General features: G+C 40.1%; 1 protein-coding gene across 1 annotated transcript; it reads right to left on the bottom strand.

Annotated features, from left to right (window-relative positions):
• Window positions 1-54,129: 54,129 nt before the first annotated feature.
• LOC118842115 (4F2 cell-surface antigen heavy chain-like) lies at window positions 54,130-55,782 on the bottom strand. The gene has a single exon (XM_036749748.1). It carries the CDS (start codon window positions 55,780-55,782, stop codon window positions 54,130-54,132), a length of 1,653 nt encoding a protein of 550 aa, XP_036605643.1.
• Between the last annotated feature and the right edge of the window lie 16,307 nt (window positions 55,783-72,089).

Below are 72,089 nucleotides of genomic sequence, written 5' to 3'. Positions count from 1 at the left end.
CTTTCTCCTTTTACCCTCTCCATCCTCAGGTGTTTTGCTTCTGAATACTGCCTCCCCCAATTCTTCCTCCCTTTTATCAGCCTCCCTCTCCTCTTATCCCCTTCCCCTCCTGCTTTCCTATAGGGTAAGATAGATTTTTAAACCCAACTGAATGTGTACGTTATTTCTACTTTGAGCCAATTCTGATGAAAGTAAAGTTTAATCATTCTCCCTCCCCACTTCCCCCATTTTCCCTTCCACTATAAAAGCTCTTTCACACCTCTATGGTGTGAGATAATTTACCCCATTATATCTCTCCCTTTCCCTTTCTCCCAGTGCATTCCTCTTTCTCACTCCTAATTTTATTTTTTTAGATATCATCTCATCGAATTCAGCTCATACCAGTGTCCTCTGTCTATGTACACTCCTTCTAACAGCCTTAACAATGAGAAAGTTCTTAGGAATTATAAATATCTTCCCATGTAGGAATGTAAATAGCTTAACCTTATTAAATTCCTTATGATTTCTCTTTTCTGTTTACCTTTTTATGCTTCTCTTGATTGTTGTGTTTGAAGGGCTAATTTTCTATTTAGCTCTATTCTTTTCATCAGGAATGCTTGAAACTTCTCTATTTCATTGAACACCCATTTTTTCTCCTGAAGGATTAGGCCCAGTTTTGCTGGGTAGGTGAATCATTTCCTTTTCTCCACCATCTTGGTTCCAACCACCTATCAGATCTTATTTCAGCAATATTTTCTGCAACCATTTTTCCTACTTAACTACTTCTCTTCTAATTCTAGTTGTACTGATTTTGTTTATGTATAACTTTTCAATTGTGAGTACTTAACAACATATATTTTATTTCTTATAATCACTTATATCCCTTATTGGTTAAGAATTCTTCTTATAGTCATAGTTGTGCAAATGTACCTCCTTCCATTCTTTAGCTGTTGTTGTTGTTTTAATCTTATGATATATTCCTTTATATTTAGATTATGTAACTATTGGGAACTTATTATGGTACATAACATCACACATTAGTCTTGACCTAGCCAAACTGTTTTCCCATTTTCTCTGTCTTTTTTTTGGTCAAATATATAGGCCTTGCCCTATTGAAATAGTCCTCAGGTTTATCAAACATTAGGCTACCATGTTTGATTTCTTCTGGCTCTTGCTTACTCAGCTTGTTCCATTGATTGTTTTTTTTTCTATTTTTAACCAGTGCAAAATAGTTTTGATGATTACTGCTTTATAGTAAGGTCTGAGATCTAATGATGCCAGGCCCCCATCATTCCTGACATTTTATTCCTTCAAATGAATTTTGTTATTATTTTGTATAGTTCTTAGCAATTTCCCAATGGCAATCTTGCCCAACTTCCTCTTCCCGTTCCATTCTAGGCCCAAGTCATTGTCCATTCACAGCATCTGTTCAAGTTACATACTATTGGATAATCTCTAGAAGGTGTCCCTCCAATGCTATATGATTTTTTCATACATAAATAATTAGGCCAAAGTGTTTGGAGTGATTCTAGTTATCATTTGGAAAGCTTTGTTAGCATTATAAGACTTATCATACAATTTAAAAAATGTCATCTACTAACAAGAGCATCTGGAGGACTTTACCATCTACAGACAAACCTCCCATCCCAACTTAGATTCTAGGCTGGATTTCTTTTAGGACAGTCACAAACACCTTTGATATACATGTAACACCCTGTTTTATGCTCCTCTTGATACTAATAATCAGAAAGTTATTAGAAGATAACAAAGTTATCTAATTCCATTTTTTTTTCAAGAAATCCTGTAAAATTTTGGTATAGACATGGAAGACACCACGTTATCAGAAGATAACAAAGTTATCTAATTCCATTTTTTTCAAGAAATCCTGTATAATTTTGACATAGACATAGGAGACACCATTTTGAAGGAAAGTCTTTAAGGCAGCCTCTTGCTCCACCTAACAATATTCTCTTCATCCTTTGGTTAATTGTGTGTGGTGGTAAAGATGCTATCTATTGTGGAATGTCACTTTGCAGACATATACCTGTCCCTCTCTAATATTCTAATAAAGGATGCCTTGATGTAGGTATATATTACTGCTTAAACATTTTATGTAATTAGGAAAGTCGACATATGGGGTCTATAGCCACTGCTGTTCTCTCAATCATTCTTTTTTTGTTAACGATATAGTTCACGTTTCTCCTCTATCTTTAGTATCTTCCCTTCCTTCATATACCCTGAGAATATATCCTTTAATGTGCACAAAATTGTGTGGCTGCCAGTATATATCACTTCTCTATATACTTAATCAATTGCTTTTTCCCACCTTTGTGTCCTTTAATGCAATCTCGCCTTTCTTAAGGAGCACGTAAGGCACTTGGATGTTACTGTCCAAATGTAGTGACTCTAGTGCCTTTGATGATGAAAAGAGCAGCATTGTCTCATAAAACAGGGAGAATCATGGGAGGGAAAGATGAGTTTGCAGAAAGCTAAGCATGAGACCTCAATTAAGCCAGAGAGTCTCAAGGGCAACTTGAGATGTAATTGGAAAGACAACAAAGAGGCCAAAATAGAACAGAATCATCAGCATTTCTAAACAAGCTGTTTCTCCATCGGTGACATTGCTACCTACACATTAGGACTCCAGCATTTCAATTTCTAACATAAGAGTAAAAAATGCCACTAAAGAAAATAAAGAAAGAGGGGCAGATGGCCAAGACCAAGTCTGCAGAAGGGAAATATGAACTTGAGCCGATATAATTTCAAGGGCATTGAGAGATCAATTGGTAAGATATCTGAAAGAGGGGAAGATAATAAACAGTTGGAAAATCATAATTGGCATTACTGTAAGAAGGTGACTGAGAGGACATAAGTAACTACAAATCTATATGCTTACTTTCTCAGCTCTATAAAAAATTAATGGAATGATCCACAGATGTATCAAAGGTATTCTATTTGTACCATTGGCAGAGCATCCTACATAACAGCAGAGAAATCCATGAAATAAGACTAAAACCCTCCACTAATGTGACCGATCATGATAACTAATGTTTACATGGCATTGTAAAGATTTCAAAGCACTATAGGCATGTATCATCTCTTCTGATTCTCAAAACAACCCTGGGAAGTAATTGCTATTTTTATTAGCATTTGGCAAGTCAGGAAACCAAGGTCAAGACATGTTAAGTGACTTGCCCAAGATCACATGGCTAAACAGTGTCTGCAGCAGGACTCAGACTCAGATCTCTCTGACTCCAAGTCAGAATTCTATTGTCTACACTACCTACCTGCCTCCGAATGATGATGATGGGCACCCCTAGGGGCAAGATATGGTGAAGGCAGAAATCCTGCTCTTGTTCTTCCACAACAATTCATTTTTTAAAACTTCTCGCTAGAGATCTAGAAGCAGAGTATTTGAAATGTAATATTCAATTCAATTTAACAAACATTTATTAAGTGTGTAACATGATTCTGTGGCTGACTGACTGATATTCATGACCCTACTCATCCATGTGCAATCAGTAGGATGATACCTAACTGGCATCCCTTTTCTCTATATTCCAAATGATCCCACACACAACTTGGCACATGATAGGTGCTTAATAAATTCTGATTAATTGATTGATTGGATATATCACATTGCATATTATCACTCCCCTGCTGAAAACCTTTTCATGGCTCCCTATGACTTCCTGGATAAAGTTTTGATTTCTAAACCTGTTCCAAGAAAAGTAAGAGTCAGTATGTTGGATAACTATGGGAACCAGTGTCCAAAACAGAACATTTTCTCTTATAGCCATAGTTTCAACCATCTTTCTACTTTCTCAGTAATTGTCTTCACTCCCTGTTAGTGTGGAGACATTCCCAGAGGGCTTCTGGGGCATATTAGTAAGAGATAAATTGCTGTTCTTCAAGGGCCCTCCTAATGCCTGGGTACATAGTACAGTGCCAGTGTTTCCCATGTCTCACAATTGATTCCAAAGTCCTTCAGAAAAACCTTGAGAGTGTCTTTGTATCACTTCTTCTGACCTCCATGTGAACACCTGCCTTATGTGAGTTCTCCCTAAAATAGTCTTTTAGGTAAACGCGCATTTGGCATTCAAATAATGTGGCCAGCCCATTGGAGTTGCACTCTCTGCATAGTCACAGAGGGATCTTTAGTGATGGTCTATGATGCTTATATATTGATTACTGTAGTTAATTAGAATATGTTAATGACAGCCACAATCTGTTTCTTTATGTGTTCAGGGATTGAGGGAGGATCCCTGAAGAAAGCCCTGACCACATGCTAGCTCTAACTCATGACCCCTACAAAGGGCACCTCCCATCTCTACCTCACCAGTGCTGGACGAGAGGTTCAGGTTAAACTCTTGGCTGTGCCACTTAACTACCTCTGGTAGGAACCTTGTGCAAGTCATGTAAACCTCTCTATCATTTTCTTCATCTGTAAAATGTGGAATTAGGATAAGAGACTTAAAGTTGGAAGAGATTTGAACTGAAGTCCTGTGGCTCCAAATTCAGCACACTTTCCAACATGTAGGTGACCTCTAAAGTCTCTTCCCATGGGCAGCTAGATGGCACAGTAGATAGAGTAGCAATCTTGGAGTCAGGAAGACTCATCTCTCTGAGTTCAAATCTGTCCTAGTTGTGTGACTGTTGGCAAGTCACTTAACCCTGTTTGCCTTAGTTTCCTCATTTGTAAAATGAGCTAGAGAAAGAAACGGCAAACCACTCCAGTACCCTTGCCAAGAAAATCCCAGCTAGGACTACAAAGAGTCAGACACAACTGATTAATTAAACAAAAACAAAAACATCTCTTCCAGATCTCAGGATGTAATGCTATTCTAGAGCTTCTAGTGCATGGAGCACTAGATTTAAAAAGTTAGAAAACCTGGGTTCAAGTCTTAGTTCTTATGCTTACTACCAGTGTGACCTTGGGAGCCAATGACTCTCTATTTTAGTCTCTTCTATAAAATTAAAGCAATAATCCTTAGCTCAGGATATTTGCTTGTGGTAAAGACCTTCTAGTCCAAATCTTCATTTTACAAATAAAAAAATGAAGCAACTTGGCCAAAAGCACACAACTAATAAATAGAAAAGCTGGAATATGAACCTCTTGTTTAGTTCTTTTGTCTGTTTGTTTTCTTTTTATTCCTCACCTATGCTTGAAGAAAAGAAATAAAGCTCTCTGAGAAATGATCAACAAGAATTTTCATCCAGGCATTCTGCTAAGAATTGAAGAGGGAAAATAAAGGAGGCAAAAACATTCCCTGCCCTCAAGGAGTTTACATTCTAATGGGGAGACAACATGAATATAAATCAGTACCTAGAAGATACCTATGGAATAGATGGAAGGGAGATGGGAATTCCAAGAGTGTTTGGGGAAGCTGAGCACAGCCCCCCTCCCCTGGTTTAGTCCCTCAGTGGCCTTAAAGCCCCCTCCCAGACACCCCTATCAGTTTCCTCCACGAAGTTTGATGGTTACTGGAGGAGAAGGAATTCCCTACAGAGGTAAAGCAGCAGCCAAGTCAATGCAAGGCATATGAAAATGTAGGAGGCTGTAGGAACAAAGTGTAGACCGAGTTACTCCATCATAACCAATTAAGCAACAAAAATTTACTGAATGCCTGCTGTCAACCTCCTAAGCTCGGTCTAAGAAAGACGTTGTCCAAGTCCATGTTCTATTTCTCTCAAAGCGAGTGGTATGCATTGCATGGAAGCTGCAATTCAGAACTGGGCTCCCCAAGGGAGCCAGTCTGGAACTGGGCTCCCTTTGGAGTTGGGGTGCACAGTTCTTAAACCCTTCCAACAGGAGCTGATATCTTTTCATCCTCAATTCATTTCAGGACAAAGGAAATACCTCTTCTATCAGACTACCCCCAGGATTTGGACTATCTAGACAAAAGAATCTGTCTCCACCAAGCCTGAGCAGAACACAATGGGACTTCCGTACCTTAGATTAAATTATTTGCCATCTTGGGTTAGGGTTTGACCAGGATAAGGAGAGTCAATGTGTTCTCATTATCAGTAAAGTCCTTCTGAAGAAAAACTGAACTTAAAGTCAGGACTTTGGAAGAAGGGGGCTGGGGGAAGCTCTCAATCTCCATGATAATGATTAATAAAAATCATTTTTCACACTGCTATGTACTAGGCATTAGAAAAGTTATAAAAGACATGTTCCCTGACCTCTAGGTGCTGACAGTTGTCTCAGACTGTTGAAGCTGCTTTGATTGATTGATTGATTTAGAGCCAATAAAATCAACATGCATTTATAATTGCCAGGCACTGTGCTAAGTCACACTGGGAAACCAAACAAAGGCCAAAACACCATCCCTCTTCTCAAGTAGCTCACGTTCTAATGGACAAGACAACACGCAAACAGCCATGTACGATACGATATAGACAAGTTAAATGGAAAATAATCTCAGAGGGAAGAAACTGGGTGTGGGGGTGGGAGTGGGGAGTGAGGTGGTCTCCACCAGACCTAGAGGCTTCCAAAGAAGAAACAGACTGGCCAGTATATGTGAAAGTGTTGCTAGAATGCTTTAATTCATACAAAGGAAATCCTAAAGCCTAATGAGACACCCAGGGATATGAGAAGAGGGCCAAGGATATAACTAGATCATAGTTGCTGATGATCTAAAAGATATAGCTAGATCTCTGGAGGGCAAGGATATAATGATATTTAATGTAGCCCACACAGGAGAAGCATATTTGAGTCTTAGATGAGAGGTAATCTAGAGCAGGGATCCTTGACCCAGGCTGTGTGAACTTGTTGTTAAAATTTTTTTTTTGATATTTGATACTGAAATTTGCATTTCAATATAATTAGTGTTATATGTAATTAGTATTTCAACATAATTAAATTATAAATATGTAGTTTATTTTATGCAAAGAACTGGAAATTGAGGGGACACCAATCAATTGGAGAATGGCTAAACAAGATGTGGTATAAGATTGTGAAGGAATACAATTATTGTGCTATAAGAAATTATAAAGGAGTGATTTCAAGAAAACCTGGGTAGACTTATATGAACTGATGCAAAGTGAAGTGAGTAGAACCAGGAGAACATTGTTATATAGCTTGCCTTCTCATGGGTGGGGGAAGGGCTAGAGGAAGGAAGAGAATTTAGAACTCAAAATTCTAAAAAATTAATGTTAAGGAGCAATGAGGTAGTGAATAGAACACCAGTCCTGGAGTCAAGAGGACCTAAGCCTAAATCCAGCCTCAGACACTTACTAGCTGTGTGACCCTGGGCAAGTCACTTAACCCCAATTGTGTCCAAACAAGCAAAAATAAATGTTAAAATATATAAAGTTGTTTGTTGTTGTTTTTAAAGAACACTAGCCATAGAGTCAGCCAGAGGACCTGGGTTTATATCTTGCTTCTGAATGCTTATTATGTGTGTGACATTGCACAAATCACTTAATTTCTCAGAACCTCAGTTTCCTCGTCTGCAGAGTCAAGAAATTTTGGCTAAATGGATCTCATGTTCCTTCTGGTCCTAGATGTACGATCTTATGACTGTTGCAAGGCAGAAGAAAGGACCCAAACTACACAAGAGATCAAGGGAATTTCTGGCCTAATAGGGAAGCAAAAATAGGGCACATTTTCATACACACACACACACACACACACACACACACACACACACACAGAGGTCTCTGAGACATTCAATTCAACAAGAATTTATGCTTTGTACTTGCTGTGGTGCCAGGCACCAATTTAGGTATTGGGATACAAAGATAAAAATAAAGCAGTCCCTGCCCTCAAGAAACTTATGTTCTATTGGGACAAAATAACATGTACACAGAAAAGTGAATACAAAGTATTTTGTGGTAACTAAAGGGGAGTTTCTGAAAGACCTTGTATAGGAAGTCAACCTTGAACAGAGCCTTGAAGAGAGTGAGGAGATGCAAGAGATAAGGAAGGAGGACATCAGGGGAAGCCAGAAGAGGAGGGGGAGGAGGAGAAAAGAAGGAGGAGGAAGAGGAAGAGGAGGAGGAAGAAGAGGAGGAAGAGGAGGAAGAGGAAGAAGAGGAGAAAAGAAGGAGGAGGAGGAGGAAGAGGAGGAGGAAGAAGAGGAGGAAGAGGAGGAAGAGGAAGAAGAGGAGAAAAGAAGGAGGAGGGAGAGGAAAAGCAGGAGGAGGAGGAACAGAAAGAGGAGAAAAGAAGGAGGAGGAGAAAGAGGAGGAGGAGGAGGAGGAAGAGGAGGAGGAGGAGGAGGAAGAGGAGGAGAAGTAGAAGTAGTAGTCGTGGTGCATGGGGAACAGCAAGTAGACCAGTTTGACTGGATATACAGTCAGTGATGGGGTATAACAGAACCGCTGTTGGCAGCCTGGAAATGCCATTGGAAGCCAATAAAGACTCACGAAGGCCTTCCTTTAAATGCCAAACAAAGGATATGTGTTTTACCTAGAGGCAATAGAGGGGAGGGGCACTGTCAGACCTGTACCTTATTCCCTTGGTCCTAGCCCTCACACCTTAGCAACACCTTCCCACCATCTCTCTGTGTCTTCCCAATAGCCCTGTGAGGCAGGCAAGCATGAACCGTTATCCTCATTTTATAGATGAAACAATTGAGGCCCACAGAAGAAGCTAAGTGATGTAGCTAAGGGAAGACAGCAAGGTACCAGCAGAACATCACCTAAACCTCAGGGCTGCCTAAAGTTTAACCTAGCATTGCTTTTGCTACAGGACCGCTGCTGAGGTGGAACTTACAAAGGGTGGCCACCATGACTGAGAGAAGCCTTTGCTCTGACCAGGGGAGGTGGTGGGAGCAGGGGGTGCTGTCTAGTTTCTGAAGATCAGGGGGCCCCAACGGTAAGATAAGGGGTACAATGATGGCAAACCTTCTAGGTGTTTTCTTAGTGATGAGCTACATGTAGGGGCAAGGGGAGGAGCTAACAAGTCAGTCATATTAATTGCATGTAATGAGAGTGAGCTAATGAGGCAGAATTCCTGAGACAGGGCCCATCAGGAAAGTAACTCTCAGTTTGGCCTGGGTCAAGGCCAAGCTGTATTTGGGCAACCAAGGGGAAACAGAGGAAGAGAAGGGGTAAGGGGCAACCCCTGAGTATTTCTTGCCAGGCAAGGCCTAGGGATCAGTAGACAATGGAATCCCAGCCCCAGGAGTCATTTCAAAGGGCTTCATCTTCCAGCTCTGGAAAGGAAGGTGATGAGGAGAAAGAAATGCTCTTCTTGCACGGGGCATAGCCAGAAATGAGGGAAGAGAGGAAAGTATAGCTTCAGATGGCAGGGATCCTTAACCAAAAATCCTTCATTCGGTTCCTTCAAGCTGGGAACATTCATCCCAGCAAAAAGATTCACAAAACTGGGTTTTTGGTTCTGAGTAGAATCTGCAAATTATTTTGGCATTAGATCATACCAGGAAATCTCAGCCTATTTGTCCAAGGGAACAGGAGCAAGGGGAGCGGGCAGAGTAAGGGGGAGCATTCGCAGTTAAGAGATGAATTTCAAGAGAAGTGAGGTCTAGTATTGTCTGTCATTAAGTCACTCTGTAAGGAGGAGCAAGACTTTTCTGAGCTTTTTTCCCTATCTGAAAAATAGAAAGTGGGGATGGAGGGGGCCTGGAGCATGTCCAGAAGAGCCTAGGCTTTTCTTCATTCTGCTCTTGTTAGCTGTGTAACTTCAAGTCAGTTGCTTCATTTCTCTGAGGCTCCGTTTCTGGTTTTTTTTATCTGTAAAAGGATAAGAATATTTGCACGGCCTGCTTCACATGTCTTGTTTTAAGGATTAAAGAGTGACAACATCAGTGAAGTATTGTGGGAAGTTTAAAGCAGTACATTAAAATATGAGCTCTTGTTATTATATAGATGGAAGCTACAGGAGATAACCCAGTATAATGAAAAGAACATTAGATTTGAGGAGAGAGGCCTTGGGTTCTGATGCTTATTATCTCTGGGAACAAGCAATTCACTTCACACCTCAGTTTTCTCAGCTGCAAAATGATGAAGGTGGGGTGGGTGGTCCTCCCTTGCAGGGTCGTCATCCATAGGCTACCCTCTGCATCCAGGGCTCTGTCCTGAGCCCCCTTCTCTTTTTCCACTCTGCTCTGTCTTTATGAGCTCCATGGGTTCAAATATCATCTCTACGCAGATGACTCTTGTCTATCTACACACACATGCATGTCATGTGAGTACATATATATATACATATACACACATATGTATGTATGTATGTATGCATACACACATACACATTGTGCAGCAGATAGAGCACTGAGGCTGGAGTCAGGAAGACTCATCTTCCTGAGTTTAAACCTGGCCTCCGACACTTAACTAACTGTGTGACCCTGGGAAAGTCACTTAACCCTATTTGCCTCAGTTTCCTCATCTGTAAAATGAACTAAAAAAGGAATTGGCAAACCACTCCAGTATCTTTGCTAAGAAAACCCTAAATGGGGTCACAAAGAGTCAGACAAGACTGAAAACTCAACAACAACAACAACAAAATTATAGATAGATACGTATACATATAGACATGTATATGTGTGTATGTATATATCCCGCCTTCTTCTACCTTCTGAGCAGCAGTTTCTCATCATCAACTGCCTACCTCTGGGGTCAGTCAGTGATCATTTTTATGCAGATGATTCCCGGGTCTATGTATCAAGCCTTTGTCTATTTCCTGAGCTATAGTTCTACACTGTCAACTGTCCATTTGATGTCTGAAACTAGATGTCCTCAAAGCATCTCATTTAACTTGTCAGAAACAGAACTTATTAGCTCTCCCCCCAAACTTTTCCATTTTCCAAACCTTCCTTATCACTGTCAAGGGCACCACCATTCTCCCAGTCATCCTGGCTTGAAACCCCAGAGTCATCCTTGACTACTCACACTCACTCACTTCACACATCCAATTCATTGCCAAACATTGTCATTTTTAACTTCACGACACTGGTTGTATATTCCTCCTTCTCTCTACTCATGCAGACATAATGCTTGTTGAAGCTTTCATCAGCTCTCACCTGGTCTATTGCAATAGACTTTGTGTTGGTCATCCTTCCCCAAGTCTCTACCCACTCCAGTCATTCCTTTGCTTAGCTACCAAGGTGAGTTTTCCAAAATAGTCATATCCATGTCATCTTCAGTCACCGCCAATAAACATTTATTAAGTGCCTGTTACATTCTCAGTACTGTAATAAGTGATGGGAATATAAAGAAAGGAAAAAGACAGTCTCTGTTTTTAAGGAGCTCACAGTTTAATAGGGGAAGACAACATGCAAACAACTATGTACAAACAGGACATACACAGGAGATAATCAACAGAGGGAAGGCACTAGCTTTAAGGGGGACCAGCAAAGGCTTCCTGTAGAAGGTAGGATTTTTAACTAGGAAGCCAGGAGGCAGAGCTGATGGGGGAAAACATTTCAGGAATGTTTGTGTGTTTGTCCTCTGTTTTCAAAGAGGACCATGACGTCAGGAAAATGATGATATGACTTGCAGTTGACTTTGATTTGAGTGAGGGAGGGCTGTGCAAGGTCACCAACCTCACGCTCTCCTCCAGAGCCATCTGGATCTAGTGACTTGATATTCATCAGGATGACTGGAGATGACCCAGGATGCAATGGGAGACTCTGGCCCTTTTTGGCTCAGGCCTTTTCATGGGACAGTAACAATCCTAGGAGTCAGGAAATAGGAAAGTCTTGTTCCAGGAACAGCAAGGAGGTCAGTGTCACTGGATTGTAGAGTACCCAAGGGTGGGTAAAGTGTTAGAAAACTGGAGGGGGTGGTGTTTAGGAAGGGCTTTAAAAGCCAAACACAGAGGTGTTATATTTGGTCCTGGAAGCGATAGGGAGACACTGGAGCTGAATGAGTAGAGGAATGATGTGGTCAGGCCTTTGCTTTAGGAAGATCATTTTGACAGCTGAATGGGGGACGGACAGCAGTGGAGAGAGACTTGTGGCAGGAAGACCAAGCAGCAGGATATTGTAGTCGTTCAGGTATGAGGTAATGAGTGCCTGAACCAGGGTGGATAGAAAGTGACATAGATGAGAAACAGTAGGAAGGTAAATTTGAAAGGACTTGGCAGACAGATTGGACACTGGAGATGAGAAAGAATATGGACTCAAGGATGACACTCAGGTTGTGAGCCTATGTGACTAGAAGGCAATAATGGGAAAATTAGGAAGAATAGAGAATTTGGAGGGAAAGGTGAGTTCAGTTTTAGACACGTTGAGTTTAAGACATCAGCTGGGAGTCCAGTTTGAGACACCCAACAGGTAACTGGAGATGCACAACCAGAGGTCGGCAGAGAGATTAAGACTGGAGAAGTAGATTTGAGAATCATAAGCTAAGAGATGGTAAATGAATCCATGGGAGCTGATGAAATCACCAACTAAAATAATATAGAGAGAGAAAAGAAGAAGGCCCAGGAGGAAAGCTTTGCGTGACACCCATGATTAGCAGGCAAGATCTTGATGAAGATCCAGTGAGGGGTCAGACAGGCAGGAGGTGAGCCTGGTGAGAATAGTGTCAGAGAAAACTAGAGAGAGGAGTGTATCAAGGAAAATATGGCGATAGACATTGCCAAAAGCTGGAGAGGGGTCAAGAAGGATGAGGATTGAGAAAAGGCTGTTAGATTTGTCAATTAAGAGATCAATGGTAACTTTGGGGAGCATGGTTTCAGTTGAATCAGGAGATCAGAAACAAGACTAAGTAAGAGCAAGGAAGTAGAAGCAGCTATGGTAGATGGCCTTCTTGTGGTGTTTAGTCACAAAATGGAGGAGAGATATGAGATGATAGCCAATTGAGATGGCTGGATCAGTGAAGGTCAGTCAGTTTGTTTTCTGAGGATGGGGAAGATGTAGAGATGTTCATAGACAAGGATAGATTGAGAATCAGTGGAAAAGTAAAGATGATAGAGAGGGCTTTGTGCTAGAGAAGATGAGATGGAATGGAATCACTCATGCATGTAGAGGTGTTACCCTTGGCAAGGAGAAAGGCTACCTCTTTATGTGAGGCAGGGTTGAATGTGGAGCTAGTGGCAGAGGGCATGTGGTATGAAGTTAGGAGAAGGAGAGAAGTGGCTCTCGGTAAATGGCCTCCATTTTCCATTCACTCATTTATTTATTTTTAGTTTTCAACATTCACTTTTATAAGATCTTGAGTTCTAAATTTTCCCCCTCCCCAAGATGGCCTGCAATCTGATATAATGGCCTCATTTTTTTAGTGAAATATTAGGCATGGTTCTCAGATGACAGAGTCAGGAGAGGACAAAATATGTAAAGTTTGAAGAGGGATGAAAAGGTTTGTAAAAGTTTCTGTTGGATGAGTGGGGTAGTGAGTCAATTACAGAGGTATAAAGGATTGCCTTGTTGCAGTGAAGGCCTAGCTGAGATAATGTCACATAAATTGTACTGGATCTAGTCAGCATGGTTTTGTGATTTTCTCCAACTTCATTTGTCCACATGTAAATAGGAACACAGGTGGAAGGTGATGGAAGTAATCCAGGGCTAAGCCTTAGCAGGCCCAGACTGGCAATAGAATAAAGGGGCAAGGGATTCAAGAGAAAAAATGAACTGGTTCACCAGAATGGGGAAAGGAAGAAAATATAGGCAGTCCAGGAGTGATGGCCTGGAAAAGAACTAAACGATTGGGGCACTGGAGGTCAGAGTAAGGACAAAGAACAAGGTTTAGAGTTGTAAGGCAGAGAGAGAGGGGTGGAATGATAACAGATTATTAAATATAATGGATAAAAGAAATTTAGAGTTCATGAACAAGGAATTAGTGGATTTATAGGTGATAGCAAGATCAAGGTCTTGTGTAGCTGAGGTGGGATGGACGAATGGATTAAAAATGGGTAAGTTGAAGAACTAGAAATAAGAATGTTTGAGAATATCTAAGATAGATAGATAGATAGATAGATAGATAGATAGATAGACAGATAGATAGATAGTATGAAGGCAGGCATTGAACTAATTGGGCAAAGAAGGGCAGTATCCTGGAGGTCAGTAGACAACAGCTACCTGAAATTTGATTGGTTGGTAGATATGGATTGAGCAAACCTCAAAAGAGGCAAAGTTGCTGAGTGATGATGGTAGAGGATGAGATTGAAAGTGACAATGGAGAGCAAAGAGCATTCCATCTCCTCCAACCTGACCATTGAGTTGGGAGGAATGAGTCAAAGCATAGCAATGCTGGAAAGAGTGGCTAGGGAGGCTGTCATCAAGAGAGAGTCAAGTCTCAGTCAGAGCCAGAGGAGGAAAGGAGTGGGGAAGGAAAAGATTTAACATAATGCAAGCCTGTTACCTAAGGAGTAAGCATTCCAGAGAGCATGGAAGAAGAAATGGGTGGCTTTGGAATGGGATGTCAAGGGTATTGGGTTGAGGGGGATGGAAATGAGGGAGCAGTAAGTGGAGGGTGGAGAATACAGACTCTTCTGTTTGGCATTTAAAGCTTTTCATAACCTGACCCCTTCTTAACTTATACTTGATCCTCACCCATACGTTTTATAATATAACTTACCCTGGCCCAGCTGTAGTTTCTGAAACATGAAACTCCTTCTCTTGTCTCTGTGTCTTTGCACTGGCTAACCCCAAGCCTGGAATCTTCTTCCTCCTCACCTCCAACTCTTAGGTTCCTTTGCTTCCTTCAAGTCTAAGCTCATATCCAACATTCTACAGGAGGTCTTTTTTCTGGTCACTCCAGCCACTAATGCTTTCCTCTTCCAGATTATCTTCATTTACGCTGCTTCTACCTTCTTTTTTTTGGAGGGGGAAGTCAAGGTGATTAGAGTTAAGTGACTTGCCCAAGGTCACACAGGTAGTAAGCGTCAAGTGTCTGGGGTCAGATTTGAACTCAGGTCTTCCTGACTCTATGACCAGTGCTCTATTCACTGCACCACCTTGCTGCCCTTTCTTTTTTTTTCTTTAGGCAATTGGGGTTAAGTGACTTGACCAGGGTCACACAGCTAGTAAGTGTCTGAGGCCAGATTTGAACTCCTGACTCCAGGGCCAGTGCTTTATCTGCTGCACCACCTAGCTGCCCCTTCTATTTATATCTTCTGGGTATCTAGTTCTTCACATGCTTCTTTCTATTAGACTGTGAGCTCCTTGAGCCTAAGGATGATTTTTGCCTTTCTTTGTATTCCCAGTGCTTAGCATATTATGTGGCATATACTTAGTACTTAATAAATGATTTTTTTTACTGATTTCATGACCCCAACACCAACTCTCCATCAACTACACAATGCTACTTCTCCACAGGGGAAGTTAGATATGCGTGAATAATTTAAGATCTAATAAGATGGTACCACTAAGATATAATATAAATTAGATTTAAAATTGCATTAGAAGGAGGTAGAGTCAATATGGTGGAGTAGAAGGAAGAAGTACAGCAAGTTTCTTCCCTCCCCCTGTACCCCCCTAAAATTTTACACAGACCTAGAAAATGCACCCAATGGAATCTTGATGGAGACATTCAAGAAAAAGGAATAGTGAGTCATTTTTTTCAGTTCAGATCAGCATAGGGAGAGAGACAGAGAGGTCTGGGGATCCTGGGAATGGGATCTGGCCAGGAGCACACTGAGTGGAGCATTAGCACCTAGGCAGAGGCTATAATCAGGGACAAGATAAGGTCCTAGGACCATATGAGCACCTCTAGACCCATACCACGGTACTGGGATCTCACGTAGGATGCAGGAATAGGTACCAACCAGCAGCTTTGTCACCCACTACCCAGTTCTAGGTCATAGATCCAAAGTGGACTGAGGAAAGGTAATGCACTGTCACAAGTCCTAGGTGATGTACAGAGAGAAGGACAAAGTCCAAAAGCAAGCAAGCAGCAACATGACTCAGGCCCCAGGAGCAGAGGAGGGTCTCAATTCCAGCTTTGAGCTCATCTGGCAGCCTGAAGAGGGATAAACAAAGCAGGAATCCTAGACCAAAGGGAGCCCACAGTTCTGTCTCTCAACCAGCAGAGCTGGTGTCAGATGGCTGATAGTGGCTGCAATCAGCTATTGTTCAGACCTAAAACCAGGTCAGACATTTATAAAGCTCAGACCCAGGAGGGAGTGATTAGATTTTGCCCTGACTACTTTGGGAACACTGAAAGTGTAAGCAGGTCCCCTACTTGAGCTGACTCTGAGATTCTAGAATGACACAACACTCAATATCCCCAAGAATTAGGACAACAGGTTAAATCCAGACATTCCATCCAGAAGTGTGCAGAGCTCAACCCTAACATCGAGTCTGAAGTCAAGGAATAAGCTCAAAAAATGAGCAAACAAAAAAAGAATCCTACCATAAAAATAATAGTGACAGGAATGGACACCTGAGACACAAACTCAGAAGAAGAGAATGACTCTAAATATCTACAAACAAAGCCTCAAAGACAAACACGACTTGGGCACAAATTCAACTAGAATTCCTGGAAGAGATGAAGCTAAAGTTAAAAGAAATGGTGTTTTTTAAAAAGTTTTTAATCAACAAAATAAGAGTGCTAGAGCCAAAAATTAGAAAAGAATTGGAAAGGGAATTAACAGTTTGGCACAAGAGGTACAGAACTTTGCCCAAGCAACAAATTTCCCAAAAATTAAGACAGATCTAACAGAAGCTAATGACTCCATAAGCACCTACCAGGTACCAGGCGCTGTGCTAAGCACCAAGAATACAAAAAGGGCAACAGATATTCCCTGTCCTCAAGGAAATCACAGTCTAATGGGGGAGACAACAAGCAAACAAATATAGACAAACAAGCTATATACAGGATAAATAGGAAATAATTAAGAGGGAAAGCACTAGAATTAAGAAGGGTTGGGAAAGGCTTCCTGTAGAAGATGAGATTTTAGTTGGGAATTAAAGGAAGTCAGGGAAGCCAATGGGTAAAGATGAGAAAGGAGAGCATTCCAGGCATAGGGGGTCTCAGCCAGAGAAAATGCCCAGAGTCAAGAGATAGAGCGTCTTGTTTGTGGGATAGCAAGGAGGCCAGCGTCACTGGATTGAAAAGTACATAGCAGAAAGTAAGGTACAAGAAGCCTGGAAAAGAAGGAGGAGGCTAGGTTATGAGGAGCTTCAAATGTCAAACAAAATATTTTGCATTTGATCTAGGGACCATAGGGAGCAATGGAGTAGGGGAGTGGCATGGTCAGACCTGCACAAATCACTTTAGTGGCTGAATGGAGGGTCCATTGGAGTGGAGAGAGATTTGAGGCAGGCATACCCACCAGCAAGCTATTGAAATAGTCCCATTGTAAGGTGATAAGGACCTACACTAGAGTGGTGGCCATGATAGAGGAAAGAAGAGATGTTACAAAGGTGAAATGGACAGGTCTTGATAAGAGATTGGATGGGGGAGGGGGGATGAGAAATAGGAAAGAGCCGAAGATAACACCTAGATTGTGAGCATGGGGAAATGGGAGGATGTGGTACCCTCCTAATAGGTACCTTCCTAATATGGAAGATAAGACAGGGTGGGGGCATGTGGGGAGGGGGGTGCAGGTAGGAGGAAAGATAATGAATTAGACATGTTGAGTTTAAAATGTCTACTGGACATACAGTTTGAGATGACCAAAAGGAAGTTGGAGATGGAAGATTGGGGGAGGTCAACAAAGAGGCTAGGGCAGGATAGGTAGATATGAGAATTGTCAACATGGGATGGTAATTAAATCCATGGGAGAGGGTGAGATCACCAAGTGAAGTAGTACAGATGAAGAAGAGAAAAGGGCCCAAGACAGAATCCTCTAGGATCCCTAGAGTTACAGGGCTTGATCTAGATGAGGATCCAACAATGGAGACTAAGAAAAGGCAGTCAGATAGGAGGAAAACCAGGAGAGAATGGTATCTCAAAAACCCAGAGAGAAGAGACTGTGGAGGAAGAGAGGGTGATTAGCAGTGCAAAGGCTGCAGGGAGATTGAGGAGAATGAGAATTGATAAAGGGCCATTGGATTTAGTTATTGAGAGATCATTGGTAACTTTGGAGAGAGTAGTTTCGGTGGAATGATGAGGTCATAAACTGTATTGTAAGGGGTTAAGAGGAAAATGAGAGGAGAGAAAATGGATGTACCTCTTGTAGACACCCCTTTCAAGGAATTTAGCCACAATGGACAAAGAGAAAAAGAATGATAGTGAGGATAGAAGGATTAAGTGAGGATTTTTCTGAGAATGGGGGAGATATGGGCATGTCTGCAGGCAGTACAGAATGAGCCAGTAGACAAGGAGAGATTGAAAATAAGTGATAGATATGTGTAACCTAAGTCAAATTGCTTGCCTTCTCAATGAGGAGAGGGAAGAAGGGAAGGAGAATTTGGAACTCAAGTTTTGAAAGAAAGAATGTTAAAATTGTTTTTACATGTGGGGAAAATATTATTTTTTAAAAAATGAAATAAATATCTTACTTTTTTTAAAAAAAGAAACAATAGAGTGGAAATGATAAGGAGGGCAATTTGTCACAGGAGATGGGATGGAATGAGATCTCTTGAGCAGATAGAAGAGATGGCCCTGTTAAAGAGTGTGGCTACCTCATCATTGTAAGACAGGGGTGAAGGAGAAGATAGTGGCAGAAGGCATCTGAGTGATAGGAAATGAGGAAGAGGGGAGAAAAGGGAGCTCAGGGCCAATAGCTTCAATTTTTTCTGTAATATAGAAGGCAAAGTTCTCATCTGAGAGAGTGGGGAAAGGAGGAGCATGGGAGGTTTGAGAAGGGATGAAAAGGTTTGGAAGAGCCTCTACAGGGAGTGAAACAGTGAGTTGATAAAGGAGGAACAATAAGGTTGCCTAGAAGTAGCAAGGATTCAATTGAAGTTCTATAACATAAATTTGCGGTGGACCCAATCAGAATGGTTTTGTGATTTTCTCTGGCTTCATTCCATAGCACATGTGTAAGAGTGAAGGCAATGAATGGTGGGAGTAACTCAAGGCTGTGGCTTGGCACATACAATTGGTAAAATGAAAAGGGGGCTAGGGACTCAAGAGAAGAGATCAGTATAGAGTCAAATTGGCTGACCAAGGAGTCAGGATGGAGAAAAGAGGAGAGTGACTAGTGCAGGAGAGATGTCCTGTGAAAGAATTGAGGGGCCAAAGGATTGGGACTGGAGATGTAGATGAACAACAGAACAAGAAATACTAAAACAAAGTCAAAAGATTGAAAAAGTAGAAGAAAATAATGCGTGGTATCTCATAGCTAAACAACTGCCATAGAAAACAGATTAAGGAGAAAAGAAATTAAAAATTATTGGACTGCCTAAATATCAAGACCAAGAAAAGAATCTAGATATTCCATTTCAAGACATTTTAAAAGAAAACTGCCCATATCTCTTATAACAAGAGTGCAAAATGGAAGCAGAAAGAAACCACTGCTACTTTCTGAAACCCCCAAATGAAAACTCCCAGGAACGTACCTAGCCAAAAATTCAGAGCTTCTAAGTCAAAGAAAAGTATTGCAAGCAGTCAGAAAGAATTCAATAACTAAAGAGAGACATTCAGAATCATATACTATTTAGCAGCAACCATAATGAAGGAGCAGAGAGCTTGGAATAAGATATTTCAGAAGACAAATGATACAGGCTTAGACTCAAGAATTACTTACCCAACAGAGTACCAGCCTTGAAGTTAGGAGGATCTGAGTTCAAATCCAGCCTCTGACACTTGACACTTACTAGCTATGTGACCCTGGGAAAGTCACTTAACCCCAAGTGCCAGAAGAAGAAGGAGAAGGAGGAGGAGGAAGAGGAGGAGGAGAATTACTTACCCAACGAAACTGCATATAATCCTACAGAGGGACAATATGAATCTTAAATGAAATAGAGCATTCCTGTTTAAAACATTAGAACTGCACAGAAACTTTGAAATCCAAACATAGTAGTGAAGAGAAACATAAAAAGATAAACATGAATAAATAATAAGGGACTAGATAAGGATAAAGTGCTTATATTCTAAAATAGGGAAATGATATTTGTCCCCTCCGAACCCTATCATCATCAGGGGTCCTAGAGGGAGTTTAATTATACAAGTCCTGAGTCTTCTGTTATGACCTGATAATCTTAAATAGAAGAATGAAAAGAGAAGCAAAGAAGAATGCACTGGCAGTAGGAGAGAAAGGAAAGGAAAGTTAGGGGAAATTATCTCGTATAACCAGTTTGCACAATTAGACATCTATACAAACAAGGAGGAGGGAGGTGAAAGGTCGACACTTTGACTTTATTCTCATCTGAATTTGTTAAAGGGGGAAAGAACATACAAACATAGAGTTGGGTAGAGAAATACAGTTTACTCCACCAGAAAATAGGAGGGAAAAGGAAGAAGAGGAAATTAAAGGAAGAATAGCTAAGGGGAAGGATTAGTCTGAAGCAAAACAAACTCTAAGGATATACAAAAATATTTACAACTCTTTTCGAAATGGCAAAGAATGGTAATCTCAAGAGGTACCAATAAATTGGGGAATAGCAGAACAAATTATGGAATATAAATGTGATGGAATATTATTGTGCTGTAAAAAATGGTGAAAGGGATAGTTTCAGAGAAACCTGGGAAGACTTATATTAACTGATACAAAGTGAAGTGAGGCCCAGTAGAACGATTTATACAATGACAACATTGTTAAATAACTTTGAAAGAATTAGGAACCCTGATCAGCACAATGACCAATCATGATTGCAGAGGACTAAAAATGAAACATGCTACCCACCTCCTCATAGGAAAGTGAGGGACTCAGAGTGCAGAATGGTGTGTGTGTATGTGTGTGTATGTGTATGTGTGTGTGTGCGCGTATGTCTGTGTGTGCACATGTGTGCATGTGTGTATTTGGACAAGGCCAAGGCAGGAATTTGTTTTGCTTGATAATACATGTTTTTGTATTGTCAAACAAATACAGGGGTTTAACTTTTCTTTTGTTTTTAATCAGGGTAGTAGTGGTAGGAGAGAGAGAAAGCAGATTTTTGATTGGAAAAAAACATCATTAAAAAAAAAAGATTATGCACTGCATTGTAAACCAGTGCTTCTCAACCTATGTGCCAGGGAAGGCCAGAGAGAAAGGGTGGGAGAGGATATAGGGTTTTTGCAAGAGATTCTCAAATCCATATATACAACAAGAATTGCAGAAGAGGATTCTGGGAATATGGCAGAGTAGGTCAGAAAATTCCAAGCTCTCAAGATTTTCCCCCACAAAAGAGTTAAAATAGCACCTTAGGACAAACAAAGTGGGGTGGAGACAAAGAAGAGTAGGGGCACAACCAGGACCTTCCAGGGACAGTCTGAGAAGATCTGAAGAAGAACCCCAGGACTGGGTTTGGTCCTGGTGAGGAGTAAACACCTCCAGGCTAGGTTCCATCTTAACAACAAGCGGCAAGTCCTGGGGTTAGTTGGTTTGAGAGGCTGCCTCAGCCCTAGCCACTGGAACTTTTTACCCCAGGATAGTGAGGGGAGTCATGCCTTTGAGCCCAGGAAGATTGCGGGAACCTCTCCTGATGAGGAGCACCAGACCCAGCTGTGCTGTGAAGAGCAGTGGGGGTGAGAAAGAACCAATACACACCCGGTGAGTGCAGAAGCAGTGGGGCAGAAAGCCCCTTACTGTGGGTACTTACAGGAGGTTGGAGGTTTGACTTTGGTTCCAGGCTAGAGGGAACTGAAGATCTGGGATGAGAGGCACCATTTCCCATACCCCAGGGCTAGAGGTGATTATAAAAAATCAAGTTATTACCAAAAAAAATATGTATAGGCAAAGGAGAAAGAATCCAACCATAGAAACCTATTATGGGAATAGAGATGACCAGGGTTCATCTTCAGAGGAAGACGTTGAAGTAAAGAAACCCCCAAAGAGTAATGTTAAATGGTCACTTGGCCAAAAAGAATTTATAGAACATCTTAAAAAAGACTTCAAAAATCAAATGACAGAGATGAAAGAAAAACTAAAAAATAAAATAAAATAAAAAAATCCAGGAAAAATGAAAGGAAAATCAAAAGGTCTCTCCTTAGAAAAGGAGATCCAGAATCTCAAGGAGGAAAATGACACCTTGAAAATTAGAATTGGGCAAAGTGAAGTCACTGAAATTATAAGAGATCAAGAAATAATTAAACAAAGCATGAATAATGAAAAAATAGAAGAGAAAGTGAAACATAAGAAAAACAACAGATTTGGAGAATAGATCAAGAAGAGACAATATAAAAATAATCAGAGTAATTGAAAGTCATGATTGAAAAAAGAATCTTGATACAATAATACAAGAAATAATTAAAGAAAACTGTCCTGAAGCATTAGAACAAGGCAGGGAAGTAGAAATAGAGAAAATCCATCAAGCATCACTTAAAAGAGATCCTATGAGAAAAACTCATAGGAATATCATAGTCAAATTCTGAAACCCCCAGCTCAAGGATAAAATATTAAAAGCATCAAGATGAAAGCAATTTAAATATGGTGGTGCCTCAATTAGAATTACACAAAACCTAGCAGCAGAGACAGTAAAAAAGTGCAGGTCTTGGAACACAATATATCGAAGAGCAAAAGACCTGGGACTCTGACTGAAAATATCATACCCTTCAAATTTCAGTATTATTTTGAATGAAAAAATGGACATTTGACAAAACCCCCAGACTTTCAAGACTTTGTTAAAAAAAATACTCAACTTAATAGAAGATTCGATCCACAAGAACTAAGAGGTACATACCAAAGACTTACCAGATCAGACTGCTTACCTTTTATATAACATAAAATGTAAAATGTATGTCTAACATTCTTATTAATAATTGTTGAGCTTATAAGAGGGGGATAAACCCAACTATGATATGAATTTAAAAAGTAAAACCAGTTAGAAACAGCTAAAAAAGAGTAACTATTTTATACAAGAGAGATGCAAGAAGAAGAAAGGATGCAGAGGATTAAGATGGGGGAGGAGGGCTGGTAGTTCTGGTGACCTACTTTCATCAGGAATGGATTTAAGAGGGAACATTACATATATATTTAGAAGAGCATAAAAATCTTCTAAATTTAGAAGAAATAAAATGGTAGGGGTTTAGTGAGGGGGGAGAGGACAAGGGAGGGATTAAGATAAGGGAGGGATTTTTAGAGGGGAGAATGAGGGAATAGGTAAAGGGAGTTTAGATTAATGGGAATGGGGGGATAGGGGAGGGATCCTTAGAGGGGGGAAGGCAAGTAATAGGAAGGCAGGGTGGTTAGTGGAGGAGGGTGGTAGGCAAGTAATAAGAAGGCGATGTATCGGGTAGAAGTAAAGTAGAGGAGGCAGGAAGGACAGGAAACAAAAGATATGTACAAACATAAAAAACAAAGATCAGGAGTAGATTATGTCTGGGAAAGTATATGTCTATATATACATATATATATGTATAAGTGTATGTATATGTCTATGTATGTATATATCAAGAAATATCTAAATTATATGGTAGCCTTCGGGGGGGGGGAGGAAAAAAAAGAACAAAGTTAAATAGTGCACAACAGAGAACAAAAGAAAACACAAGGAAGCAAAGAAAAGATGGACAATTCTCAATGCAAGGTGTATTATTTATCATACAGCCTTTCTTGAAATGAAAATTTATTGTTAAATATTTTGAATCCTCTCCTATATTCTGCTATGCATATGACATGCTTTTTTTTCTTTTTTACTTTATATTTAAGCTTATGATATGTTTTTGTTTATTTTGTATTTGTGTTCTGGTAAAATAAAATTCAATTAAATTTTAAAAAAAAAGAAAAAAATTGCAGCAGCTACTGTTGTGTGGCAGCCATCAAAATTTTTTTTAATATTTAGAAAGAGGTTCTCCTCGAAAACCATTTTTGTAAACTCTGTTGTTAAGTTTTGATATTTAAAGAGTTTTCCTTGAAAACCACTGTTGTAAACACTGTAAACACTCTTTATTCTCCACTGCAATGGAATGAAGGGCAGATTCTGAATCAAAGGACTCGGGCTTACATCTCAGCTTTGCCACTTGCCAGCTCGAGACTTTGGGTAAGTCCCTCAATTGCTCTAGACCTTGGTTTCTAAAATTAGGGTCTCATCTAGAAAATGAAGGAGTAGGATTACTCCTAAGGTCTCTTCCCTTTCCAAATCTATAATCCTATGGCCCTGTGACCAGTTGAGACGGAACATAGCATTCAGGGGTAGAGTTATGCCCTCTTATGCCCCACTGGCCCATTCTCAGTCAAGCTGCCCCTACCTTTGACACCTGGACATTCTAACATCACAGGCTTTTTCAGCTGAAGGGACCATGGGAATGATTGACTACAGCCTTCATTTTATAAACAGGAAAACTGAGACCCAGAGAGGTAATGTAATTGACTCAGAGTCACACAGTAAATTCATTGCAAAGACTGAATTAGAATCTGGATCTTCGGTATTCTTGTTCATTGTTCCTTCTGGCACATCTGTTTTCCCATCTGCTTATGCATCTAGCCCTGTGAAAGATATCTGAGTGGCCAGTCTTACATGGGGTACCCTTCTGCCAGGCCCATTCTCTTATCCAAGAACACCTGTCCCTTCTACAAAAGCTATCTTCTTATACCAGGGGCTCTCTACATAGACTAAATGGGGGAAGTGTGTACAGCATGTTCTCCCACCTGGTCTGCTCATACCCTGTAGAATGTACAGAAAGAACCATAGTACTTGTTATTAGGTTTCTCATGATGTTCCTCCTCCCTCTAGGCAGAAAGGTTTGGACTCAGCTTCCCACAGCAAAGGGCAATTATAAGAGAATTTTTTTTTCTGTCTGGAGGAACTGAAATTTTTATCAGAGTATTTAGAGGTAGAAGAGACTTCATTGGTCAGGAGGAGGCAGCTACATGGTGGATTGGATCACATCTTTGTTAAAATCTCACACCTGTGTTTCAGAGAAACCTGAGAAGACTTTTATGAACTGATACAGAGTGAAGTGAACAGAACCAGGAGAAAAAATGTATACAATAAAAGCAATATGATAAAACAAACTATATTGAAAGAATTAAGAATTCTGATTAATGCAATGACCAATCACAATTCCAGAGGATTCATGACAAAATATTCTATCCACCTCCTGACAAAGAGATGAACTGAATCAGAGAACAGATTGGGACATACAATTTGTATGGACCTGGCGAGTATGGGAATTTGTTTTGCTTAACTATACATATTTGTTACAAGGAATAAAACAATCTCTTCCCATATACTTATGAGTTCCCAGGACCCTGGGGACAAGTCACTCTCTTTCTGCCTTAGTTTCCTCATCTGCAAAATGAGAGATATAATAGCACCTACCTTATAGGTCAGTGGTGAGAACCACCTTTGCTATGTAAATGCTAGCTATTATCCTAGTCATTTAATATAACCTTCACTTTACAGATAAGAAAATTATGGTTCAGAGAATTTAAGTGATTTATTCAAAGCAACACAGGCAGTAAGTAGAAGACCTTGGATTTAAATCCAGGTCCTCTTAAAGATCTATTTGTGGGGGTCTTGAAGATTTATCAGACTTCAGTATAAGTACTCATCTAAGGGGTAAGGCCTTACGTCATTCATTCCCAGATTTGGGCCTGGGCTGCAGAGGAGTCAATGAGTTATTGAAATGAGTCCATATCCAGTCATGTAGTTTTTCGCTTAACAGATATTGGTGAAAACTTGATTCATTTCTCTGAGGTAGATTTATTTTTTTTAAAGTCCCAAATTCACAATAATTCAGCAAGTGGAAGGATAGTTATGAAATGGTTCCTGCTTATGACCCTAGTCAGAGAGCAAAATAGTGAGCTATTTAGTATTGAAAGCAGATCATCCCCAGATCTGAGTTAAGAAAGATCACTGTTTCTGCGGTTCCCGTTTTACGCCCTCATGTCACAAACAAAGGGACACCCAGAAACATAAGTATAGGGTCAGACATAGATGTTTATAAAAAATAATGTTAGACCTGGTAAATTTTAAAATAAAATACATTTAAATAAAATACAAAATAAAACACATTAAATACATTTTAAAATAAAATACAAATTTAAAAAAAAATTTGGGAAAAGTACAAATAGAATTCCAGTAATAAAACATATTACCTAGCTTGTCCATTTAGGTGAAGGTCATCTCTCATGGTCTTACAGAAGGGAACTGCAAATGTGGCCCACACCAGCTGCTGCCCCAGTCAGTGAAAGACTATCTACTACCTCCCTTCTCTCTTCATTCTCTCTCCTTGGAGCCCTGGGTGAAAATTGCCTTGGCCTACTCCCTTGTCCAAAGGCTAATCACCTTAGTTTCTTCTCTTCCCAAACTGGAAGAACTACAGGTCCAAGGGGGTGTCCTTGTGTGCAGCCTGGCATAATCTAGAAAGCTCAATTTGGAGTCAGGAAGACCTGAGTTCAAGTTTTACTTCAAACATTTACCAACTCTATGATTCAAGGCAAAAGTCACTTAACTTTTAGTGTCCTAGGCAAAGCTCTGAGACCATAATTGTCAGGATAGTTTCCTGCCTTTGTTAGAGGGAGTTTACTCAATGGGAGTCTCAGTCTACACCAATAAGTTCACTACAGCAATGAAAGCATAAACTAGATCAAAAAATGTTCTTAATAGTACAACTTTTAACATGTAAGGAGTCAGTAATTTTTTATTCAATTAAAAGGGCCATCAAACTCATACTCCAAAAGCTTGGAAACCATTGTCTTACTCCATTAAAAGCTAACATTTTGAAGACTAGTAGCTGTAGTGCCCTGGAGTTAGAGGACCTGGGTTCAAATTTCTCCCTGGTGCCTACTTGGTAACCCTGGGACATGTAGCTTCTCTGGGCCTCAGTTGGACTAAAAGGCCTCTGGGGTTCCTTCTAGTTCTATCTCTATGCTCTGTGATGCTGGGGCAGCTAGCTGAAAGGAAATGGGACACAGCTAGGTGCCTGGGAATGTGGGCCCAGGCACCAGAATAGGGAAGACCATTCCTAAAAGGGGAGGTGGGAGGGAGTGCCAAAGTCCTAATTGCTCCTTTGAAATTTTGTCATGGGTAAGCCCTGAGTGACCACATCTCTCTTTTCTCATGGAGGCACCAGGAAAACTGTTTTGAATGCTAAATAGCCCAGGTGCCAGAAAGTAAGAAGAGAAGAAAATTCCTGAAGAAAAACAGCTCCCTGCCCCTCGGGCTGGAATGAATACTTGCAAATAAAGACCAGCCCAGTCGACAGCCTGGTTGACCTGGACTTTCCCACTAGGCAGTGAGATGAATGGAATCAGTGCCCTTTGTGTCTCACTCAGCCCATAGCAATCTTTACTAGCCCCTCTTGAGCTCAGAGCCCAGGGGCCAGGGGCTAGAAAGCCTTCCCCCTGCTTTCCCATCAGTCTCCTCTCCATGTGGCTGACTCATCTATTCATGGCTCTTGGCAGCTCCCCCTGGCAGCTGAGGATTCTGATGAAGTCATCCCATGCTCCTGAAACCGAGGCTTCCAACAAAGACCTAGAAGGAGGAGGCCGAGGATGGGGAGTAGAAGAGGAGTCAAGGTTTGTGAAGGGGTGGGGAGAGGAGAAGAGGGGGAAATAAACTTCAGTTTGCTGCTAGTAATTTATAACGAAAGGCTTTTTTTTTCACTTGGGTACCTAATAAATAACTTTTGATTTAAAGTTTCCAAGGACTGGCTGAGCAATGCTAAAAGACTTCATTGCAGGAAATGAGGTTCTCAGCAACATGGGCCCAGTCACAGGTGAGTACCAGCCTCTGCGCCCAGACAGTGTTCAATCAGTGGCAGAGGTTGACTGATGAGCAAACTGAGGAACTGACAGCTGACTGAACCACTAGCCGACTGATTGGCTGACTGTATAAATAGAGTTGCCATAGAAACCCAAGAGTTCCGCTCAGGGGCCCTGAGAGCACCATACTAGAGTATTACATAGGTTCTAAGGCTCTCAGGCTGAGGTTAATTCCCAAGTTTTTCCAAAGGCATCACCTAAGGGAACTTGGGATCTCCTAGGTCTCTGAGCTGTCCTTGGGTTGATTTGTATAGAAATCTTAAGCCCAAATTCACATCATAAACTGTGTGCCTTGGAGAGTAGGCTGGGAATTTGGCATGGGAGGTTGGGACTGTGTTGGTCCAATGGCTTTCACTTCTAAAATCTCACAAGACATCAAACTCTAATCCTGAACAAAAGTTTGGTACCTCCCCCTTTGAATTCTCTTGTGTTGGGCTACTCAAAGAATCACAGATTTAGAGCTAGAAGGGTCCTCCAACCTACTCATCTCAGAGATGAGGAAACTGAAGTTAAGTGAGTTGTGTAGTTACGTAGCTATCGAGTGTAGGAAACAGGATTTGAACTTGGGTCTTATGAACCTAAGTCCAGCCTACTATGCCAACTAACTGCCAGAGAGCAGGATTCTGAAGCAGTAGCTGAGAGCTGCAAAAAGACAAGTTTAGATTTGATGTGAAGAAAACTTCCTAACAATTAGAGCTCTTTATAAGTAGAATAAACTATCTTGGGAGAGAATAAACTCCTGGTCCCTGGACATCTTCAAAGAAAAGCCAGATGACTATTTGTCAGTTTTGTTATAGTGGGGCTTTATTTTTCAGTATGGGGTGAACAAGATAGCTGCTGAAGTCCCAACCAACTCTGAAAATTTTGTGAGTTTGTAAATATTTTAGGAAGCATCCCCAAAATGCCCAGCACTGTTTGATCCACTGTCATGGATAAAGGAGAAATATATAAGCCATGGGCCCTACCCTCAAGAAACTTACAATCTAATTAGGAAGGCATGTGAAACCACTAAAGAACAATAAAAAACAGTGTCTGCTCAGAGGCTGAATCATAAGGCACAAACTGAGTAGATGAGTTGAAAAAGGGGAGGAACTGGGTGGGCCAGAGCACAGGTTCCCAAAGGGGGGGGGGGGGGCGCTAGAATGATCCAGGGGTGGTAGTAGCCTCAGGTGCTATTGGGAGCATTGGATAAAAATAAGTGGGGGGGGGGCACAGTGGAAGTATAAGGAAAGAAGAAAATATAAAATTTTGAGAAAATGTTCAAACATGTTTCATCTGTTGTGTAACAGAGTTAAAGTCCTGTTGAATACAATATTTTCCAAATAAACACACAAAAGGCAAGTTGTAATGATCAGTGGTCAAGTCTACCAACAGGTCTTAACAAGCAAGTGTTGGCAGGTGAGCATGTCATGCATTGTCAGGAAGTCCAGCATGCTTCGGCAAGAATATGTGCGTGTAATGACTTTTTTACAATATGATACTATATGGTTACATGATGCCATATTATATCATCAAAACTTAAATGCAGAAAAAGCCTACAAATTTACAATAATTAATTAAATTTAAGATGCATCATTTAAAAAAATTTATGTATTTTGAAATGATGCAAATTTCAAAAAAAAATTAAAGGGTTAAAGAAAGTAGATTTTCAGGGGGGCACTGAGTGTTGTATTTTTTTTTTGAAAAGGAGGTGGTAGGGCAAATAAGTTTGGGAACTGGGCTAGAGTAACAATGAGCAGCTAGGTGGAGCAGTGGATAGAGTTCAGGTCCTGGAGTCAGGGAAGATTCATCTCTGTGAGTTCAAATCTGGCCTCAGACATTTACTATCTATGTGACGCTGGGCGAGTCACTTAACCCTGTTTGCCTCAGTTTCTTCATCTGTAAAATGAGCTAGAGAAGGAAATGGCAAACCACTACAGTGTCTTTGCGAAGAAAACCCCAAATGAAGTCATAAAGAATCAGACACAATTGAAAATGACTGAACAACAAAAAAGAGCAATAATTACAGCCATAACAGCTAACATTTATAAAGTATTTCAAAGTCTGCAAAGCATTTAACACACATTATTTCATTTGATCCATACCCAAGAAGTTGATATGACCTCCACTGGAGCCCCTTCTTAAAACTCTCCTCCCTTGGCAGCCATGACCCTAAAAATACTGTGATTCTCCTGTCTTTCTAGAGGCATCTTGGTAGCACAATGGATAGAGAACTGGACTTGGAGTCAGGAAGACCTGAGTTCAAATCCAGCCTCAGAAAATTACTAGTCGTGTGACCCTGGGCAAGTCACTTAACCTTGATTGTGTCCAAAAAAAATTAAAATAAAGATCTTTGGGTTTCATGTTGGAGACCAGGTTCAATCCCACCTCTCTCACTATCTGAGTGACATGGGGTAAATCACTTTTCTCAACTTTAAAAGTCAGTTTTCTGATATGTAAAATGAAAGGGTTAGACTCAATATCCCCTAAGGGTAGCTCCAAATCTATGATCCTATAACATCCCCCAATTCTCAGTCTTCCTCCCTACATCAAATCACTTTCTCAGGGAAAGTGGCTATTCATGACTGCGACACTCATTTCTATATGGATCACCCTGACCAGCCCTGACCTTTCACTTTCTCTTCCAGTCCCCTAACCATGTTTGTTCATAAGATATCTCAACCTGCTGATCTCCTTGACACATGAAACTTGCTTATTGAAAACTAAGTCCATCATCTTCCTTTATAAATAGGCACCCTTTCCCAACTTCCCTGACATCAAGTCAGCCCTTAAGAAACACATCTTTGATTCATGGAATCAGGGAATCCCAGATTGGAAAAGATTGACTTCTGAACCTAAGCAGGGTCAAAACATCTGTGACAAATAACTGTCTGGCTTCTGCATAAACATTTCTAGCGATGGGGAAGGCGGTTCATTTAGCCCATTATTGGACAGCTCAGAGGGTTAGAGAAAGGTCTGTCTAATGTCGATCCAGAATTTGCTTCTCCATAACTTTTATCCATCAGCCTTAATGCTTACCTACAGAGCTACCAAGAATGAATCTAATCCCTTTGCCATGTGGCAGTCCTTCAGCTCTATGGAGATAGCTATCATGTTCACCCAAGTCTCCTCTTTTTCAAATTAAATATTCCCAGTTCCTTCAATTCTTTCTCATATATCATGGTTTTTTAATTCCCTAATCATTCTTACCACCTTCCTCTGGAGAGGCTCCAGTTTGTCAAATGTTCCCCTTAAATTATGGCACTTAGAACTGAATTCCATACTCCACATGTGTCCTGAGAAATGTAGAGTGCATGGGGCCTATTACAACCCTTATTCTGGATATTGTACTTCTAGTAATTCATCCTGAGATTGTATTAATTTTTGTTCTGGCTACTTCGTCACACCGTTGACCTACAAGCTGATTGCAGTTGACTAAAACTCAAGTCTTTTTCATCGGCCCTGCTGTTAAGCTAGATTTTTGCTATCTTTGATGTACAAAGTTGACTTTTTGAACCTCTGTGAAAGACTTGAAATTTCATCTTGCTAGCGTTAGCCTTTTGTTTCAGCCTGTTGAGATCTTTTTGGATCCCATTTTTGTCATCCAACGTATAAGCTATCACTCTCAGTTGTGTGTCATCTGCAGATCTGATCAACATGCTTGTCTTGTGTTTTTTTAGATCACTGCTAAAACTATTGAACAGGAGAGAGCCAAAGACACAGCCCTGCGTTAAAGGACTCCCATCCAGGCTGACATCAATCCGTTAATCAAGAGTTTTTATTCAACAAGCTATGAATACACTTTACTGTGCAATCATCCAGGCAATATTTCTCCATCTTATACACAAGACTAGCGCAAGAGACTCTATCAAATGCTATGATGAATTGCATTTGCAATATACCCACAGGATTTCCTGATTCAACAGGGCTAATAACTATCAAAAAAAAAAAAAAGAAAGACAGTGATATTTGCTTGGCCTGATGTGTTCTTAGTGAATCCATATGCACTCCCAGTGATCACCATTTCCCTTTCTAAGTGTCCCCAAACCATGTGTTAACAATCTATTCTAGAACTTTGCCAAGAGTAGAAGGTAATCTGATTGGTCTGTGTTCAACTCACCTTTCTCCCCGCCTTTTGAAAATTAGGACATTCTCTGCAATCTCTCAGAACCCCTCCCATTGTCTAGGATTCCTCAAAGATTACTAAAAGTCGTTCTGTGATTACATCTGTAAGTTCTTCCAACACCCTGGGATGTAATTTGTCTGGGCTTGGAGACTTGAACTCCTTTGAAATAACCAAGTGTTTTCGCTGAATCGTCACCTATCTTAGAGTTCCATTCCCTATTAACCATGTTTGTTGCTCTGTTTCGAGTTCAATGCTCGTTCTCTATCTGCACATTGGAGATGGAAGTGAAATGTGAATTGAGTAGATCTGGGTCTGCTTTCATTCTGTCACCTGCCATCAACATACCATCAGTCCCCAACTGTGGTCCTCTCCTTTCCTGGTTCTTCCTCTTGCTCTCGGCTAGTGGTTGGGAAGAGATGGGATTGTTGGAGGGGCACAGAGGGAGTTAGCAGAATCTCCCCAAAGCTAGCTGCTAAAAGATGTGGGCTCAGTCCCCACTCAGTCTCAATACTTGGTCATGTTTATGTTGCTGGTCAGACAGGCCTGAGTGTGTCTGCCCAAATGGGCTGCGAGATGCTCATTCGGGTTGGAGGTTTTGTCTACGAATCGTCTGACACCCAGAGGAGACTGACTGAGGGCTAAGCGTCAGGCCACCCAGCCTGGCCCAGACCTTCTCAGCTCACCCAAGGACGGGAAGACAGAAACTGGACTTTCAAAAACCGCCATTAGGCACGCTTGGTGCTCCCCACCAGAGCTGTTTTCTGAAGCCAGGTCCCTACTCAGTCTCCTTCCAGCCCTCTGGGATTATGTTTCTGTTTTTCTCTTCCTGCAGTAGCCTAAACCCTTCTAACCCTCCACCTGCCTGGCTCATCAAGTCTCGTCCGCAGCCCCCACATAACCCCTCCCCCCTCTCCCCTGGTTCCAGATGTAATGACTTTAGCAGCATACCCCCTGTGTCAGTAGCAGCGAGCTGCAGGGAGACTCCCATGGCCCCACGCTCTTTAATCAGCCTCGATGGAGGACTGCAAGTGATTCACTCATGTCGGCACCGGGCAGCACAACAAACAGCCCTCCAGCAAATCACTTAAGCAGAGAGATGTTGGCATGTTTCTATAGCAACTCAGGAAAAATATTTCATGCAAAAGTCCATCTGCTCTAACATAAAGGGAGTCTCAGCCAATAATCCAGTTATAAATTAATCTTAATTTGCAAACTTCATTTTTACCAAACCACGAAAAGAGAAAGAAAAATCAGAGCATGAGACAATGGAAAGGCAATTATCGATCTCAGATTGTCAAGTTTCATGTTGTCAATGAATCAGCCGCGAAGCATCTGTCTAGGCAACAGCGACGGGGCAGTGTCAGAGAGAGGTGAATGGCAAAGCTGAGGGAGATGTGTGTTTTTATGAGTAGTTATGGAGTGGACAATGCCGAAGTGCACTCTGGCTGCTGGACAGAGAAACCAAACTTTCTGTGTTGTTGAGAGGCATCGCGACAGACTAAGCCAAATTCTTATTTTTTTTTTTTTAGCTCTTTTCTAATGTTCTTGTAAAGAGTTACTTATATCGATTCATCAGGATGAAATGCTTTGTAGAGGCTATCAAAGTGGAAAACAACAAGGTGATAATTGGCATTGTGATGCTTTTTATTTTATGCCTTGTCAACACTTCAAAGTCCACTGGAGCTCTTGCTGGGAGATCTGGGACTTTTCATGGAGCACTTTGTATCTGTGCTACAAACAATCTGCAATTTTAGATTCTCTTGCACAACTCACCCTCTGGCTTCAGATTTTTTCTTTCCTTTTTTTTTTCCACCCCTCCCCCTTTGGTTCTTTGCTTTCTATGTCTGCTCTGACAAATTCATGTGGGCTGGGGTGGGAGGAGGGAAGGAGGAAAAAAAGTAAGATGTACAACAGGGACTGGCTCCCCTTTTCAAGGAAGACATTTAGTCCCCTAGCTTGGATACCCTTGGGTCCTTTCACAGGAAGGCCTGGGTCCTGAGAGGTCTTTGTCACCTAAGCACCTACAAAGCTAGTCCTTCCCTTAGGCTCTCAGGTTGGGCAGCTAAAAGCTATCAGTAGCTTCAGTCCAAACATCTCCTTTTGCAGAGAAGGAAAATAAAGCCTGCAGAGGGGAAGTACCTGTCCAAGGTCACACAGGTAACTAAGTAGGATATCTGACATTTGAACCCGTGCCCTCCTACTCCAAATCCAGAATTCTTTCTCCTACAGCAAGCCGCTATCAAAAAAAAAACTTTAACAGATTTCACTGAATAGGGGAGGACCAGTTGGTATAATATTTATACGATATGATATGATATAGTATAATATATATGATATAGTATAATATAATATAATATAAAGTAATGTAATGTAATGTAATATAATATAATAATATAATATGATGTAATATAATATGATATAATGTAATATAATATAATGTAATGTAATACAATATAATATAATGTAATATAATGTAATGTAATATAATATAATATAATGTAATTAATATAATATAATATGATGTAATATAATATGATATAATGTAATATAATACAATATAATATAATGTAATATAATATAATATAATATAATATAATATAATATAATATAATATAATATAATATAATATAATATAATATAATATAATATAATATAATATAATATAATATAATATAATATAATATAATATGATGTAATGTAATGTAATGTAATATAATGTAATATGATATGATATGATATAATGTAATGTGATGTGATATGATATGATATGATATAATACAATATAATATAATATCATACCATATAATATAATATCATACCATATAATATAACATAATATCATATCATATAATACAATATTATATTATATGGTATGATATGTTATATTGTATCATATTATATTATGTTATGTTGTGTTATATTATGTTATATTATTTCATATCATATCATATTAAATTATATTATATCATATATCATATTATATTACAATACATTATAACATAATATTATAATAATATAATTATAACATAATATATATAATTATAGAAAACAATCAAGTGAGAGTATATGTGTGAAAATGAGTATGGTCATGGTCTCCACATCTTAGTATGAATGGTCACCCTCAACCTGCCATTTTCCCAGCTAGAATCCCTTTCCAGAGGAGAAATCTTTAGGCCAGCCCCAAAAGTTAACATCAGAGATGATTACAGCTCAGATTCCATCTCTGCTAGGAAGTCTTCCCCCACTGTCCCAGTCCATGTGGTTTGATTTCTTTCTGCTGGGAATGCCTGGATCATGTATGGTCTGCACACAACAGACAAGCAGCAAGATATCCTGTACTATTCTCCAATTGCTTCATGCCAGTCTTGTTTCTTCCAGGAGTCTGTAAGCTTCTCAAGGGCAGGGTACGTGTCTTTTGTTCCTTCTGAACCCCTTCCAGCACTTAATCCAGTCCTGGACACATAGTAGGCATTTAAAAAATCTTTATTGACTTGATTATATTCTGTTGTCTAGAAACCCTAGCTGGCAGGATCATAGCATCCTAGATGTAGAGCCAAAGGTGACCTTAAATGCCAGACTTAGAATCAGAAAGCCCTAAGTTCAAATCTTGCCTCAGACATTTTCTAACTATGAGATCGAGAGCTCACTTAAACACTATCTGCCTCGGTTTCCTCCTCTGTAACATGAGGCGAAATAACAGCACCTACTTCTTAGGATTTTTGTAAGGATTAAATAAGATAATACTTGTAAAGTGCTTTTCAAACCTTAAAGCATTACATAAATGTTATTAGCTATTAGCACCTCAGGCCCAGAGAAGTAGAGCAATTTGCCCAAGGTCAGACAGGTAGGAGGTGAAGGAACCGGGATTTGGAACCAACTTCTCAAGCTCCGTATCTAGCGCTCTTTCTGCTGTACCGTGCTGAAAGAGGGCAAAGAATAGAACATCGCTGTTCAGGAGAGAGAGACCAGAATTCCATTAAAAATGGAAAATGAAATAAGAAGAGAAAGGATTGAGCAGATGAATTAGATCTTTAGACTCCTGTGTCAGGAGATCTCTGATGGCCTAAATATGAAAGCACCCTCTCTGTGGCATGACGTCCATGAAAAACCTTGGTCAAGGATCCCACAACCCCAACTAAGGGACAGGGGTCCCTTGCTGACAGAGTGACTCTATCTGGAATCACCATCCAAGACTACAGACCTGTTGAGTTGTAACACTGGAATCATAAGTCTTGCAGCTGCAGGGAGAGGAGGTAGAAAACCGTCTGCTAAGCACATTTGTGAGAAAAACCCCACTGTGTCCTCCGCTGCGGGGCCATCAGAATAATTAGGGATGAGTGGGTCAGGAAATTTGACTCAACAAACTGGTCCTGGGTCTGGCCAATTTTTTTTTTGAGCACTGGACGAAGGAAAATGCTTTTCAAATGCAGACACATTACAACATTTTGAAGAGATGAAGTTCCAGGGCTGGGACATTATTTTAAAACACTTTTGTAGCTTGGTCTGCAGCACATGAATGAAAGGATTTGAATTTGGTGTGACACCGTAATCGCTCACATGAAACAGTTGCATGACAGACCCCAGCCTGGAGGATGAGGCCCGTGGAGGGTCCCTGAGATGGGCTTAGAATGTGCCAGCCAGGAGGTGAGGAGGTGAGGAGCTGAGGCCAGGGCCTCTGCTGACCTCTCCCACCCTTCAGAAGGCAGCTTCAACCGATCGCTGTTGACTGCCCGGTTCCATCCAGAAGCAGGAATTTTCAGAGCACCACAGGAGACACTGCTCATGATCAGATTGAGAAATGCCAGCAATCTCATGAAGAGCCCAGAAATTTCCTAGTCAGCTCCTGGCCAAAGAGATTTGGCTTCAGTCAGCAAAGTCTTGGCTAGGCACTGAAGCTAAACGCCCTCACCTCCCCCTCCCTTCCCCTCCGTGTCTCAAGAGGTTGTCTTGCCCATAACTAAGATGGAGAAGTTTAGAGGAGGTGTGGGAGACAGGCAGCTACAGACATAGTTATAACCAGGAATTTCTACATCCAGGGCAAGAGGCACAAAAGAGATATTTACGGAGGAGAAAAGAAGGCAATGCAGGTACCTCAGAACGTAAGGAAGAGGCTCATCTCAGCACAGCATGCGGTAGCTTCCTAGTCTAACTAATTACTCTTGCTAACTAGGAAAGCATTACAGTTGTTTCTTTATATTCCTGAGTATTGTAAATGCTCTCGGCACCCTCCAAATTTAGTGCCCTCTAAATTTAACATCAGGAGACACAAGAAGTTCTCAGATCTTCAACCAACAGCCTGGGCACTCTCATTGATAATCATGATAATTTTTAAAATTTTATTGTTTTTTACATTTTAAGTTTTGACCTGTCTCCCTCCCCACTTCACACTAGAGAAGGCCACCATTTGACACAGATTTTATATGTGTGTGTATATATATATATATATATATATATATATATATATATATATATATATATATATATATATATATATATATATATATATGTGTGTGTGTGTGTGTGTGTGTGTGTGTGTGTGTGTATACATACATATGTATGTGTATATGTAAATATACACACATATATGTGTATATGTAAATATACACATATATGTGATATATACACATACATAGGCACATATATGTATATATATATGTAAAACCATACTATGCATATTTCTATTCATCAGGTCTTTCTCTGCATAACAATCATAATAATACGGCAACCAGCAACCGTTATGTCAGAGGCACTAAAGACCTCAATCAGAGCCTTTTTAGTTGTTAGGGTATTTTGGGGTGGGGGGAGTGGTTGAAGAAAGGAATCACTACACCTCCTAGACCCCACATTTATTAGCTGTGTGACCTTGGACAAGTCACTTTACTTCCTCTGGGACCAGGGTTTCTCCTCTGTTAAACAGGTCTGGTAAGGCTTGCACTACTACGCTCACTGACTTGTGAGGAAAGCCCCTGGTAAACCTTAAATAGTATGAAAATGGGAGCTGTTAGGAATATTCTCTTGGCTCTAGTCCTAAGACAGAAAACTGGAGAAATCACTCTGCTGAGAAGACCTATGCCTTCCCCCTTGCGAGTCTTCTAGCCATAAGAGAGTAAAAGAAATTCACAATACCGAGAAACAGGAAATGCCATCAGATGCCATTAGTGACCACAACTTAGACCACGACTCTACTTTGAATGCCCCAGAGTCCGTGACAACCCTGTGGAGTCAGTTCACATTCAGCTGCACCCATACGCAGTGATCCAGGTTTCCACTATTGTGTCCTCTGGGTTCCATGTTCATCTTCCAAAAGGGACCTCTGTTTCTATCCACCTCCACCTCATAATGATGATCTTCAAGCGTACAGGAAGATTCCTTTTCACTCTTTGAAAAAAAGAAAGTTTCACTTACCTTTTCAATGAAAGGGGGAGGGAGAGAATTTGGAACTCATAAATTTCTTAAAATGAATGTTAAAAATTGTTTTTACATGTAATCAGGGAAAAAGTATTTTTAAAAAAAGTTTATTAGTATCTTTTGATTCTACATCACGCAATTGTCCCGAATTCCCTAGAGCCCTTCCTTTTAACTAAGGAAAAATAAAACAATTATATAGGGAAGGGAATAAACATTTATAAAACGCCTACTGTATGCTCAGACCCCTGTAGTAGAGAGCTCTGTTTGCCTCAGTTTCCTCATCTGTAAAATGACCTGAAGAAGGAAATGGCAAAGCGCTCCAGTGTCTTTCCCAAGAAAACCTCAAATGGGGTCACAAAAAGTCAGACACAACTGAAACGACTGAACAAAAACCCTGTGTGCCAGGCACTGTGCCAAGCACTCTACAAATATTATCTCATTTGACCCTCACAACAACACCGTGAGGGAGGTATTGTTATTACACCCCATGTGCAGCTGGAAAAACTGAGGCAAACAGAGGGTAAGTGCCTTGGTCAAGGTCGCAAAGCTAGTAAATGTCTGAAGTCAGATTTGAACCCACATCTTCCTGACTCCAGATTCAATGTTCTGTGCACCGTACCACCTAGCTGCCACTACAGAAAACCAACATCGTAACCAAATAGAGCAAGGGATGCAACATTCTGCCCTGGTTATCTCCTACCAAGGCAGTGTGGTATAGCCAGGAGAGTGCAGGCCTTGAAGTCTGAGAAAACTTCCTGATCTCAAATCCCACCTCAGATACTTGCTAGCTATGTGACCCCTTTGGATCTCACTTTCCTCACATGTACAACTAGGACTAGATCTAATGTCCCTTCTGGCTCTTAATTCCTCAGTCAGCAGCAGAGTTAGGATTTCAACCCATTGTCCTTTATCCCTCTAACAGTGCCCACCCACCTAGATGCTCATTTGGTTTAAGAATGAACATGCTGCTTTCTCCAAACTCGTAACAGTAATTTTCTCTGAGAGAAAGGAAGCAAACACCAGCAGATATTCTCCTTCTCCTCTTTCTTTTCCTCCTCTTCTTTCTCTTTGCTTTTCTCCTTCCTTTCTCCTTTTCTTCCTTCCCAGTTTAATTCCACAGGAAACTGGAAACCATGAGAGGTGTCCAACTGACCACATGGCAAGGCCTTTCTTCAATACTAGACCAGGAGGACGCTGCCCCTTCTCCTCACCACACCCTGGTTCAGGGGAACTACTCAGAACTCCATCCTCTCCCTGCTCTTCCTCCCAAGGCCTAGTGATAGATAGAGCTAAACCCACAGCAGCTGGGGCTGGCTCAAGTCCTAAACCCTGACATTTAGCGGTGCCCATTTCCCACCCCGAGTTGTCAGCAGGGTTTGGCATCCCATTAGGATTCAGAGATCCTGTCTTCAGCAATAACTCCTACCCTGAAATGCTAGTGAACCAGGACTTGATTGAGAGGGGGATCTGGACCCCCCTCACCCCATGGGAATCTGGAAGCCAGCGGGCCCTGAGGACCATAGCTCTGCCCTTCCTGAGTCCTATTCCTCATTCAAGCCACTTGTACGCATGTTTCCTGTATTTCCATAGAGTCAAAGAAGCCCAGCCCACATTGCCTCTCCCTTCTCCAAATTCCTACTGTGCTTCAAGCCTCTACCTCACTGTTGAACACATGGTAAGATCATTGATTTAAAGCTAAACTCAAACTTTTTAAGATTTAAAGATTTAAAGCTAAGCTCAGAGATCATCTAATCAAACCTTTTCATTTTACAGATGAGGAAACCATCCACTCAGAGAGGTGAAACATCTTCCAAAATCACAGAGCTGAAAAGTGTCAGAGGTGAGATTTGAACCCAGGTCATCTCACTACAGAACCCACTCTCTTCCCCACACCATGCTATCTCTACAGCCTGCACATTCACTAATTACATCACTCAAGTCAGTTCAATCCAATTCAATAAACCTTTTGTTATGTACCCAATATAGTGAAACACTGTGGGATTATAAATACAAAATGAATAGTGTCTGCCCTCAAGGAGTTTGATATTCTCCTGGAGAAAATAGCCTACAAAGATGAGTAAATAAATAGTTATCTGAGAAGGACTAACAACCAAGGGATCAGTGAAAGCTTCATGAAAGATCCTTAAACTGAGCCTTGGAAGAAAATAAGGATTCTGAAGGAAAAAGGGAGAGAGGCATGGAGATAAGAAGGAGTATAGTCTTGGCATAGCAGATGGCTTTTGTCCATGTGCAGGGTTTGGGGAAGGAGTCTAGGTTTAGCTAGAACGCAGTAGAATGCAGAAAAAGGAGATAATATAAAATAAGGTTGGAAATGTAGGTTGAAGTGAATTTGCAAAGGGCTTTATATGCCAGGTTGAGTGAGTTTGTATTTTATCCTAGAAGTCAAAGACTAATTTTGAGCAGGTGGGTAATATCATCAGACCTTCGCATTAGAAAAGATTATTTTTGAAGCTCTGTAGAGAATGCATTAGAGACAGAGCAAGGCTAAGACCAAATAGGAGGCTATTATAATTTTAATTACAATATATCATGATAAGGAATATCTAATATAATGTTATAATAAATAATAGCTGAGGCAAGAGGTCATAAGGACCTTACAAGAGTGGTAGCCACATGAGTGTAGAGGAGGGTATGGATACAGTAGATATTACAGACGTCCAATGGACAAGATTTAGCGACAGATTAGAAAAGATTTTTGTATTTGTATCCCTGGCATTTGGCACAGTCCTTGGTACACCATAAGCACTTAAATGTTTTTCATTCATTTATAAACTAGATTAAAGGGTCAGGGAAAGAGAAAAAGTAAAGATTACTTGAGGTTATGAACTTGGCTTACTGGAAGACTCATGTGGGATCAACAGAAATAGGGAAGGGTGCAGGTGTAAGTTTGAGAAGATGAGAAAGGGTGAAAGAGGAGTTCAATTTCAGATACACGAGTTCTAGTTTCTGACAGGACATCCAGGAAGAGATGTCCAGCAGGCAGTTGGGGATGTGAGACTAGAGCTCAGGAGAGAGATAAGACTAGACGTGTTGGTTTCAACGTCATTCACATAGAAATTATTGAATCTATGGGAGATTGCCAACTGAAATACTATAGAGATATATCAAGAGGACTTCAAGAAAGAATGTGTCTATTTCCAGTATCTCTTTGTGATTTTGTATACTTTTTTCTACTTGTTTTTGTCTAAGTATAATAAACATGGTTAATCATTGCATTGCTGATCCATAGGTATATTTGTGAAAATGCAACAGAGGGAGAAAATGAGAAGTGAGCACCTTGAAAAGAGAGAGATTTTATAAGTGTGATATATATTTTGCCATAGAAATTCTATGGCATGGGGCTAAAGCTGTAGAAAGAGAATTATTGATTCTTTTTTCTTTAAACAACTTTCCAGGGCAGAGAGAGAAACTCAGACCAAGATCTTTCTAAGCAAATGAGTCAACAATTGTGGATTAAGATAGGCTGTGACAAACTGGCTGGCATTGGTAAGCAGGGCTTTAGCATCTTCCCTTCCTGTTGTTTTCTCTCAGCTAATAAAGGGGGACAAAATTCCTTCAGAAGAAAAAAGCCAAGGCAATAACTGGAAAGAAGGTCAGGCCTAAGGGGAAAGGCCAAGGGAGTAACTGGGAATGAGTGGTAACACCTAGACAAAGGTGGAGGCAAGCAAGAGACCATGAGGTATTAGCAACTGGGCTTACCCAGCATAGTATGAACCTACACCTCTATATCACTGCTCAAGAAGCAACCTTATAGGCTGGTGCTTCAGGGTTGACCCATGGTAGCAACACAGTGGGAACTACTCCTACTTCACAAAAAATGGAAGATACTGACACAAACCAATTGTGAAAAAAAAGTGCAACTGATTGAGGTATTAAAGATGGCAGTGGAAAGCCAACTACTATGGAAATCACAAGGACTTCCATAGCTGAGGGAAAAGAGGAACCGATTTAGAGTCAGTCCTTTCTCCACAGAGAGATGGCCAAGTTGTTGCAAGTTGATTGAAGTTGAGGAATCTGAGAAGCAGTGTTAAGGGGAAGTTTCTAAGAATAAGGATTAAAGCCAGACATGCTATTGTAATACAAGAAAAAAATCCAAGAAAGGTGGCGTATAAGCCTAACTCCCAATCCGACAAACCAACAAAAAGACTCATAAGGAGGGAGAAATGAGTAAAAATTCAAACACAGGCTAAAATTCATTGAAGCATTATGTAATGAAAGAAAATGAATAAAAATCCTGGATTAGAAAAAAAGAGAATTCTGCAAACTCCTTAGAGGTCATGTAACAATAGCAAGGAATTCCCAAATGGTTCAAAAGACAAATTAAATTTTTAAAAAGAAGATAATAGACTGGAAATTAAGTTGAAAACCAGAGCTCTTGATACAGAATTAAAAACAAACAATAAAACTTAAGACACATGATGGTGAATCTCACCAGAAAAGCAGGAGACCTGAAAAAAAATATAAGGTTTAGAACTCAAAAGTACAGAAGCAGAAAAACAATTTAGCAGCAGAGAAGCTAAAGACACTAACTTTAAAACAATATATGAATTTTATGTGAGTTAAAGTAACTGACATTAAAAATAGGCCACATGGAGCTAACTTAAAAACCATAGGTCTCATGATAAATTGAAACATAATAAATCCAAAATCTTTGACACTATATTTCAGAGAAAATACAACAAAATAACCCAGAACTTATGAATAAAGAAAAAAAAAGTTCTGATTGATCAAATCCATAGATGACCACCAGAGGAAAAACCTAACATTTGAAACTTCAATGTATATGGTGTTTAAATTTCGCAGTTTCAATACCAAACAAATTTTTCAAGCATCCAGAAGAGAAGGTTCATCTATGAAGGAAGAGCAACTTGAATATTTTGGTATTATTCTACAATCACAAAAAAAATTACAGAAAAATGTAAAAAGCTATTATTAAAAAGCAAAAGTTTTTGCTGCAACCCAAAATAACATGACCCACAAAATTCAGCCTAATCATCCAAAAAAAAGACTAATCATCAATAAAAAAGAAGGCACTTGGCTCATTTGTTGGGAAAAAAATATGCAAGTAGAACATTTCAGTAATGGTGGTGGTGGTGGTGGTGGTGGTGGTGGTGGTGATGATGACACAATATTTATTTATTAATTGATTACTATTTGCCAGGCACTATGTTAAGTGCTGATAAAACAAAAATGAAAAAATCAAGACAATTGCTGCTCTGAAGGAGTTTACATCTCCATAGAAAGGAAAACAACTTAAAAAGGAGAGCCAGAAAGGGCATGAGAAAGAATTGAACAATTAATGAAACATTCTCCTATATTTATAAGCATTTTTAAAAAGAAAAAATGTAAGGAATGGTAAAAGAAATAGCAAAACAGTATTATCAATGGACAAAAAAGGAGATAAGAAGCTAAAGACTTAATGGAATGAAAAAATTAAGGGAAAGGGAAGGAGGGAAAGGTAAATTAATACTCTGGACTAAATTCCATACTATCCTGTAAGCAAATTAATATCTTGCATGGGAGGAATAATCCAGTGGAAATTTGTTTGAGCAATGAAAAAGAGGGCAAGAGATAGAGCTGGAAATGTACCTCCACCAAGCTTGGAGGTGAATAGAGAAGGGGAGGCAATTTTTTTATTCTTTCAATAAGAGTAATTATACAAGAATAAAAGTAATGGAGAAAGGGACTAGATAGGGAGAGGGGGATGGAAGGTGAGTCTTATCTTAGGAGAAATAAAAGCACCATTAAATAATGGCACTTTCATGGTGGGGAGGAAAATCTATATCTTCGGTGAGAGACAGGGACTTTATAATGGATTTCATTTAGGGATATGAGTGCAATCTGAAACCACCTTCTCTCAATAAAGGCTATGCTTCCCAGGTCTACCTCCCACCCTAAGAAAGAAGAGGCATAGATTTTCCTGGAAGCAACTAGCACCTGAGGGATCAGGGCTGGTAGCAAAGATTTAGATCGTGATATGATTGGATATGTGACCAGAGAATAATGCTAAGGTTTTGAACCTGGGAGACTAGAAGGATGGAGGTACCTTCAATAGAAATAGGGGAGCTTGAGACAGAGAGTGTTTAGGGGGATAATGAGTTCCATCTTAAACATATTGAGCTTTAGATGTATCCAGGACATCCAGTTTGAAATGTACTATTGGTATTTGGTAATATGGGATTGAAGCTCAGTGGAGACACTGGGGGTGGGAACATAGACCTGAAAGTGATCTGCATAAAGATAATACTTAAACATAGGGATGTTCATAGAGAATAGTCTCAAATTTGTCATCAAAGTAATAAGCGATCATCCTAAGGTGGGAAGGAAGAAGAATTATGGGAGTCTTGAAGAGGGAAAAGAAGGTCTGGAATAGTTTTCTATAAGAAGTGATATAAATCCATGAATGCAAATGAGGTTACCAAGGGTGAGAGTATATAGGGAGAAGAGAAGAGGGCTTAGGGTAGAATATTGGGGATCACCCAGAATTTGGCACCATGATATGGATGAGGAAGCCAGCAAATGAGATAGAGAAAGATCAATCAGGTAGGTAGGAGGAGAACCAGGAGAGAGCAATGTCACAAAAATCCAGAGAGTATCCAGGAGTAGAAAATGGTTAACAATGTCAAAGGAAGCAAATTGGTCAAGAAGGATGAGGGTTGAGAGAAGATCATTAGATCTGGCAATTAAGAAATTATTAGTAACTTTGGAGAGAGTACTTTCATTTGAATAATGAGATTGGAAGTAAGACTGAAGAGGGTTTAAAAAGAAAATCAGCAGAGAGGAGATAGAGATATAAATCATAAATGGCTCTCTAAAGGAGTTTCTCAGGTCAAATTAAAGTTTTCAAGGATAGGGGAAATATGGGTGTATTTGTAGGCAGTAGAAATGGAACCGGGGAAAGGTTGAGGACTTTACGGACTTTGTGTATAGCTATGGGTACAATCTATTGGAGAAGACATGAGGGATGGTATTAAGTATAAAGGGGCTAGCTTTGGAAAGGAGAAGGATCACCTCTTTTTTAAATCCTGGAGTAAAGGAAGAGAGTGGGATGTCAAGGGGTTTTAAGGTGAAGAGAATGGAAAAGAAGAAAAGGAGCTCACTGGGAATACTCTCAGTTTTATGAGTAAGAAAGAGGCAAGGTCTTCAGGCAGGTGTGGGACTGGGGAGGGAATGTGAAAGACATAAGGAAGGAAGAAAAGGTTTGGAATAGCTTCTGTGAGAAGTGAGAGAGGACTAAGAACCCAAGTGTATCAACACTTTGGCTAGCAGTTGCTGTGGCGGTGAAAGACCAACACAAGCCCAACAATAAGAATGCTGCCAGCACAGGTTCTTTTGATCTGCTTTACTAAGGAAAGCAGTGTTAACAGGTTAACAACCATATACATACATACGTACATACATACATACATACATACATACATATATATATATATACATATATATATATGTATATATATATAAACTCCCCTTAGGGCCCTGGGGGCTTCACACCCACATGGTCTTAGCACCTAGTAATTAGGGGTTTGGGCCTGTGACTTTGTAGCTAGTAAGGTTCAACCAAAGACACTTAATTAATTTAGCATTCTAAAACAGTAAAAAAGTCCCAAGTTAATTAATATTACACTCCACCCCTTCCAAGATCCATGACATAACAAAAATCTAAATTAAATGGCCATGGATCCTGGAACAAATAGTGTAATATTAATTAAGCTGGGACTTGTTTACTGTTCTAGAATGTTAAATTAATTAAGTATCTTTGATTGAGAATTAATAGATGCTAAACCTCAGGCCCACACCCTTTTACTACTAGGTGCAAAGCCCCAGGCTGGTTAGCAAACTAGTTCGCTAGTTTGAGAGAGGCAGGAAGCCCCCAGGGCCCTAAGGGGAATTTCTAAAACCAGAGCCAATAGTATGCACCTAAGTTCTGGTCTCTCAGATGACATTTGATGATGTCCAAAGACTGTATAAAAAGAGAGAACAGAGTTATTTGCTTGAGGCTCTCACTCCTGGAGGAGTGTTGGTGTGGGACTCTGGGCAGCCACTCTAAGAGCCTCCTGGCTCATCAATCCAGATATTGATGGTTTCTTGGTAACTATGAATTGTGATCTGGACTGTTTATATGTGTATGTTTGTAACTTGTTTGTATTTGCTCTGAGGTTTAGGTTGCTAGCTTTTCCTCCTGAACTAAGTGAGTACACACACACACACACACACACACACACACACACACACACACATATATGTTGGATTAAAGTAAGATTGTTAACCCCTTAACATTGCTTTCCTTAGTAAAGCAGATCAAAAGAATCTGTGCTGGCAGCATTCTTTTTGTTGGGCTGGTGTTGTTAGCCAAATCGTTGCAACACCAAGTAAGCTAGTTTGTGATACTTCCTCCTGCTGAGTTCAGTGGGTCTTGGGTAGGCATGGTAGCTACAAATGGCAGGAATATTCCAGGGCTGAAGTTTGATAAGACAAGAGTAGTCATGTGACCGGAATGGCCTTTGTTTTCTTTGAGTGACTCAGCTTACCTCATTGAGCCTCGCTGGGTGCTGGGGCTTCTCTTCCAGGGCAGGAAGCCCAGAGTCCATGCCAGGGAGAAGAGAACTTCCTGTGTGATGAGTCATGGGGCTGGCTGAGGGGAGGTGTTAACTCCAGAGCCATGCCCTATTGGGTGTTAACCTAGTCTACGCTAGGGGGAGAGACCAACTCAAGAACCAATTGGACCTGGTCATTCAGGCGGCACTTGATGATGTCAAAAACTCTATAAGAGGGGAGAGGACAGCTTGAAGAGCCCTCTTTCCTTTTCCAGTTGGTGCAGGAGCAGTGGCAAGCGTGACTCTGGGCCAGCCCTTGCTCTCAGGCCGAGCCCAGATGCTGGTAAATATGAATTGTATTGGGTCTGTCTGTTGATATTTGTAATTTGTTTGTATTTTGGTTTTGAGGTTCGGGGTGCTGGTTCGTTTCCCCCGAACTAAATGAATGTTCTGAACCTCAGGGTGCTGGCTTTTTCCCCTGAAGTAAGTGAACGAAACTGTATTTGGTCTGTCTCTTGATGCTTGTCTCTTCGCTCCCCTGAACTAACTGAATGCTAACTGAATGCTGGCATTTTCCCCTGAACTAAATGAATGTTGTCTGTATGCTAACTGAATGCTGGATTAAAGTAAGCTGGTCAACCCTTTCACTGTACTTTCCTTGTTTAAGCAGATAAAAAGAACCTGAGCTTTCCCGGTGTCCCAGCAGCCTCCTGGGTGCCGGCAGCCTCCTGGGTGCTGGCTGTGGGGGGATATTACACCCCCGCAGAAGCTGCTAGCTGGGTTGTTAAAACAAGCCATGGGTTAAGAGAGAAGGAGATTCAAGAGCAGAGGACACTAGAGTTGAATGGCTAACTATTAGATAAAGAATGGAGAGGGAAGAAAGCAAAGTCGGAGTAGAGGTAATGATGTGAAAAAGTACTAAGGGGTAGAGGGATTGGAGATCTCAGTAAGACCAAAAAAACAGGTTTAGGAAGAGTGAAGCATGGTGAGAGGTGGAATAAGAAAATGTTATGGTCAAATAGAGAATGTCAGAGTTTCTCATTAAGAAAGCTGAACATTTTATGGGCAATGGGTGAGATCTAGTGTGTGACCATCCCTCTGTGAGGCTGAGGTAGAGTGAAGGAGGAGGTCATGGGATTTAAGGAGGCAGAGAATGCAAGTCAGGGTAATTGAGGGGGTATCTAAATAGATAATAGTCCTCTACTGTAAGTGCCAGAGGTGGGAGGAGAGAAGGATGTGAGCCTGGTAATGAATTACTTGAGAAATAAGAAAGAATGGCATGAGGATCATTGTACTATAGCAACCATAATTAAAATTACATGGAAATTTTTGATTAAGTGGGCTCCAAAAGAGGAAAGGTTCCCTAGTGAAGGAGGTAAAGGGAAAGTCCAGAAACAGCAGTAGGAAGGAAGCAAAGAGTATTCCTACTCCTCTTCCAAAACCAATGTTTTGTGGGGAAGAAATGAGAGAAAGTATGCCCAGTGCTGGAAAAATTTGGGCATTCAGAGGGATGCCAGGGCTCAGTGAGAGCTATTAGATGGAATGAGTGAGTAGAAAAGGTCCAGGAAGAAGGGGAGTTTGTTCATTATGGAACATAAATTTCAGAGGGCACAATGGAAGGGGTGAGAAGTATCAAAGTGATTGGATAGAGTAGGATTGAGGGGACAGGGGTGAAAAAAAAGTGGGAGAAGGACTAGGAATAGTTTTCTTTTTTGTGGCCAGTGACTGATAAGCACAGGGACAGGGGAAAATATAAGAAAAGTCATAGGGATAATAGAGGGTGGTGGATGAGGAAAGAAGCTCACAGTCTCCAAGGAATGTTGCAGAAGAAGTCAGGCTGGGCTTAGATCTGCTCTTTCGCTAACATAAAAAGTAAATTTTAAAAGAAAAGACATAAGAAGAAACAAAAATGGGGCATCTAAAAGTAAAATGACAGAAATGGGATAGAGGAGAGAGCTAAATTTTGGTACCTAAGAAGTTCCATCTTTCATGAGGGAAAAATAGAGAATAAAGAACAAACAAGTCATAACCCACTAATAGAAGGACAGAATTCAGAATCTAACAGAAAGGATAGAAACAAGAAGGAAGACAAAACAAATATTTCTTAGAAAAGGGTACCACATATATAAATATACAGGATTATTAGTGCACCATAAGAAATTACAGAATGGTTTCAGAGGAAATCAATCAACATTTATTAAGCACCTACTATGTGTCAGGCACTGTGCTAAGCACAGGAAACTAGAAAGACCTCTAAAAACTAATTTAGAATGGACCAATCAGAACTAGGAGAACAATTCATACAAGGATAACAAGATGGTAGGAAAAAACAATTTGAAAGACTTTAGATCGCTGGTTGATGTAAAGATAAACCATAAGCCCAGGCTAGGCCATCTTCCCTTGCATTTCTTTTCATTAATTCCCTTGATATTCTGGACCTTTTGTTCGTCCAGATGAATTTTTTTATTACTTTTTCTAGCTCTATAAATTTTTGGTACTTTGATTGGTATGGTACTGAATATGTAAATTAATTTAGATAGAATTGACACTTTTATTAGCTCGGCCTACCCATCAACAACCGATAATTTTCCAATTATTTAGATCTGACTTTGTGTGAAAAGTGTTTTGTAATTGTGTTCATATAATTCCTGGGTTTATCTTGGCAGATAGACTGCCAAATAGTTTATATAGTGTATTACTCTTGAGATAAGTTGCTGTAATCCCTTAGCTAATATTTTATTTAAAAATTTTGCATCTTTATTCATTAGGGAAGTTGATCTATAACTTTCTTTCTCTGTTTTGCTTCTTCCTGATTTAGGTATCAGCACTATATTTGTATCATAAAAAGACTTTGGCAGGATGCCTTCTTTGTCTATTTTTCCAAATAGTTTATATAGCATTGGAATTAATTGTTCTTTAAATGTTTAATAGAATTCACTTGTAAATCCATCTGGCCCTGGAAATTTTTTGTTAGGGACTTCATTGATGGCTTGGTCAATTTCTTTTTCTGAAATGAGGTTATTTAAGTATTTTATTTCCTCTTCTGTTAGTCTGGGCAATTTATATTTTTGTAAATATTCATCCATTTCACTTAGATTGTCAGATTTATTGGAGTACAGTTGGGCAAAATAGCGCCTAAATATTGTTTTAATTTCCTTTTCATTGGTGGTATATTCACCCTTATCATTTTTGATACTGGTAATTTGGTTTTATTCTTTCTTTATTTTAATCAAATTAACCAAAGATTTATCTTTTTTTTTCATAAAACCAGCTCTTAGTTTTATTTATTAGTTCAATAGCTTTCTTAATTTTAATTTTATTAATTTTTCCTTTGACTTTCTAATTTTGTATTTAATTGGTGATTTCTAATTTGTTCTTTTTCTAACTTTTTAGTTACATGTGCAATTCATTGCTCTCATCATTCTCTGTTTTATTCATGTAAGCATTGAGAGATATAAAATTTCCCCTAAGAACTGCTTTGGCAGCATCCCATGAGTTTTGGTATGTTGTCTCATCATTGTCATTCTCTTGGATGAAGTTATTATTTCTATGATTTGTTGCTTGACCCACTCATTCTTTATTTAGTTTCCAATTAACTTTAGTCTATCTTTCCATGGCCCTTTATTAAATGTAATTTTTATGGCATCATGATCTGAAAAGGATATATTTAACATTTCTGCCTTTCTGCATTGGATTATAAGGTTTTTACACCCTAACACATGGTTAATATTTGTATAGGTTCCATGTACCACTGAGAAAAAGGTATATTCTTTCCTATCCCCGTTCAGTTTTCTCCAGAAGTTTACCGTATCTAACTTTTCTAAAATTCTATTTACCTCCTTAACTTCTTTCTTGTTTATTTTGAGCTTAGATTTATCTGGTTCTGAGAGGAGGAGGTTGAGGTCTCCCAGTAATAAAGTTTTGTCATCTATTTCTTCCTGTAACTCACTTAACCTCTCCTCTAAGAATTTGGATGCTAAATCACTTGGTACATATAAGTTTACTATTGATATTACTTCATTACGGTAACTTTTAGCAGGCTGTAGTTTCCTTCCTTATCTCTTTTAGTTAGATATATTTTTACTTTTACTTTGTCTGAGATTAGGATTGCTAAGCCTGCTTTTTTTTTTTCTACTTCAGCTGCCTGGGTGGTCGCTGGGAAGGGTCCATCCCACCATACTAGAAGTGGAGCACAGCCCATTGTGGATCATGTTAGGAATGACCAGGCTGGGAATAGACTGGGCAGAGCATGCCTTAGGGCCCTGAATCACTGAGCTGTAGCAGTTACCAGACTTCTTAACCCACAAACACCAAAGACAATGGAGCAGGTTAGTGGGGAAAACTTCTGGATCTGGTGGGAGGAATCAAGTGGCAGATCTGAGCAAGAGTGCAAGGAGCTCTTTGCTGGTGCAGAGGCAGGGTTCTTTTGCTTTGCCCTGCTTGGATCTGGGTCGTGAGGTCCTGGTTGGCAGTTCTTGGGTGAGGAGGAGTGCTGTTCTTCTTGCTGTGCAGAAATAGCTCTGAAAACAGCAGTGCAAGACCCCTGAGGCTTGGGACAAAGCGATCTCTACTCTGAAGGCAGTCATACCCTGACAAAAAGCTCAAGGGTCAAGTAGTTGGCTGGGAACATAAACAAGCAGTGCAAAAGGACTCAGACTATAGAATCTTTTTTTGGTGACAAAGAAGATCAGAATATACAGCCAGAAAAAGTCAACAAAGTCAAAGAGCCCACATCAAAAGCCTCCAAGAAAAATATGAATTGGTCTCAAGTCATGGAAGAGCTCAAAAAGGATTAGGATAAGCAAGTAAGAGAAGTAGAAAAAAATGGGAAGAGAAATGAGAGTGATACAAGAAAATCATGAAAAACAAGTCAACAGCTTGCTAAAGGAGATCCAAAAAATACATAAGAAAATAATACCTTAAAAAATAGACTAACCCAAATGGCAAAAAAAAAAAACTCCAAAAAGCCAATGAGGAGAAGAATGCCTTAAAAGGCAGAATTAGCCAAATGGAAAAGGAGGTCCAAAAGACCACTGAAGAAAATACTAACTTAAAAATTAGAATGGAGCAAGTGAAAGCTAGTGACTTTATGAGAAATCAAGAAATTATAAAACAGAACCAAAAGAATGAAAAAATAAAAGACAATGTGAACTATCTCATTGGAAAAACCACTGACCTGGAGAATAGATCCAGGAGAGATAATTTTAAAAACATTGGACTACCTGAAAGCCATGATCAAAAAAGAGCCTAGACATCATCTTTCAAGAAATTATCAAGGAAAACTGCCCTGATATTCTAGAACCAGAAGGTAAAATGGAAATTGAAAGAATCCACCAATTGCCTCTTGAAAAAGATCCCAAAAAGAAAACTCCTAGGAATATTGTAGACAAATTCCAGAGTTCTCAGGTCAAGGAGAAAATATTCCAAGCAGCCAGAAAGAAACAATTTGAGTATTGTGGAAACACAATCAGGATAACACAAAATCTAGCAGCTTCTATATTAAGGGATTGAAGGGCTTGGAATATGATATTCTGGAGGTCAAAGGAGCTAGGATTAAAACCAAGAATCACCTACCCAGCAAAACTGAGTACAATGCTCCAAGGCAAAATACAGACTTTCAATAAAATAGGTGACTTTCAAGCTTTCTCAGTGAAAAGACCAGAGCTGAATAGAAATTCTGATTTTCAAATACAAGAATCAAGAGAAGCATGAAAAGGTAAACAAGAAAGAGAAATCATTAGGAACTTACTAAAGTTGAACTATTTTGTTTACATTCCTACATGGAAAGATGATATTTGTAACTCCTGAAACCTTCCTAAGTATAAGGGGAGTTGAAGGGAATATACATATACATAGACAAAGGGCACAGGGTGAGTTAAATATGAAGGGATGATATCTAAAAATAAATAAATAAATACAATTAAGGGGTGAGAGAGGAATATATTGGGTGAAGGAGAAAGGGAGAGATAGGATGGGGTAAATTATCTCACATAATAGTGGCAAGAAAAAGCAGTTGTATTAGAAGGGGAGAGGGGGCAGGTGAAACAGAATGAGTGAATCTTGCTCTCATCAGATTTGACTTAAGGAGGGAATAACATACACACTCAATTGGGTATCTTACCCTACAGGAAAGTAGGGTGGAAGGGGATAAGAGAGGGGGGATGATAGAAGGGAGGGCAGATCAGAAGAGGAGGTAGTCAAAAGCAAACACTTTTGAAAAGGGACAGGTTCAAAGGAGAAAATTGAATAAAGGGGGACAGTATAGGTTGGAGGGAAATATAGTTAGTCTTTTGCAACATGACTGTTATGGAAGTGCTTTGCATAATGATACATGTGTGGCCTATGTTAAATTGCTTGACTTCTCAAGGAGGGTGGGTGGGGAGGGAAGAAGGGAGAGAATTTGGAACTCAAAGTTCTAAAAACAAATGCTCAAAAAAAAGTTGGTTTTACATGCGACTGGGAAATACCATATACAAGCAATGGGGTATAGAAATCTATCTTGCCCTACAAGAAAGTAAGGGGAAAGAGGATAGGGGAGGAGAGTGGGGTAACAGAAAGGAGGGCAGACTGGGAAAAGGGGCAATCAGAATATATGCCATCTTGGGGTGGGGTGGGGGGTGGAAATGGGGAGAAAATTTGTAATTCAAAATCTTGTGGAAATCAATGTTGAAAACTAAAAATTTATTAAATAATAAAACAATTAAAAAAGAATTATAAGAAGCATCTTCCCACGTAGGGATGTAAACAGTTTAACCTTGCTGAATAACTCTTTTTTCCTCTTTCTTATTTATCTTTATATGCTTTCTTGAGTCTTGTATTTGAATATCAAATTTTCTATTCAGTTCTGGGTTGTTGTTTTTTTTTTAATCAGGAATGATTGAAAGTCTCCTATTTCACTGAATATCCATCTTTTCCCCTGAAAGATTACACTCAATTTTGGTGGATACTTGATTCTTGGTTGTAATACAAGTTCCTTTGCCTTCCAGAATATCATAGTCCAGGCCCTGTGATTCTTTAATGTAGAAGCTGCTAAGTCCTGTGTATTCCTGTCTGTGGTTCCACAACATTTAAATTGTGTCTTTCTGGTGCCCTGCAATATTTTCTCCTTGAACTGATAATTCTGGAATTTGGCTACAACATTCTTTGGAGTTTTCATTTTGGGATGTGTTTCAGGAGGTGATTGGTAGATTCTTCTGGTGACAATTTTGCCCTCTAGTTCTAGGACCTCAAAGCAGTTTTCCTTTATAATTTCTTGAGAGATGCTGTCCAGGCTCTTTTTTTTTCTCATCACTATCATTTTAATACACAGCTACAGGCTCAAAACTTCATCCCATGGCATCTTCAACAGTAAACAAAAAACCCAACCCCTTGAGCCCTGCCAACACATGCATAAACATGACAAAGACCCAACAAGAAAAGGGGACCCAGATGGCAACTTAGGCCATGTAGGGGAATTTGAGCAGCAGCCCCTCCCCTGGGGCCACAGCCAGCTTTTGCAGGGACAGCATGCTGCCTTCCTGGTGGCCCCCTTGGGTGCTGATCACCAAAGCTGCCATCTCAGGAAGCTCTAGCTTCTGGCTGCCAGACATAGAGGGCATCCTCAACTCAGCCTCATGGCTCGTGGAGCCCAGGTTGAGGACAATAATGAATCGGTCATTTCGGTCCCAGTATCGCACGTAGGCAAAGAGGTCATCTTGGGTGGGCAGGACCACAAAGTCCCCGTGCAGCAAGGACTGCTCCTTCCCTCGGCTGTCACTCAGTTTACAGAATAAAGCAAGGAGAGAGGCGGGGTCCTTGGTCTGGCCCTGGACAGTCATGTTGAGGTTCACGAACTCAGAAGGCCCAAGTGCTTTTTCATCCCAAAGCATGATGGGGGCTTCAGCAGGCTGTCCAGGGAGAGTGGCCACCTGCAAGCCAATTTCATCCCCATAGCTAAAGATGGGTGTCCCGGGAAGTGTGAACAGCAACAGGTAGTAGAGACAGAGAAGATGGGAAGGCACATAGGAGTCCAAGTGGCCGACCTGAGAATAAGTCCAGCTGCACCAGTGGCCACTTGCAGCACTCAGGTAGTTAGCAACCAATTCTTTCAGCTCTTTCCCTGAGGAACTCCTTCTCTCAAAGTCCTCCAGGTACGAGCTGCTCAGCAGGTCAGTATTGTTCAACAGGCTCAGGATCTCCAGAAGGTCTGAGGCTGCTGTTCTGGCAATCAGGACCCTGTCATCATTGATGCTATGAATGAGGTTGTTCCAAAGAGACAGGAATGAAGCAGCATCGCTAAGTTTCTGGACATCGTGGACCTGGATACCATTCACACCGACCTTCAGCCAAAAGCTCAGGGCTTCCTTCATCTTCTCATTCACTTCTTCACTCTCCTTCTTCAGAAACCAGCTGCTCTCACTTTGGTAGTTGGGAGTGAGATCTAGAATGATCTGGATGTTCTTTTTCTTAGCTGCTTCCAAGAGTTGGATGAACTCTTCCTGGGAGCCAATGGTGGGGTCGATCTGCAGCAAGTCCGTCTTAGCAAGGTTATCTTCGAGGTTCTTGTGGATGGGCCCCAATACCAGTGCCTTCACTTTGAGGTTGCTCAGATAATCAAGGTGGGCCTTCACCCCAGACAGACTCCCGATGGCGTTACTGGGCTGGGCCTGGAAGGCCTTCAGGTCTCCGATGCGGTACAGGGCACCCTGGTGCCACCAACGTTGGACCTGCAGCTCGTGGCAGCGGGGCGCCTGCATGATGATGACCACGACGCGGGCCAGCATGCCCAGACAGCCCAGACAGAAGAGCAACAACAGGCCCCGGTGGGTGCACACCCAGGCGGGGCTCCTGGCCACCTTCAACAGCTCCTCCTTGGACAGGCCCGTGAACTTGGAGGCAGCCGCTGCGCCCACGGCATCAGCCTCATAGTCCGCCACCTTGACGTTGACCACGCCCTTCTTTTTGCCCCCTGAGGCAACAGACAGCGGCTCCATCTCGTTAAGCGCCATATCCTTCATGTCCACCTCTGCCACGTCCACCTCGGCGTCTTGGCTCGTGGCAATGTGGACTGCGAGGGCTTTAGTTTCGCCTGTTACTTGTTTGGCTTCCATCGTGAGTCTCCAGGCTCTTTTTTTGATCGTGTCCAGTAATTCTTAGATTATCTCCCCTGGATTTATTTTCCAGGTCAGTCGTTTTTCCAATGAGGTATTTTACATTTTCTTCTATTTTTTCATCTTTGTGATTTTGTTTTACTGATTCTTGATATCTTATAGAGTCATTAGATTCAACTTGCCCAATTCTAATTTTTAAGAAATTATTTTCTTCAGTTAGCTTTTGCATCTCCTTTTCCACTTTGCCAATTTTACTTTTTAAGGAGTTATTTTCTTCAGTCAATTTTTGTCCTTTTCCAAGCTATTGACTCTTTCTTGCATACCTCTCATTTCTTTTCCCAATTTTTCTTCTCCCTTTCTTATTTGATTTTTAAAATCCATCTTGGGCTCTTCCAAGCATCTTTATGTTTTTTGGGCTTGAGATCAATTCATATTCCCTTTTGGGGTTTTAGATGTAGGTATAATGACAATGCTGTCCTCTTCTGAGTTTGCATTTTGATCTTCCCTGTCACTATAAAAGTTCTCTATGGTCAAGGTTAGTTTTTGCTTTTTACTCAAGATGTTTGTCTATTTTCTGGCTTTTAACATTGAACTCTCCTGCTAGAGCACAGGGGGCATTGTCCCTAGCTTCTTGTGCTGGGGGCCAGGGGCCTAATCACTAGCTTTGTGCCCTGAGGCCACAAGTGCTGGCCGCTGGAGGCTGTAAGGGTCTGGCAGCTTACCTGGTGATGAGTTGGGGTGATGGTGGTGGTGTCTGGTGTGTGCCAGTTGGGGCTTTTTTTGTGTTTCCCCAGGCTACACTGAAACACAGGGAGATTTGGCTGCTGGAGGATACCTGCCCACCTGTAACAGGAGGGCAGAGTTTATAATCTCAAAGAGGATCATAAACATGTCTGAAAGGTTCGGAACCGCCGGATATAAGAAACTCTCAAAGTAGAAGGCAGAAGAATCAAAACATTTATTTAGGCTCCACAGTAACCAACCCATGAACCAGAAGCCCCATTTTGATATGTTGATCAAAATCTTCCAGGCCCAATAAGTACGCCTTGCAAGAGTAACCAGGAGGCTACAGAGAAGCATGGTTGCGTAAAGCAAAATCATGCTTCCCCCTCGATGGTAATAAGATTACCCACTGGCCTGAAGTCTTTGTTCAGCTTCCTCCCGTAGATCAGCTCTGCTACTGGCAGCTCCTGCCTCAGCTGTGTCTGTGTCTGTAACTAAAGCTGCAACTGTAACTGACGTAACTGTCGTAACTGCCTCTGTAACTGACGATGTAACTGTCTCTGGCTCCAACCGGAAAAGGAAAAGAAGCTCTTCAAGCTGTCCTCTCCCCTCTTATAGGGTTTTTGACATCATCAAGCTCCGCCTGAATGACCAGGGCCGATTGGTTCCTGAGTTGGCCCCTCCCCCTAGCATAGACATTAACACCTCCCCTCAGCCAGCCCCATGACTCATCACACAGGAAGTTGTCTGCTTCCCGGCATGCTCCCCGGGCCTCCTGCCCCGGAAGAGCAGGCCACAGTGTCCAGAGGCTCAATGAGGTAAGCTGAGTCATTCAAAGAAAACAAAGGCCATTCTGGTTACACCACCCAGGGCTGGAAGCAGGAGAAGGTACAGCTACTGGAAGATACCTGCTCTGTGTCTGCTGAAGCATGGGGAGGTCCACTGCTAAAAGACACTTGCCTGCTGCAGGGCTGCACCAGCACATGGTGGTTCTCTGAGGTGGAATCTGCCAGTTCCCCTGGCAGTGCTAAGGTACATGGGGTGAGGGAAACAGTCCTGGGGTTGGTGCTTGTTTGCTCTACTGCTCTGGGGCTCAAGATCTCCCACTGGTTTTCTGAGGTGGAGACTGTTGCCAGCTTGCTGGGACACCTCCTATCCTGGACTGCGCTCCCCTTTTACCTGAGTGATAGAGACTTTTTTTTGCTGAGGCTCTAAGTCTCCTGGACCAAAAGACTGCTCCATCCCATCTTTCTGCTAGCTCTGTTGTTCCAGGATCTGTTCTGGGGCACTATTTTATGGGTGTTAAGGGATGAGAATGGGAGTGGGACAGCAATCTACTGCTTACTCTACCATCTCTTGACTCCCAGAAGCCTCCTAAATGTCTTTTGTGAGACAAATGTGATCCTAAGATATAAACAAGGGAGGAGTAAACAAAGAAATGGAACTATAAACCAATATTACTAATGAATACTGATAAAAAAAATTTTAAAGTAAAATCCTAGGAAAAACCCTACAGCAATGTACTCCAATGTACTGTGATCAAATTGAATTTATACCAGGGATACAAAGATAGTTCAACATGAGTAAAACAACTAACATAATAATATTAAAAGCAAAATAACAAAGACCACATGGCCATAGTAATAAATGCAGAAAAAACTTCTGTCAAAATAAAGCATTAGTGCATGCTAATATACCTAAAAAACTTAAATGTAGAAAGGCCATTTTAATATTATAAAAAGTATGAATCTAAAATTAAAAAATTATATTATTTGCCATGGGCAAATACTAGGAGCTTTCTCAATATATACAAGAGTAAAGCACTATTAGTGACATAGTTCTAAAAATACTAGTGACAGTATTAAGATAAAAGAAAGAAACTAAAGGCATAAACATTGGCAAAGACAAACTTATCTATATGTTCAGTCACGAGGAGTTGCCTAGAAAACCCCAATCAACAAAGAAACTGAGACAATAAGTTCAGTATCATGGCAGGATACAAAATAAATCCATGAAAATAGTCAGAAATTATATGTTACAATAACAAAAATTATAAGATAACAATAGAAGGAGCTCATCAAAATAAGTACAAAACAAAATTTCTGGGAGTCAGTCTACCAAGACACCCTCAACATGTATAAATAAAATTATAAAACATTCTTTAAAGAAACAAAGAAGAACTTTGGCAATTATGTTATATATTACTCATGGTATTTTCTAAATTAGCTTATAGATTCTGTGCTATACCAACCAAACTATCCAGGGGTCATTTTATAGAGCTATGTAAAAGAGCAAAATTCATTTACAGGGGGAAAAATGTCTAGAATCTGAAATAATAATAATAGAAGAAACAAGTAAAGGAAGAAGGAAGGAGGAAAGGAAGAAATAGTATGTCCAGATCTAAAATTATATATTACATAAGATATAAAAATATTATATATTATACAAATAGTATACATTATAAAATTATATTAGGCAGTAATCATCAAAAGCACTTGACTTTTTAAAAAGAGAAAAGTAGACCAAAGAGACTAGATAAGCAAGAATCACAATCAATTGAACACAAGCCCATATTCAGTAAACCAAAGAAAATAAAATACTTTGGGGAAGGGCTCCCTGTTTGACAAAGAATGGCTGGGGAAATTTAAAAACCATTCAGAAAGAAATAAATTTAGACCAACCTGTTACACCATATGCCGTGGATTTTAATTGTCCATTCAACTTATATTTTTTTTTAAATTTCCTTCACTTTAAGAATTGGAGGAAAATAAAGATTACAAAGGAATAAAATAGCCAGTTTGATTATATTAAATTGAAATGCTTTTGCATAAATAAAATCAATGCAACTATCATTTTTGACACAATAATAAGAAAAATTCAGATTTAAACAACTCCAAGGTTTCATCTTATCCATTATATGGGATAAAATAACAAAAAATAAAAATCATAACTACTAGAAAGACTGTGGGAAAACAGGTACACTTATGTTGTTGGTGGAGTGATAAAGTGATCCATCCATTCTATGAAACAATTTGGAATTATGCTGAGAAAAAGTGACAACAATGCCCATATCCTTTGACCCAGAGATCCCAGAACTAAGCATATACTTGAGGAAGATCAAAGACAGAATTTCCAATAGATATCAAAGTGTTCATATCAATAATTCTAGTGGTAGCAAAGAATTAGAAACAAAGTAGGTACCCGTCAATTGAATAACAGTTAAACAAATTGTGATAAGGGAAGAAATGTGGCATTAATGTGTTATAATAAATGATAGGCATAAAGAATTCAAAGAAATATGGAAAAGAAATAATTATGTAGAGCAAATTAAGTAGAACCAGGAAAATAATATACAAGCCTACAATAAATAACATGAAATAAAATTGAATGTTATGTAACTGTAATGAATAAACTTGCCTCTGGAGATGAATTTAAAAAAAAAACAACACTTTCTTCCTTTCATTTGAAAAGGTGGTAGACTATGGATGTGGAATGTTGCATATGTTTTTAGTCATTGTATCAAATGGTTTTTATGAGTTTTTTTTAAACCTTTTCCTTTTAAATTATAAGGGAAGACTCACTGAGTAATGGAGGAAGGGGAATGCATTTGGAAATGAATGTAATTCAGAACTAAATCAATAAAACAAAGCAGTGCATGACTTCTTCCAAATGGGTTCAGTAGTATGGAAGCAGCAATGGAGAAGGCAGATGGTAGGAGTGACCAAAGGTTGAAGATGAGCACGGTGTTCAAATTTATCCATCTTATCTTTCCAGCAGTACTTTTAAGTTTCTGGAGGCAAAAGATATCTTCTATGTTCTACATAGAAGGACCTGTTATAGTATTGGCCACTTGGTAGGCTATCCACAAGTACTGGATGGACTAATTGGCCTTCCACCAATAAGAGTACAATTCCCATCTTAGCATGAATACTGCTGTTTGCTAAGAACAGGCAGCATGACGTAAAGTACTGGATTTGGAATAAGGTCATAGATTTTTTATTTGGAAAGACCCTTGGAAATCATCTAGTTGAGCACCCTCATTTTACAGGTGAGGAAATTGAGACCCAAAGATGTTAAAAAGACACAGATACCCAGGGCTTAAGTAGGAAAGGGTCTTAGTTTTCCCATCACTCACTTCCTTAATACCATGGAAACCAGCCTGAATCCAGCCCCACCCCCACTCCCTAAATATACACATGTAAAAAATATCATCTAATGCTAATCGGTAATAAGCAGCAGAGCTTGGACCTAGCCCGCAGACCGACTCCAGGTCCCTCACCTCCAAATCCAGCATTTCTTCCATTTGACCACAATGACTCTTAAGTAAGATTAAGATTCCACTACTGGATCTTACATTTACTATTAGGGGTTGGCCAAAATGACCTCCATTTCTAAATGACTTCCCATCTCTAAAATTCTAGAATCCTGCAAGGCATTCGAAGAGTAGAGGGTGGCAGGTGAGGATATTGGGGGCACCTGAGGTTTAAATAGGAGATTTTCATTTTCCCATCACTCACTAAAAAGAGCTCTCATTCATCCTTCCTCTTAAAAGCAGGAGCTAAGACTGAAGGTTCTGTGTTTTTCAAGACTTTGAGACAAAGGCTCTAGACTCTGCTTTAAACTTGTGATTTTTTTTCCACCCTTGGTCTGAATTAACTCCCAGTTTGGGTTGGTCAGGAGCAATGATGTTGCTCATAGACATAGTAAGATGGAAGCCAAGCGACATCTGGCCATTAGACCAGGCTGGGATGCTGTGGCCCTCCCCTCCACCCTGACACCAAGTGCCTATGGCAGGAGGGCAAGCATGACAGTTTTTACTTTTAGTTTACAGGAGTTCTGGTTCTGAAGTCTGAGAGAAGTAGGGAGCAGGAAGAATAACACTTTAGCTCTCAGGTGTCAGGAGCCCAATCTCCAGTCAACTATGCCTTAGTATCAGGAGCAGGTGCAAAAGGAGGTGAGTAAGATGATCCCTGAGGTCTCTTTCAGCTCTAAATCTGTGATCATCAGCTTACTTTCACATAGAACCCAAGAAAACCAAGGCTCCAGTAAAGGACCCCCAACCTTGCCTCGTCCCAGCTTTGGACCAATGAATTGAGCCTTGGAGCAGAAGCTGTAAGTTCCTTCTTCTCTCTGTCTCTTTTTCTTCCCTCAGTCCTTTCTTTGTCATTTCTACTTTCCAGACATCCATAGTTCTCACTTTCCTACAGTTTTGCTGTCCCGAGGCAGCCCTGATACCCAGACTAAAAATCAAGGTGAGGTAAAACCAGCATTTTGTAGTAGATTTCCCTAATCCCATTTATTTGATTTGATCTGATTTGATTGAGGGGTAGGAAAGTATCAGGATGGGTCTATCAAAGTAAAATTCTAAGGCTCCTGTCTCTCCAATTCTAAGAAAGTAAATTTTTTCATGGAAAAAAAATCACTTTCCTTCCAGGGTTTATTTTTCTGCTTTCTCTTTTCTTACCAAAAATGGAATAAAAATATTTCTCCCTCAAGTGGCCTGTAGTGAGTGGAATGCCTGGTTTTAAACCTTAAATAGGCCCCTTGAAAGTAGTGCCAAAGTCACCTAGTGCTCCCATATGTGATATAGAAGTTAAATTATACCCTTTAGGTAAAACCACTGTTCCTAATAGGCTGTAAAAAAAATTACCGGAGGATTTTCCCACTTAACAGCTACTAATCCCACCCCAAGAAAATCTTTGAATCTGCAGACCAGTTCAGTGACCTTGATCAAGCTACTTCTCCTCTCTCAGACTCGGTTTCTTCATCTGGAAAATTCTTTCATTCAACAAGCATTTATTAAGCACAACTACTTTTTAGGCATGTTAAGTTCTGAGTATGCAAAGACAAAAGCAAAACAGTCCCTACCTTCAAGGAGCTTATGTTCTATCTGGGGGAATTGAAATTGGGAACAACACATCCACAAACAAGTAAATACAGAATAAACACACAGATATTACGTAGTAATTTGGGGGAGCAGAAGGAGGAAGACTACCAACTGGAGGAATGAAGCTAAAGGCCTCTTGTGGGGAATGGCATTTGACCTGAACTATAAAGTGTCATGGGGTCCAAGGAGGAAGAAGGGAGGCAGGAAAGCATTCCAAGCATGGGGTCCAAGTTTGAACAAAGGCACAAAGCTGTGAAATGAACCTTTGTACAGATACCAGCAAGCAGGCCAGATAGAGAGACTTGGAGGGGTGGGGGGTAAGTAGGAGGGGCACTAATGTGCAAAAAGGAGGGGATTGGACTAGATGATCTCCAAGGACTCTTCAGACTCTAATAATACTAATTGATGTCTAGATTTTATAAAGTGCTTTACATATATTATCTCTAACATTCAATGGTTCTGGGAAATAAAACCTGGGTGCCCTATAGAGCATCCTTTAGAAGAGATTTAAGTAAAATTTTCTCATATTGAGTGTGGATTTTTACCTCATAACATGAAGGTCCTACATTAAATTAGAGCCAGTTTCTTCCTTTATACAATGGAAACCCAGCCTGAGTCTAGCCCTACCCCCACTCCCTAAACACACACTCATATTACAACTGAATTCCAAGTTGATTCCACCTGAACATAGGCACAGGGAATATTTCCTAATTTGAGAAAGGGCTCAACTTCCATTCTGGCCTGATGTGATTTAGAACATTTTTTCATATGATTAGAGAGAGCTTTGAATTCATCTGAAAACTGCCTGTTCACGTCCTTCTACCATTTATCAATTAGAAAATGACATGTATTCTTGTAAATTTGACTCAGTCTTCTGTGTTTTTGAGAAATGAGGCCTTTATTTGAGACACTTGTAAAAATTGTTTCTCAGTTTTTTGTTTTCCTTCTAATCTTGGTGGCATTGGTTTTGTTTGTGCAAAAACTATTTAATAGAACATAATCAAAATTATCCATTTTACTTCCCATTATGCTCTCTATCTCGTTTGGTCAAAAATTACTCGCTTCTCCATGGATCTGACAGATGAACTATTTCTTGGTCTCCTAATTTGCATATGGTATCACCTTTTATGTCTAAATCATGACCTGGGAAAGATCTTAGCTTAAAAAGGCCATGGTCTCCCACTGCATCCAGGGCCTAGGTCCTGATCTATATCTTGCCACTGGTCCCAAATGGTTCTGGAAGAGAAAGTGAGGCTGGTGACTTTGCACAGCCCTCCCAATTCACTTGCACGTCATGACATCATCTTCCTGATGTCATGGTCCTCTTCCAGAACCAAGGACAAACAGCAGCAGCAATGGACAGATCAAAGTACCTGTGTGCTTGGCACAGTCTATCAGATGGAGGTCGATTTGGGGGTGAATTTTCCTTTGATCCCATTCTAATCCCTTTCTTCTACCTTCCAAGTCCTTAGAATGTGAACTGGGTCACTTCAGGCCCACACCCACAGGAACCAAATCTGCATGGTGAAGGAAATACAGGGTGTCCCTAAAGTCTGGACGCATAGGAAATCTCATTAAGATCTCATTCACCATTTCACCAAAGACTCTGTATTGTTCAGCGACTTCTTTTCCTGGGGTATGCTAAGGGAGAAGGTGTACTCAATGAAAATGAAAATCACAGATGCAACACACTTGATTGAATGTGTAAAGAGTGAATGTGCTAAAATTGACGGCAATGTGAAGTTATTACATCAAGTTCAAGTTCACGTGAATCTTGCAAAGGGCATCAATCTTTGCATCACAAATGATGGAAGTCATATTGAAGATAATATTTGTTAATATTCCAAATAGATAAAGTGTTTTTGAAAAGTTCAATCATTTCATTTCTTGAAAATATGCATTTTTGCCTATGTTTCCAGACTTTAGGAACACCCTGTAGAGTGCAGGGCTTATAGATGCCCATCTCAGACACCTATAAGACTTGTGACATAGGGGGGTCGGTCACTTTAGCCTCTTCAGTTTTCCCATCTATAAAATAAGGTCATTGAACTCAGTGACCTCTAAGGTTGCTTCCAGCTGCAAATTTATTCTCTTATGACATATAAATATTGGACTTGGATTAGACTCTGCAAGAGCTGAAGGCTGAAGAAAAGGGGGTTGGGGAAGCTAACACTACTCAAACCTCCTATTACTTGATAAAATGTATATACCAGATGTATCCTTAGGAGAGAAAATGTCATAGCTGAGGGAAAGATGGTCAAGGAGGCTCTCCTATGGACAGGGATCAGAAGTTAGAGTTGTTTGTGGGGTGGTTCAGTAGGATGAGGGACATGTTGGGAATTAATATACATTGCATTTGAGGCTGAAATAAGAACAAAATTAAAATATCTGACTCAAGTGGGTTTTATTTCAATTCCCAGGGAATTTAACTTTCCACATTACTAAGTGTCAGATTTGGATGGGATGGAAAATATGAGTTAGTGCAGTACAGTGGTACAAACACTGGCTCTGAAGTCAGAGGACCTGGGTTCAAATCTCGTCTCTGATACTTATTAGCTGTGTGACCTGAGATAAGTCGCATAACTTCCATAGGTTTCTGTTTCCTCATTTGTAAAAGGGGGTGGATTAGAAGGTCTCTGGGATCACTTCTAGATCCAGCTCTGTAATTCTCAGAATGCAACTGATTCCATTAATACTTGGGGTGAGCACGAAAAAGGTTCGTCACTACTCACCTCTGACAGTGAAGAGACAGTCACTATTAGTTCAGAAAAACAGAATCTATGTTAAGAACAGAGAGACTCAAAAAATGAGATTTCTGGACAGTATAAGAATGGAATCCGTTCTGGAGAGACAGTCAGAATTGGATATCCCTGGCTTTGTCATATTCAACAAGCATTTATTAAATATCCATAGCACACCCAGAGATTTCACTGCCAGGAATGTACCTCAGGGAAAGAAAAAAGACAGAAAAATATTTGTAGCAGCCCATTTTGTAGTAGCAAAGAATTGGAAACAAAGTAAATCCATCCAAAGTCCATCAGCTAGGGAATAGCTAAACAAATTGTGGTGCATGAGTATAAAGGAATATAATTATTAATTATATATTATATTATTAATAATATATTATTAATTATAATTATTATTATAATAATAGCTAGCATTCATATAACAGTTTGAGGTTTGGAAAACACTTTACAAATATTATTTCATTTGACCTTCACAGCAACCCTGTGAAGTAGGTTCTATTATTATCTCCCCTTTTTAAGAGTTGAGGAAACTGAGGCACAAGGAAGTTAAGTGACTTTTAAATCTTTTATAAGAAGTCTTTCCCAACCCTTCTTAATTCCAATGCCTTCCCTCTGTTAATTATTTCCTGCTTATCATCTATATAGATTGTTTGTATACATTTATTCCAGCATCGTCTCCTCTATTATGTTGTAAGCTCCTTGAGGGAAGGAGCTGTCTTTTGCCTTTTTTTTTTGTATCCCCAAAGTAAGTGAGTAATAAATTTTTATTGACTGGTTGATTAATCAATTGACTTGCCCATTGTCACACAGGTGTCTGAGGTAGAATTTGAGCTCCGTTCTTCTTGACTCCAAGTCTTATACTCTATCCACCGTGCCATGTAGCAACTTGTTATATATTACTGAGTTATGAGAAATGGTGACTGTGAAGAATATGGTGAGGTATGGAAAAACATTCATGAAATGATGCAATATGAAGTAAGCAGAAGCAGGAAAATAGCATACGTGCCCAATGACTACCACAATGTAAATGGAAAAAGCAAAAATTGAAATTGAACATTGGGTAATTGACCTAGCTTGGCCCCAGAGAGAGATGTGAAAAATGAAAATTTTTTTGCAGAGATGGGGAGCAGGATACACAAGTGGAATACAATGCATACTACTGGACTTGATTGGGCTGAGTTTTGTTTAACTGACTTGTCTAATGAATGAATGAATGAAAGAGCATTTATCAAGTGCTTACTATGTGCCAAGCACTAAAGCACTGAGGATACAAATATGGGTTCCCTGGCCATTTTTCTCTTTCTTTTGATTCCTTGTTATAAGTGTAAAACTATTCATTCTGCCCCCCACTGACTTAAGGCTAGGTATGTTCATCTTACCCCTCCTCCGGGCTTCTCCAGTACCCTTGAGGGGGACTGAGAAGTGTCTAGGCTCTCTGCAAGTAGCTTCAGCCTCCACTAAAGGTATTCCCTCAAGTGTAAGAGGGACTTCCCTGCATCCTAATTTCATTTAACCACTGATAGTAGCATTAGCTTTGACAAAGAAACATTTACTTTAAAGCAAATATACAAACTGAATCCCCCAACATGTGGGAGTCATGGTCCCTCTATCCCCCCCGCCCCCGCAATATCTTGGTCCCTCTAGAGGAGGAAAGGGGATTAGGCTCATAGCTGAGTTCAATTGCCATAAAGCATAGAATTCTGAGTCCAAACCCTCCCTCAAGCGCAAGTCCCAGGAACCCAGGCATCTCAGGGTCTATCTCAGAGACAGAGTGAAAGAGGGAGCAGGTGGGAAAAAGTCTGTCCCCTCTCCCTGGTTCAATTCATTGCATCCATGCTATGGTTAAACTGTGATTTTCACCCTCTGGACACAGGAGATAAGAGATGCCAAAAGAGCAGCAGAAAGAGACTTGTGGAAAAGAAAGCAATTGCCCCAATCTTGCCAGTTTTAAAAATTCAGGCAGCCAATCAAAAGAGGCTATGCAACCCATGTAGCAAGGAATACAGAGACCTCCTCAGGGTCCTTTGCTAGGTGAACTGGGCATGCCCACAAGACCCAGATTATATAAGAGATTGCTATCTGGGTGGGGAGGGGGAGGACTGTGGGGGAAGCTATATTGGGAAATTAAGGTGATATAAAAACAAAAAGTGTCAACTATTTTTTAAAGCAAGCATTTATTAAATGCCTGCTATATGCTAGACACAATGCTAGGTGCTAGGTATATAAAGACAAACTAAACAGTTTCTCCTCTCCCCTCTTTTACAGTCAAAGGAATTCACCATTTAAAATGCTTTCTTTATATGTCCTTTGAATGAAAGACAGTGACAGAGGATGCTTCTGTTCTAGCTGGGCAGTGTTCAATCATGCACCTTCCTTGGCTACAGAGGAGAAACTCCTCCCACACCTCCAGCTAGAATAGAAAGAAAGGGGACAGAATGTCTCCTTCCCAAGGGTGAACTAGGAGAACTTGATTGTGTGGGAGTAGGAAAGCCTAACATCTAACCTTCAGGATTCAAAAGACTAACTAAATAAAATTAATATCACCTCAGACTAAAGTGGTAATAAAGGTAATATAGTTTTAAAACCTATTAGGTAAAAATAAATAAATAAAGATCCTCCGTTGGCCTAATTCTAAAATAATTCCCCTCTCTTAAAATATTTCAAATGTTCTCTATCCCACTCCTGCATAAAATATGACAATTTAATGCAAAAACATAATTAAGCGCTATTCCCAATAGATAAGAAGTCAAAGAAAATGAACTTTTCAAAAGACAAAAAATGTAGATTGTCCACATGTGAAAAATTTCTTCAAATAATAAAAAGAAATGCAAATCATAACAACTCTGAGGTTCACCCCATACCCCTTAAATTGTCAAAGAACTAAAATAAATTACTAGGCACGATTGGAAAGATATGGGAAGATAAGCATACTAATACGTTGTTGATAGTACTGTGAATTGACCCAATATTTCTTGGAAACAATTTGGAATTATTCTAGAAAGGTGATTAACCAGTGACTCAAAGTTCATAGCCTTTGACTCATTGGGCATATATTCCAAGGAGGTCAAAGACAGAAAGGAAGTTTCCATATAGACTAAAAAATACTAATAGCAGCCCTTTTGTGGCAGAAAGCAAAATGAGTGCCCAGAATGGGGAACCTCAAGGTCACAGGTTCCCCACCTTGATGGATGGCTGCACAAATATTGGTATGGGAATTTTTTTTTAGTTGTAAGAAATCAAAAACATAAAGAGCTCAGAGAAACATGGGAAAAAAACTGATCTAGAACAAAGAAAACAGAACCAAGAGAATATTTTGCATAATTATTACAATAATGCATTTTTAAACCCTAAAAGGGAAACAACTATTAAATGTGATGATCAGTCTTGGTCTTGGAAGCAGATGATGGAATATACTTTCCTCCTCTGGAAAAAGTAGAGGTAGGGGAAACCATTGGGTACAAGATCATTTTGTTAATAGGTTTACTTAGCTGTCTTTTTTTGTTTAGCCAGCCTTTTGGCTTTATCTACAGGGAAGAGTAATTTAAGACTCTTTAGCACAGATAACGAGTCCTGTTGGCTAGAATGGACTGACCTAGAACCCAAATTCAACCCCTGCCCTCCCCCACCATGCCCATCTTTAGTAAAAGGTCTTATGAGCACCAGGAGGAGAAAGAAACAAGTGCACGTCGCCTCTTTTATTTTCAACCTAAACATATATAAAAGCGTTTCTATATACATAGAGAACCACTTGATATCCAACCACATTTTGTCTGTTTCAGATAAGAATGAGATTCATCTGATATTCACTTCCCCATCCCTTCTGCCATGCTTTTATGCATCTCTTTTCTCACATCCTATTAATAGGAAATAGCAAGTTTCACCCGATTCTTTCTTCTTTCTGCACTACTATATTCCATTTACTCTCCTTTATCTTTCCCCCTCTTAAAAACATGGGAACAGAATCAATCCAGCCCCCTGGTCCTCTGTTTTTCTTTTTTAGCTCTTTCAATACCCTTTGAAGACATTAAGATTCTGAAGGGACTCCTGTTTCTTTTCTCCCTGTTAAAATGTTAGCATTATATCACCACAACATCCCTTCCAATTGCTCAAAGAAATTTGCTTTTTTAAAAGGTTTTTCTTAATGTTTGTGTTTGCATTTCAAATTTGACTCAGCTGTAGTATTTTCATCAGAAATCTTGAAAGTTCTCTATTCCACTAAAAGTCAACTTCCCTAAACACCCTAACCTCCTAATTCTTCAGTTTACTCATTTCTCAAAGCCTGCTTTTCCATCCACCTCAATTACACACAGAGATGGTCATTGATCTTACCATTCCCCACAAGTGTCCCACTTCCACATTCACGAACTCCAAAATTCCTTTATCTAATAATTATCTGTTGCCATTCCACATCTCCCTCTGCCTTGTATTCCCTAACCCTATTCTTCATCCTCAACACGACCTCCAATCTCTCCACCCCCTCAGTTCTCAGTCCATCAACCTTGCATACCCAATGCATTCTCCTTCCTTCCCTATTTTGACCCCTTGGGGAATAATTCAACTCTACACAGTGCTCTTATATCAAGTCCCTTGACCATTTATCCCATCAAAGATTTTGCCCTGTCAAATCTCAGACTTGGTTTATTCTCATCTTTAACTTTTGTTGCTAGTCATATGCTGTTGAATGAAGCTAGAGAAAATGGTGAAACCATATTGATTGGGAGCACTACAAATTCATGTTATGTAATCTCAACTGGGCCACTATTGGATCAATTTGCTATCTCACTTACCACAGCAGCTTTTCCAAAACTTTTAATCTCTCTTCAAACCTCCCATTGCTCCCCCTCCCTCCACTCTTTCAGTTGATAACCTTGCTTCATATTTCACTGAAAATTTCAGGTCAAGAACCCCCTCTTTGCCCCTCCTATTCATCTCATATCACTCAAAGGCCTTCCAATTCTACCTTCACCCTTGTCTCCTAGGAAGAAGTGGCACTTCTCCTTGACAAAGAAAACAGTTCTACATGTAAAAGAGATCCCACTCCATCTCATCTTCACCAGCAGATTGTCCTCTCTGTCATCTCCACCCTCTTACTTATCTTCAATCTCTCCCTACCTACTGGCTTCTTCCTTACTGCCTACAAACATACTCATGTCTCCCCCATCCTCAAAAAATCCTTACTTGATCAGTCCACCCTATATCCATTCTCCCTTTCATGGCTGAACTCCTTGAGAAGTCATCTATAATCCATGCCTCTACTTCCTTTCTTCTCACTCTCTTCTTGACCCTTTTCAGTCTGGCTTCCAACTTTATCATTCAACTGAAATTGCTCTCTCTAAAAGTACCAATGATCTCTTAATTATCAGATTTGATAGACTTTTATCAATTTTCATCTTTCTTGACCTCTTTGTAGCCACTAACACTTTTAATCACCCTCATCTCCTGGATATTCTCTTCTCTCAAGGTTTTCATGACTTTACTCTCTCACCCCAACTGTCTGATTGATCCTTCTCAGTTTCCTTGGCTGAATCTTCATCCAGGTCACTCTTGCTAACATTGAGCATCCCCCAAGGTTCTGTACTGTGTGCTCTTCTCTTCTCCTTCCATCCTATTTCACTTGGTAATCTCATCAGCTACCATGGATTCAATCAGCATCTCTACGCTGATGATTCTCAAATCTACATATCCATTCCTAACTTCTCTGCTGACTTCCAGTCTTGGATCTCCAACCACCTCTGGATATCTTGAACTGGGTGTCCACAGATATTTTAAAGTCAATATGTCCAAAAATGTATTCATTATTTCCCCCCTATATCCCCCCATCTCTTCCTAACTTTCTTATTACTGTTGAGGACTTCACTGTCCTCCCATTCACCCAGACTCAAATGTCATCTTCAACTCTCCACCCTCTCCCATATCCTATGTCCAAGCAGTGGTCAAGCCCTGTAATTTCTGCCATTATAACATCTTTCATATGCACCCTTTTCTCTCCTCTGACACTGCCACCACCCTGGCATAGGCCCTTATTTCCTCACTTCTAGACTTCTACAATAGACTGTTGTTTGGTCTCCCTGCCTCTAGCCTCTCTCTACTCCAGGCCATCCTCTATTCAACTGTCAAATTGATTTTCCCAAATCCAAGTCTGACTATGTCACTCCCCATAATCAATAAACTCCATTGGCTCTTTATTACCTTTAAGGTCGAATATAAAATTCTCTGTTAAGCTTTTAAAGCCCTTCATAACCTGTCCCCTTCCAAATCTTTTCAGTTTTCTTACACCTCAGCCCCCACCACATATTCTACAATCTAGAGATTATGGCTTCCTAGTTATTCGTTGAGCAAGAGATGCTGCATCTCTCAATTCTGGGCATTTTCACTGGCTGTCTCTCCAATGCCTGGAATTCTTGCCCTCCTTCAAGTCTCAAGTAACACCCCACCTTCTGCAAGGAGATTTTCTTGGTCCCCCTTAACATTAGTGCCTTCCCTCTGAGATTATCTACAATTTAACCTGAATATATCTTGTGTATTCATAGTTGTTTGCATATTGTTTCCATTAGGCTGTGAGTTCCTTGAGGGCAGGGATTGTTTTTTGCCTCTGTTTGCAGCCCCTGTACAAATATTTGTTCATTTTATTTGACTATAAAACTATACTCAGCTTTGAAAGGTAATTTTTCTTGATTTTAAGCCTTAGATATATTTTTTGCTTCCTAAGATATCGTATTCCTGGATCTCCTTGAAAGTAAGAACTGTTTTGTCTTGGGCGAGGGGTGGGGGTGCGTTACTTGTCTTTATGTCCTCAGTACAGCATAGTTCATGGCACATGTCAGCTTCTTAATAAGTTCAAGTTGATTGTTTGATTTATAGTAAATGCTATCAGGGCTTGTGTGATCCTGCCTATGGGTCCTTGCTTGAACTGCTTTTTTCTGGATGTTTTTCTGCATTCCTTCACTGAT

The sequence above is a fragment of the Trichosurus vulpecula genome, chromosome 3 (genome assembly GCF_011100635.1).
Source record: "Trichosurus vulpecula isolate mTriVul1 chromosome 3, mTriVul1.pri, whole genome shotgun sequence".
Lineage (NCBI taxonomy): Eukaryota > Metazoa > Chordata > Mammalia > Diprotodontia > Phalangeridae > Trichosurus > Trichosurus vulpecula.
This window is presented reverse-complemented; position numbering and strand designations above follow the sequence as displayed.

Coding starts and splice junctions, on each gene's coding strand:
- LOC118842115 (XM_036749748.1), bottom strand. CDS start 55,782: ATGGAAGCCAAACAAGTAACAGGCGAAACTAAAGCCCTCGCAGTCCAC.